Genomic DNA, 72,089 nt, shown 5'->3' with positions numbered 1-72,089 from the left:
ACTGTCCTGTATGTGACCAGCCCCTCATTCCTGGCTCTCAGAGCCTCCCCTGTGTCTTCTGGGACCTGCAGTGCTGATCAGTAAGCTGTCCTGTTTTTCCTCTTCTTGCATGTTCTCTTCTTATTGTAACTGAAACATAGGTGTCTTCTCTGGGTTCAACTCTCTTTAAAAGGCTGTATTTTTTTTCTTCCCTCATGCTCCATGTACCTCAAGAGCAGATGTTAGAGTAGGCATCCTCCTTGTGCTTTATTGGTACTTCTAGACCAGGACTCTCTCCTTGAACAAAACCTGCTCCTTCTGGAAATACATAATCCCTTTCCTCATAGTGTCCCTATCACATCACATGGTCTTCCCGGTAACTTCGATGCCTATCGTCATTCTTGGCAAATCCAGTTGCCACCCTTCAATATCTGGCTTCTTCATTCCTGGAACTTAGTATTAATGATCTTTTCCTTTAATATACCAGCCTTTTAGTTCCATAGACACACTCGGAACCACTTAAAAAGTGGCACCTCATCTGTAACCTCAATGTCAACATATGACCTTGAATACAACCCTCTATCTCAGTGTACTTCAGTGTACTTTCTCAAGTACAACTGTTTCTCAAGTACTTTCTCCAGTTTCTCAAGTACTTTTTCCTAGTGTAACAGTTTGTTGACTGCATCATCACTTCAAACTATTATCACCATAAATTTAAACTTATTCTATAGTTTATTATATTTAGCATAGTTTACTTCTAAATTGTCCTTAATTTCGGTTTTTCTAATATTTTGTTATGAACATTCAGAGATTTTGAAATAATTTTAGGGCAAAGATCAATATACCCACCACCTGGATTCTACCATTACCCTTTTATCCTACTGTTTACTATGTATCTGTTCATGTACCCATTGCTCTATCTATGCATTGTCATTATATTCTTTTGGATACATTTCAAAATAAATCTCAGTGTTCAGTATATTTCCCCCTACATGCTTCCTCATGTGTATTTATCTTTAACTAGAGTTCAGTATTCATTTATAAATTATTTTGTTGAATTTAAAAATTATATATAGGGCTTCCCTGGTTGCGCAGTGGTTGAGAGTCCACCTGTCGTTGCAGGGGACACGGGTTCGTGCCCTGATCCGGGAAGATCCCACATGCCGTGGAGCAGTTAGGCCCATGAGCCATGGCCGCTGAGCCTGCGCGTCCGGAGCCTGTGCTCCACAACGGGAGAGGCCACAACAGTGAGAGGCCCGCGTACCGCAAAAAAAAAAAAAAAAAAAAAAAAAATTATATATAAATAAATGGAATCACTATGTTGTGTACCAGGAACTAACATAGTGTTGTAGGTCAATTATATTTCGAAAACAAACAAACTCATAGGAAAAGAGATCAGTTTTATGGCTCCTAGAGGGGGGAGTGAGGGGAGGGGCAATTGGATAAAGGCAATCAAAAGGTATAAACTTCCAGTTATAGGGTAAATAAGTACTGGGGATGTAACGGACAATGTGATAAATATCATTAACACTGCTGGACATTATTTATGAAAGCTGTTAGAGTAAATTCTAGGAGTTCTCACCACAAGGAAAAAATGTTTTTTCTATTCTATATGAGGTGATGGATGTTCACTAAACTTATTATGGTCATCATTTCATGATGTATGTAGGTCAGATTACCATGCTGTATACCTTAAACTTACACAGTGCTGTGTGCCAATTGCATCTCAATAAAAATGGAAGAAAAAAAATTTTAATTAAAAAGAAGTATATGCAACGAAATGTAAACTACACACTTGCTGAATTTTGACAAATGCGTATTGCTGTGTAGTCCAAACCCCTATTAGGATGCAGAATGTTACCAAGGTGCAAGAAATTTCCCTCATGTCCTGTCCCACGCAGTCTCTGCCCCACATCTCCAGAGGCAATTGCTGTCCTGATTTTATTCATCGTAGATTTGTTTTGCGTCTTCTAGAGTTTCATATGAATCAAATAAAGTAGGTGTTCCTATGTGTAAGATTTCTTTCACACTGCATAAAGTTTTTGAGCTTCATCCATGTTTTTGCATGTTTCAGTAATTTATTCATTTTTTTTGCTGAATAGTATCCTATTGAATGAATGTGTCACAGTTTATCCAGTCTACTGTTGATGGACACAGACTATTTCCAGTTTTTACTATTAAGTTCTCATGTATTAATTGGCCATTTGTATATCTTCTTTTGTGAAGTTACTGATTAAAACTTCTGCTCAGGTTTTAGGTTATTTATCTCTTTATTCTTGAGATGGAGGTGCTCTTTGTATAATCTGGATAACATCCTTTATCAGATATGCTTTGTACATAATTCTGCCTTGTTTACTCACTTTTTAAATGCCATCTTTTGATGAACTTAAGTTTAAAATTTTGGTGAATTATAATTTATCAAATTTTAATGCTTATTACTTTCTATGACTTGCCCAAGAAACATTTGCCTACCCAAAGTCATGAAGATATTCTCCTATGTTTTCTCTAAAAGTTTTATGGTTTTAGATTTTACTTTAGGTCTGTGATACACCTTGAATTAATTTTTGTGTGTGGTATTAGGTAGGGGTCATGGTTTATTTTTTCCCATATGGATAGTCAGTTGTTCCATCACCATTTATTGAAAAGATTTTCAGTTCTCCATTATTTGCTTTGGTGCCTCTGTTAAGTATCAAATAACTGTAAGTTATGCCAGTGTGTATATATAACAGATATATTACATACATCTATATATACACACATATATATGTAATTTTCATTTTAAAAATTTCTACAATGTTTTATATGTTTTTAGTCTGCACATTTTGATGTTACTCTGCTAAAATTATTTTCTTTTTTTAAATTTATTTTTTTAACATCTTTATTGGAGTATAATTCCTTTACAATGGTGTGTTAGTTTCTGCTTTATAACAAAGTGAATCAGTTATACATATACATACGTTCCCATATCTCTTCCCTCTTGTGTCTCCCTCCCACGCACCCTCCCTATCGCACCCCTCTAGGTGGTCACAAAGCACTGAGCTGATCTCCCTGTGCTATGCGGCAGCTTCCCACTAGCTATCTGTTTTATGTTTGGTAGTGTATATATGTCCATGCCATTCTCTAACTGTGTCACAGCTTACCCTTCCCCCTCCCCGTATCCTCAAGTCCATTCTCTAGTAGGTCTGTGTCTTTATTCCCGACTTCCCCCTAGGTTCTTCATGACCCTTTTTTTTTTTCTTAGATTCCATATATATGTGTTAGCATACGGTATTTGTTTTTCTCTTTCTGATTTACTTCACTCTGTATGACAGACTCTAGGTCCATCCACCTCACTAAAAATAACTCAATTTCATTTCTTTTTATGGCTGAGTAATATTCCTTTGTATATATGTGCCACATCTTCTTTATCCATTCATCTGTTGATGGACACGTAGGATGCTTCCATGTCCTGGCTATTGTAAATAGAGCTGCAATGAACATTTTGGTACATGACTCTTTTTGAATTATGGTTTTCTCAGGGTGTATGCCCAGTAGTGGGATTGCTGGGTCATATGGTAGTTCTATTTTTAGTTTTTGAAGGAACCTCCATACTGTTCTCCATAGTGGCTGTATCAATATACATTCCCATCAACAGTGCAAGAGGGTTCCCTTTTCTCCACAACCTCTCCAGCGTTTATTGTTTGTAGATTTTTTGATGATGGCCATTCTGACTGGTGTGAGATGATATCTCATTGTAGTTTTGATTTGCATCTCTCTAATGATTAATGATGTTGAGCATTGTTTCATGTGTTTGTTGGCAATCTGTATGTCTTCTTTGGAGAAATGTCTGTTTAGGTCTGCTGCCCATTTTTGGATTGGGTTGTTTGTTTTTTTTGATATTGAACTACATGAGCTGCTTTTAAATTTTGGAGATTAATCCTTTGTCAGTAGCTTCATTTGCAAATATTCTCTCCCATTCTGAAGGTTGTCTTTTGGTCTTGTTTATGGTTTCCTTTGCTGTGCAAAAGCTTTTAAGTTTCATTAGGCCCCATTTGTTTATTTTTGTTTTTATTTGCATTTCTCTAGGAGGTGGGTCAAAAAGGGTCTTGCTGTGATTGATCTTGCTGTCATAGAGTGTTCTGCCTATGTTTTTCTCTAAGAGTTTGATAGTGTCTGGCCTTACGTTTAGGTCTTTAATCCATTTTGAGTTTATTTTTGTGTATGGTGTTAGGGAGTATTCTAATTTCATACTTTTACATGTAGCTGTCCAATTTTCTCAGCACCACTTATTGAAGAGGCTGTCTTTTCTGCACTGTATATTCTTGCCTCCTTTATCAAAGATAATGTGACCATAGGTGCGTGGGTTTATCTCTGGGCTTTCTCTCCTATTCCATTGATCTATATTTCTGATTTTGTGTCAGTACCATACTGTCTTGATTACTGTAGCTTTGTAGTATAGTCTGAAGTCAGGGAGCCTGATTCCTACAGCTCCATTTTTCGTTATCAAGATTGCTTTGGTTATTCGGGGTCCTTTGTGTTTCCATACAAATTGTGAAATTTTTTGTTCTAGTTCTGTGAAAACTGGTAGTTTGATAGGGATTACATTGAATCTGTAGATTGCTTTGGATAGTAGAGTCATTTTCACAATGTTGATTCTTCCAATCCAAGAACATGGTATATCTCTCCATCTATTTGTATCATCTTTAATTTCTTTCATCAGTGTCTTATAATTTTCTGCATGCAGGTCTTTTGTCTCCTTAAGTAGGTTTATTCCTAGATATTTTATTCTTTTTGTTGCAGTGGTAAATGGGAGTGTTTCCTCAATTTCACTTTCAGAGTTTTCATCATTAGTGTATAGGAATGCCAGAGATTTCTGTGCATAAATTTTGTATCCTGCTACTTTACCAAATTCATTGATTAGCTCTAGTAGTTTTCTGGTAGCATCTTTAGGATTCTCTATGTATAGTATCATGTCATCTGCAAACAGTGACAGCTTTACTTCTTCTTTTCCGATTTGGATTCCTTTTATTTCTTTTTCATCTCTGATTGCTGTGGCTAAAACTTCCAAAACTATGTTGAATAATAGTGGTGAGCGTGGGCATCCTTGTCTTGTTCCTGATCTCAGTGGAAATGGTTTCAGTGTTTCACCATTGAGGACGATGTTGGCTGTGGGATTGTCCTATATGGCCTTTATTATGTTGAGGAAAGTTCCCTCTCTGCCTACTTTCTGCAGTGTTTTTATCATAAGTGGGTGTTGAATTTTGTTGAAAGCTTTCTCTGCATCTATTGAGATGATCATATGGTTTTTCTCCTTCAATTTGTTAATATGGTGTATCACATTGATTGATTTGCATATATTGAAGAATCCTTGCATTCCTGGAATAAACCCCACTTGATCATGGTGTATGATTCTTTTACTGTGCTGTTGGATTCTGTTTGCTAATATTTTGCTGAGGATTTTTGCATCTATGTTCATCAGTGATATTGGCCTGTAGTTTTCTTTCTTTGTGACATCTTTGGTTGGTTTTGGTATCAGGGTGATGGTGGCCTCGTAGAATGAGTTTAGGAGTGTTCCTCCCTCTGCTATATTTTGGAAGAGTTTGAGAAGGATAGGTGTTAGTGCTTCTCTAAATGTTTGATAGAATACGCCTGTGACGCCATCTGGTCCTGGGCTTTTATTTTTTGGAAGATTTGTAACCACAGTTTCAATTTCTGTGCTTGTGATTGGTCTGTTTGTATTTTCTGTTTCTTCCTGGTTCAGTCTCGGCAGGTTGTGCATTTTTAAGAATTTGTCCATTTCTTCCAGGTTGTCCATTTTATTTGCATAGAGTTGCTTGTAGTAATCTCTCATGATCTTTTGTATTTCTGCAGTGACAGTTGTTACTTCTCCTTTTTCATTTCTAATTCTATTGATTTGAGTCTTCTCCCTTTTTTTCTTGATGAGTCTGGCTAATGGTTTATCAATTTTGTTTATCTTCTCAAAGAACCAGCTTTTAGTTTTATTAATCGTTGCTATCATTTCCTTCATTTGTTTTCATGTATTTCTGATCTGATCTTTCTGATTTCTTTCCTTCTGCTAACTTTGGGGTGTTTTCTTCTTCTTTCTCTAATTGCTTTAGGTGTAAGGTTAAGTTGTTCATTTCAGATGTTTCTTGTTACTTAAGGTAGGATTGTATTGCTATAAACTTCTGTCTTAGAACTGCTTGTGCTGCATCCCATAGGTTTTGGGTCGTCGTGTTTTCATTGTCTTTTGTTTCTAGGTATTTTTTGATTTTCACTTTGATTTCTTCAGTGTTCTCTTCGGTATTAAGTAGTGTATTGTTTAGCCTGCATGTGTTCGTATTTTTTACAGATTTTTTCCTGTAATTGATATCTAGTCTCACAGCGTTATGGTAGGAAAAGATACTAGATACAATTTCAGTTTTCTTAAATTTACCAAGGCTTGATTTGTGATCCAAGTTATGATCTATCCTGGAGAACATTCCATAAGCACTTGAGAAGAAAGTGTATTCTGTTGTTTTTGGATGGAATGTCCTATAAATATCAATTAAGTCCATCTTTTTAAATGTATCATTTAAAGCTTGTGTTTCCTTTTTTTTTTTCATTTTGGATGATCTGTCCATTGGTGAAAGTGGGGTGTTAAAGTACACTACTATGATTGTGTTACTGTCGATTTCCCCTTTTCTGGCTGTTAGTATTTGCCTTATGTATTGAGGTGCTCCTATGTTGGGTGCATAAATGTTTACAATTGTTATATCTTCTTCTTGGATTGATCCCTTGATCATTATGTAGTTTCCTTCTTTGTCTGTTGTAATAGTCTTTATTTTAAAGTCTATTTTGTGTGATATGAGAATTGCTACTCCAGCTTTCTTTTGGTTTCCATTTGCATGGAATATCTTTTTCCATCCCCTCACTTTCAGTCTGTATGTGTACCTAGGTCTGAAGTGGGTCTCTTGTAGACGGCATATATATGGGTCTTGTCTTTCCATCCAATCAGCCAGTCTCTTTTCGTTGGAGCAGTTAATCCTTTTACATTTAAGGTAATTATTGATATGTATGTTCCTATTCCCATTTTCTTAATTGTTTTGGGTTTGTTATTGTAGTTCTTTTCCTACTCTTGTGTTTCCTGCCTAGAGAAGTTCCTTTAGCATTTCTTGTAAAGGTAGTTTGGTGGTGCTGAATTCTCTCAGCCTTTTGCTTGTTTGTAAAGGTTTTAATTTCTCCATCAAATCTGAATTAGATCCTTGCTGCGGAGAGTAATCTTGGTTGTAGGTTTTTCTCCTTCATCACTTTAAATATGGCCTGCCACTCTTCTGGCTAGTAGCGTTTCTGCTGAAAGATCAGCTGTTAACCTTATGGGTATTCCCTTATGTGTTATTTGTAGTTTTTACCTTGCTGCTTTTTTGTGTGTGTGTGGTTCACGGGCCTCTCACTGTTGTGGCCTCTACCGTTGCAAAGCACAGGCTCCGGACACGCAGGCTCAGCGGCCATGGCTCAGGGGCCTAGCTGCTCCGCGGCATGTGGGATCTTTCCGGAACGAGACACAAACCCATGTCCCCTGCATCGGCAGGCGGACTCTCAACCACTGCGTCACCAAGGAAGCCCTACCTTGATGCTTTTAATATGTTTTCTTTGTACTTAATTTTTGATAGTTTGATTAACATGTGTCTTGGCATGTTTCTCCTTGGATTCATCCTGTATGGGACTCTCTGTGCTTCCTGGACTTGATTAACTATTTCCTTTTCCATATTAGGGAAGTTTTCAACTATAATCTCTTCTAATATTTTCTCAGTCCCTTTCTTTTTCTCTTCTTCTTCTGCGACCCCTATAATTAGAACGTTGGTGCATTTAATGTTGCCCCAGAGGTCTCTGAGAGTGTCCTCAGTTTTTTTCATTCTTTTTTCTTTATTCTGCTCTGCAGTAGTTATTTCCACTATTTTATCTTCTAGGTCACTTATCCGTTCTTCTGCCTCAGTTATTCTACTATTGATCCCTTCTAGAGAATTTTTAATTTCATTTATTGTGTTATTCATCATTGTTTCTTTGCTCTTTAGTTCTTCTAGGTCCTTGTTAAACGTTTCTTGTATTTATTCTATTTCCAAGATTTTGGATCATCTTTGCTATCATTATTCTGAATTCTTTTTCAGGTAGACTGCCTATTTCCTCTTCATTTGTTAGGTCTGGTGGGTTTTTCCTTGCTCCTTCATCTGCTGTGTGTTTTTCTGTCTTCTCATTTTGCTTAACTTACCATGTTTGGGGTCTCCTTTTTGCAGGCTGCAGGTTCGTAGTTCCTGTCGTTTTTGGTGTCTGTCCCCTGTGGGTAAGGTTGGTTCAGTGGGTTGTGTGGGCTTCCTGTTGGAGTGGACTAGTGCCCGTGTTCTGGTGGATGAGGCTGGATCTTGTCTTTCTGGTGGGCAGGTCCACATCTGGTGGTGTGTTTTGGGGGGTCTGTGGACTTATTATGATTTTAGGCAGCCTCTGTGCTAATGGATGTGGTTATGTTCCTGTCTTGCTAGTTGTTGGCATAGGGTGTCCAGCACTGTAGCTTGCTAGTCGTTGAGTGAAGCTGGGTCTTGGTATTGGGATGGAGATCTCTGGGAGATTTTCACCGTTTGATATTATGTGGAGCTTGGAGGTCTCTTGTGGACCAGTGTCCTGAAGTCGGCTCTCCCACCTCAGAGGCACAGCACTGACTCCTGGCTGGAGCACCAAGAGCCTGTTATCCACAGGACTCAGTATAAATGGGAGAGAGAATAGAACGCAAGAAAGAAAGTGGATAAAATAAAATAAAGTAAAATAAAATAAGATAAAGTTGTTAAAATAAAAAATAATTATTAAGAAAAAAACTTTAAAAAGAAAACAAAAACAAAGAACGGATGGACAGAACCCTAGGACAAATGGTAAAAGCAAAGCTGTACAGGCAAAATCACACACAGAAACATACACATACACACTCAAAAAAGAAAAATGGGGAAAAAAAATATATCTTTGCTCCCAACGTCCACCTCCTGAATTTGGGATGGTTCGTTGTCTCTTCAGGTATTCCACAGATGCAGGGTACATCAAGTTGATGGTGGAGCTTTTATCCACTGCTCTTGAGGCTGCTGGGAGAAATTTCCCTTTCTCTTCTTTGTTCCCACAGCCCCCAGGGCAGCTTTGGATTTGGCCCCGCCTCTGCGTGTAGGTCGCCTGAGGGCGTCTGTTCTTCGCTCAGACAGGATGTGGTTAAAGGAGCCGCTGCTTTGGGGGCTGTGGCTCACTCAGGCTGAGGGGAGGGAGGGGCACGGAGTGCGGGGCGAGCCTGCGGCGGCAGAGGCCGGCGTGACGTTGCACCAGTCTGATGCGCATGTGCGTTCTCCTGGGGACGTTGTCCCTGGATCACGGGACCCTGACAGTGGCGGGCTGCACAGGCTCCCGGGAGGGGAGCTGTGGACAGTGACCTGTGCTTGCTCACAGGTTTTTTGGTGGCGGCAGCAGCAGCCTTAGTGTCTCATGCCCGTCTCTGGGTTCCGCTCTGATAGCTGCTGCTCGCGCCCATCTCTGGAGCTCCGTTAAGTGGCACTCTTAATCCTCTCTCCTCGCGCACCAGGAAACAAAGAGGCAAGAGAAAGTCTCTTTTCTCTTCGGCAGCTCCAGACTTTTCCCCGACTCCCTCCCGGCTAGCTGTGGCGCTCTAGCCCCTCTAGGGTGTGTTCACGCTGCCAACCCCAGTCCTCTCCCTGGGATCCGACCGAAGCTGGAGCCTCAGCTTCCAGCCCCCGCCTGCCCCGGTGGGTGAGCAGACAAGCCTCTAAGGCTGGTGAGTGAGTGCTGGTCGGCACCGATCCTCTGTGCGGGAATCTCTCCGCTTTGCTCTCCGCACCCCTGTGGCTGTGCTCTCCTCCACGGCTTTGAAGCTCCCCACCCCGTCTGCCCCCCGAAGTCTCCGCCCGCAAAGGGGCTTCCTAGTGTGTGGAAACCTTTCCTCCTTCACAGCTCCCTCCCACTGGTGCAGGTCCCATCCCTATTCTTAGCTACCTTCTGCCATTTTTCAGGCAACTCCATAATTCCATCTTCCCAAAAATTTTTATGTTTTTGAGCAAAGAACTGTTCCATGTGCCTTTTATAATTTTCCAGGGAACTGACATTTTTTGCACTAAATGAATTTTGTAAAGACCGAAATAAATAGAAATCCGAAGGTGCAATGTGTGGTGAATACGGCGGATGAATCAGAACTTCCCAGCCAAGCTATAACAGTTTTTGCCAGGTCATCAAGGAAACATGCGGTCTTGCGTTATCCTGATGGAAGATTATGTGTTTTCTGTTGACTAATTCTGGACGCTTTTTGTCAGTTGGTCTAATTGGGAAAAGTGCTTGTTGGAATTAATCATTTGGTTTTACAGCAGGAGCTCATAATGGAGGAGTCCCTTGCAATCCCATCATATACACAACATCACCTTCTTTGGTTGAAGACCGGCCTTTGGTGTGGTTGGTGGTGGTTCATTTCATTTGCCTCAGGATCTCTTCTGTTGCCCATTGTTGTACAGTATCCACTTTTCATTGCCCGTTACAATTTGTTTTAAAAACGGAACATTTTCATTACATTTCAGTAGAGAATCTTATGCGGAAGTATGTCAAGAAGGTTTTTTTTTGCTTAACTTATATGGAACCCAAACATCAAAGCGATTCACATAACCAAGGTGGTGCTTTATTTTCAATGCTTGATTTGTATATTTTGAGTATGTCAGCTCTCTCCAGTGTGATATAACATTCATTGTTCTCAATTATTGTTTTGATTTGATCGCTATCAACTTCAACTGGCCTACCTGACCGTGGAGCATCGTCCAGTGACAAATCTCCAGCACGAAACTTCGCAAACCACTTTTGACACGTTCGATCAGTCACAGCACCTTCTCCATAAACTGCACAAATCTTTTTGTGTGTTTTAGTTGGTTTTGACCTTTCTTGAAATAATAAGGCATAAGATACTGAAAATGTTCCTTTTTTCTTCCATCTTCAATATTAAAATGGCTACACAAAAATTCACCAATTTTGATGTCTTTTTTTTAATGCATGCTGATATGACTGCTGTCACAATACAGTCTAACAAAATTGTTTTGAATGAAGTTAAAAACAACTAAGCGTTGCTAGAGCCATCTTACGGAAAAAACAACAAACATTTTGGCCCACCCGATACTTGCCTTATTGTAATAGATGGATCCCCATTCAATAGGTGTAGTGAGGATTGGCATTTTTGTCTTATTATTGTTTAGTGAGAAAATGCCCAATATTTCACCATACAGTGTAATGTCAGTTATTGGTTTTTCATAGATTCCCTATATCAGATGAAGTGAGTTCTATTCTGTTCCTAGTTGACTGAGGGTTTTAATCATGAATGGGTGTTACATTGTGTCAAATGTTTATTCTTCATCTATTGAGATTATCATATGGATTTTTGTTTTTAGTCTGAACATGGTAAGTTATATATATTGATTTTCAAATGTTAAACCAGCCTTGCATACCTCAGATAACCCTGCTTGCTAATGGTGTGTTATTCTTTTTATGTATTGCTTAAAACATTTGACTTAAAAAAAATGATGCTTGTGTACATATTTTTGAGAGATGTTGATTTGTGCTTTTCTTTTTTGTCATATCTTTATCAGGTTTGCTATTAAGATTATGTCAGCTTCATAAAATAAGAATTGTTTTCCCCCTTTTAATTTTATGATAGAGTTAGCATGAGATTTGTGTTCTTCTTCCCCTAAATGTGCAACAGACTGCATCAGTGACAGACTGATCTAGGCCCATCTATCTGGGCCTAGAGTTTGGGATGGTGTTTAATAATGAATTTGATTACTTAACAGGGGTATTCATATTTTCTGTTTTGTTTCAGTCATGGTAAGTTGTCATTTTCAGAAAATTTGTTCCTTTCATCTCAGTTATTAAATTTGTTAGCATAAAATTGTTCATACTATTCTTTTATTATCTAATTAATTCCAGTTTTAATGTTCATTTTTACCCATAACTTAAAAAAAATTCTAACAGGACAGATAGTTTTGTGGTACTTTAAAATTTTTGTTTAATAAACTTTTAACTTTAGAATAGTTTTAGATTTACAGAAAAGTTACAAAGATATTACAGAGGGTTCCCAAATACCCTTCACCTAGTTTTTCCTATTATTTACATCTTATATTACTATGGTACATTTGTTACCACTAAGAAACCAACATTAGTTCATTACTATTAACTAATCTCCATACTTTATTCAAATTTTAATAGTTTTTTTAATACTGTCCTTTTTCTGTTCCAGAATCATCCAGGAGACATTACATGTCTTCTTAACCTTCTTTGGTCTATGCTAGTTTCTCAGACTTTCTGTTCTTGTGTTTTGTTTGTTTGTTTTTGTCTTGTGATGACCTTAACAGTTTTGAAATCAAGCTTTTTTATAGAATGTCTCTCATTTTGGGTTAGTTTGAAGTTTTTCCTCATGATTAGTATATGGTTGTGGAAGATCACAGAAGTGAAATGCCATTCTCATTATATCATATCAAGAGAGTATACTGTCAGCATAACTTATCACTAGTGATGTTAACCTTGATCCCGTGGTGGAGGTGTTGCTTGTCCGGATTGCCACTGTAAAGCTACTTTTTTCATCCTTCCATACTCTTACTCTTTGGAAACAAGTCACTAAGCACAGCTCACACTCAGGGATGGAGAGCTAAGTCCCACCTCCTTGAGGGGCAATATCTACTCAAATTATTTGGAATTCTTCTGTAGAGGAGATCTATCTCTTTTATGGGAGGTTTTTTTTTTTCCTTTACTATACCATAAAAATTTAAAATTTCTACTTGTATTATATTGACATCAAGTAGCGTGGCCAAATTGTCCCCACTTCACCCCACCCCCACCTTCCCTTTCTCTCCAATCCAGATTAGAAGTTCAGTTATACTGCTGAGCAAAACTAATCAGTTTTGTTGATTGATATAAACATTGTGGTATTTATGAGAACTTGTTGCCATTTTGCTTCCTTCTTCACATGAGGCTACTGGTCACTAAAATAACGATAATTTATCAGCAACATCAACAGTTTAAACCCCAGTATGGAAGTTATAAGGCTGCATAGCAGACAATATCATAATGCCTTTTACTCATAAAACATTCTCAACTGGGGATGAGTGTTCATGATGTTTGAAACATTTATTGAATTTGCAGAGTGTCATGACCATACTGTTTTTGGTGTGGGTGGAAGCGAGTAATTCTACTTTTGAATCATAGTATGACAATGAAGGCTTTTAAAGAGAAGGAATGAGAATAGTAGGTGCTATTTTGGCTTTGAACAAAAATACCCAGTGAACTCTGCCTGCTGCCATCAGGAGGCACCTGGTGAGAAACACCTGCAGCTCCTCTGTTCTACCATTAAAGAACTTGATGTCAGGAAGTAAAACTCTTCCAATGACACATTCAGAAAAGAAAGGGTACAAAGCCTTATATACTTAAGGAGTTTGTGTAGCTTTTGAGAAAATGGCTTATATCAAATGTCCTTCTCCTCAGGATGATAAATGGTGTAGGTATTTTTAATGACATTAATTGTGAAGTATCTTTTGTATGGATTCCCTACCACTCTTTAGAAATAAATGGTAAAATAAATGGTATAAATATTTTGGTTGATACTCTTTCAAAGTAGTTTCCAGGCCTATACACAGTATATGTATACTTTTACAATGCTCTAATCATACTAAATATATTATTTTAGGACAAATATCATGAGCATTTCTTCATATTATTAAAAACTTTCACATCATTTTAATGTCTACAGCATTCCAGTGAATGGAGGCACTGTAATTTAATGAGTCTCAGATTATGAAACTGTCACAAACAGTGCTAATGAACACATCTGGATAGTCATCTTTGACATATTACTGATTATTTCCTTAGCGCGAAGTTTCTCAAACTTGGCACTGTTGACATTTTGGGAAGGAAACCTTTTGTTGTTGTTGTAGGGGACTGTCCTGTGCACTTTAGGATGGTGGGCAGCATCCCTGGCCTCTATCCACTAGATGCCAGTAGCACCTCCACTCCTCGTTGTGACAGCCAAAACAGTCTGCAGACATTGCCAAATGTCCCCTAGGAGCCAAAATTTCTCTGCCATTGAAAACCACTGACTCAGAGTAAGTTCTTTGAAGAAGAATTTTCACATAAATGATATGCACAATTTAAAGTTAAAAAAAAATCTATGTGGGTTTTATTTTCAATTTGAAGAAAGTAATAGGATATAGAGTGATAACTTAAAAATTTGTGAAAAAAAATTTTCCTAAACCTCTCCTACCAAAATTCTTAGAGTTAACTGTGCCCAGGGATTAATACAGCAGGGTCCTATTCCACTTTAGCTACAGAAAAATCACTCTATGTAGCAAGAGAGTGACAGAGGGAATTCCCTGGCGGTCTAGTGGTTAGGGCTCCATGCTCTCACTGATGAGGGCCCAGATTCAATCCCTGGTCAGGGAACTAAGATCCCCCCCCAAAAAAAAAAAAAGAGAGCGATAGAAATCATGGATATAGGAGAGAAGGCCCAACTCTCAAACTGCTTCTCATCTTTTTGACTCCACAGTATTTTGTAATCTCAGATTCTATAACCATGTTTACACATTTTTGTTTTTGTTTTTTTGCGGTACGCGGGCCTCTCACCGCTGCGGCCTCTCCCGTAGCGGAGCACAGGCTCCGGACGCGCAGGCCCAGCGGCCATGGCTCACGGACCCAACCGCTTCGCGGCATGTGGGATCCTCCTGGACCAGGGCACGAACCCGTGTCCCCTGCATCGGCAGGCGGACCCCCAACCACTGCGCCACCAGGGAAGCCCACCATGTTTACACATTTTTGACCCCTAATGTTTTTCTTTTCTAGGCAGTAAAGAGGACTAAGTGTTTAGATATTGAAATAAGTCCAACCAGATTCTGATAATGTCCCTTACCAGTTTCTAACTAGTTGATCTTGGACCACTTTAATCCTCTTTCTCTATCTGTAAAGGGTCCACCATACAGAGTTGTTGGGAAAATTAAATATGAGATGTTTTAAATCTTGGCACTGAGAAAGGACTCATTAAATATTATCCACTCTCCCCCCAACAAGTTGAAAGAAGAATTATTTATTTTCTCAATTTAATTATATACTTCTAGGCCATCTGAGGAGGCATTAAAACAGAAAGCATTGTCCTGAAACTTTTTCATTGGTATAATAACTCATGTGATATTACAAATGTAAACTTCATAATTGTGTATGAGACACCATGGTAGCTGCTATTTGAGTTACTTGGAACAGTATCCCATTGGGTGAGTGTGGGAAGAAAATACTAGATGCTTGATTTTCTGTGTATTTTAAATTTCATCCATTTTATGTTCTACTTTTATATTTGCTAATATTTTAATATATTAGTACAATGGTGTGATGTATATGACTTATAAGTAAATAAAAATACATTGAGGATGCTTGTTCAAAGTTTCTTTACTGCTGGGGTGTGAGATCAACATCTATTTTGGAGACACTTGACCTGGAAGATAGCTTTTTGCTGTTTCTGTGATTTGGGATGGAGGAAAGGAGTCATAAATTTCACTGCCTGTCAGAATCCCCACAATTCACGGAGGGTTATTTCAACATTATTATGCATGAACGGGCCTCTCACTGTTGTGGCCTCTCCCGCTGCGGAGCACAGGCTCCGGACGCGCAGGCTCAGCGGCCATGGCTCATGGGCCCAGCCACTCTGCGGCATGTGGGATCCTCCCGGACTGGGGCAGGAACCCATGTCTCCTGCATCGGCAGGCGGACTCTCAACCACTGCGCCACCAGGGAAGCCCCAAGGCATGTTTTAAATGTTCCACCCCAGTCTCTCTTTCAAGATTGGTTGGAGTAGGGAGCAGGACGAAGTATTTTCCTATGTCACTGAGAGTACCTGGGAAGGTATTTCCCGCTGTTTTGAAAATGGAAAATAAAATACTACCTTTCTCTTTTGAAAAAACCTAAGCTAGGTATTAGGGGACAACAATGCCCAAATTAAATCTTCTCCTTGTGCCTTTCTTCAATTCTCCCTTGAATGGAATAAGGATATCTAAAAGATAATGGAGATGTATGGTAAGATTGGTGGCATGTAAAATGGTGTCAGGATTCAAAAGGTGTTGGAAAGGAGTCGGTTGTGTGTTTGTGTGTGCACACACACACACTCGTGTTTGAATGGGAGAACCAACATTCATGGGTTCCAGGTGTCTGACAGGTTCTTTACATGGAACATTTACATCATCCATATTCACCCTCATACAGCCAGGACATGGGAGAAGAGAATTTTTTGCCCTTCTCATGGTAAAAATTTTCAACATAAAGGAAAGATAAGGTGGAAAGTTAAGGTCCTGTTGTATCCCACATTGGCCCTTCTCCCACTCCACAGGCTATCAGTATTTTGTGTATCTTGTACTTCCAGAAATTTCTATGTCTACAAGGAAAAAAATACATATACAGCCTTTTCACAAATAAGATCATAATGTGCAAATAGAAATCATATTAAAGATTTGTTATCAAACTGCTTTTCCTCACTCTGCAATAAAATTGGGATATTTTCCATATCAGTATATATAGATTTACCTTATTCTTTCTAGAGGCTTCATGGCATTCCATTGCATGGATTTACTTTAATAAATTTAGCTACTTTCTTATTCAACACTGTAATATTTTTTTTTGGCTGCGTTGGGTCCTCGCTGCTGCGCAGGGGCTTTATCTAGTTGCTCTGCTACGGTGTGTGGCTTCTTATTGCGGTGGCCTCTCCTGCTGCAGAGCATAGCCTCCAGGCATGCAGGCTTCAGCAGTTGTGGCATGCGGGCTCAGTAGTTGTGGCTCACGGGCTCTAGAGCGCAGGCTCAGCAGCTGTGGTGCACGGGCTTTGTTGCTCCGCGGTATGTGGGATCCTCCCAGACCAGAGCTCGAACCTGTGTCCCCTGCATTGGCAGGCGGATTCTTAACCACTGTGCCACCAGGGAAACCCCAACACTGTAATATTTTTTGCATGTATCTTTGAATACTTTTCGAGGGATACATTTATAGAAATGGAATTACTGGCTCAAAAGGTATGCATATTTAAAATTTAAATCCATCATGAGTGCATCAATTTATCTACCCACAAGTGAGACATTTAAAAAAATTCATATTGTTTAAATTTTTTTTTCTTTTTTTTTTTTTGCGGTACGCGGGCCTCTCACTGCTGTGGTCTCTCCCGTTGCGGAGCACAGGCTCCGGAGGCGCAGGCTCAGCGGCCACGGCTCACGGGCCCAGCCACTCCGCGGCATGTGGTATCCTCCCGCACCGGGGCACGAACCCGTGTCGTTCGGCACGGACTCTCATCGGCAGGTGGACTCTCAACCACTGCGCCACCAGGGAAGCCCCCATATTGTTTAAATTTTATGGGCAAAAAAGGCACTTAATTTTTCTCTTAATTTTTTCTTTCAAATATTGAATGATATTGTGCATCTCAAAGCGGTCACTTGTAAACATGACTGAGGTTAGGGCTCTTTCTATAGTATGTTTGTTGCATCCTAAACTGTTTCTATACTTAGGGTCACCAGAAAAGCCAGAGTGGAGACTGCAGGGAGTACGGGTTTGAACGAACTTTGGCTGCTCCATCAAGCATGCTGATCACTGAGGAAACAACAGAAGACTCACCCAAGTGACTCATCCCCCAAATCCAACAGAGGTAATAGAATAACTTACATTGCACAGCCTTTTGGCTATTTAGTTGGATGTATGAGATCAACGGTGCACACTTTCTCTGCTGGATGTTGCTTTGGGAAAGAGACTTCTTGGTTAGATGTCACATTGCAATGCAGTTAGGGGCTTTGGGACCTGATTCCCAATACTCAGAAGCATAGAGAAAAATTATTTAGCATCTTGGCCTCAGGCAACAATATCTACTTCATGGAGTTGCGTCAGGCATCAAATTCTATGGGGATGTATTACTACTGTCCACTGCATTAACTATCCTTCATGTTGTTTCATTATTTTCTGAGGCTGTACTTTGTATTGGATGGTGGAAAGCTTGAGGCTAGAGATAACCAAGGTGGCAATTTTAAGAGGCACATGAAATAAAAACATGAGAGGTTGTGCACGTGGATTATTAGATGTCAAATGTATAATATAGCTTTATATATGTAGTTTTACCCGGATTGGACTCATGTGCTATAATTAGTTTTAAATTTATTACTGTCTTTTTCATGAAATTCAGATAGTCTGACTAGTTTATATTCTCTAAACATTTCTTGTTTTACTCTTTCATCAGATTCCACTCTTAAAATTCACTGCATGGTCTCCACAGACAAGAAGTGAAGGTTCTGCATTGCTACAGCCTGTCAGTTAAAAGACAGGGAATCTACATTTTCCCTCATTTTACTCTTAGGCTGCTAGTATGTTTTATAGTCTACCACACACTTTTCTTCTCTCAAAGACACTTTCAAGTTTAATAATATATATTTTAAAAGTCAGATAATTTTCAGGTAATAAAATTCTGGAATCCTGCAGAATTTAAAAGAAATACAAAGAATTTAAAAAAACCCTCACGTACAGAGCCATTTACCATGTCTATCTAAAAATTACAGCTACCCATTAGTAAGTTGCATTATAGAATTGCTAATATTACCTACTTTTTAAAAACATTAAAATAAACTTCTTTGGAAGTGATGTTATTTACCAAAAACAACAAGGCAGAATAAGGCATATATCTAAGTTGGTTTAAAATTGAAGTATATTTTATGTAAAATGGGACATTTTAAAGAATAATCTGAACAGGGAAGTCTTTTCCTACATAAATATTTTATAACTTCGTACTGTGTAATATGGGAGTTTTTCCTGTTAATTTGTGGTTTTGAGAAGTATAGCTCTTAGTTAAAAAGTACCCATTTGAAGGTTTCTTAGCTTTCATTATGAGGGTACAGTGACCAAAAAAAAAATCACGTGTCTCATAGTATTCTTTGTACTGCATGTAGTCTGGTCAAATGGAATCATCTACTTCAAAAGTTATTGTGAAAGAAAACTGAAAAAGTATAAATTGTGTGTAATTGTGTTAAGGAATAAGCTTTTACTGATCAGTTAGAAGATAACAAAGACATATTCGCTGTCTGTGCCTGGGTAATCAATGGGGGGTTAGTAATATTATTTTGTACAAGAAAGAATATTTTTTAAGTGTGTTAAGTTGTTCTTTACTGAAGGGCATGAGAACATTGCATAATCTTTAACTCATGCCAGAGAGGCTTTGTCACTGGGTAGAACCAGTTTTATAGTCTATTCATGTATTCAACCAGCATTTATTGAAACTCTCTTTTTTTTATTCACTCTGCTAGGTACAGAGTTTGGGGTGAACCACGTTAGGGGTAAAAAAAACTCAGGAAAGCACACTGCCTTAAGTATTGACAAGCTTGAGGATGGGAGAGTATAGAGAGACTATCATGTAAATAATAAATGATAATACAAAGAAGAATGAGAAGTAGTCATCAAAGGTAAAAATGACATAATAATAAGTGCTAATATTAGCATAGTGTTTACTAATTACCCATCATTAACTAAGGAGTTGACTCTGCACAGTGGATCTTAGGTCATTTCCCCAGCATCCATTCCCCTCTCTGTCTCCATCTCATACTTACTGTACAGTTTATAGGCAGATAAATATTTTCCAGGGTTTGTAATCCCCTCTCTTATGCTACAGTGATTGGTCCATTTGAGCAGGTCTGAGCCAATTAGTAATTCCTCTGATCCAGGCAATGGTTCCAGAATGGGCTTGTTATTCACACTGGACAATGGGACCTGAGAGGTTTTCTAAGAATGTCTGGAAAAGTCCTCCATTACTATTCTGGGAGAGCTTTTCAAAGTGATCATTTTCTTCACCCTTTGTTTTGGATGAGGAAGCCTATAATCCAATGATAGCCTCTCATAAGCATGAGGGAGAACCAGCCTTAAACTGAATCTGACACCTTAGAAGACAGAACAGAGGAAGAGAAATTAGATCCTTGATCCATGGCTGAACCCCTGAATCAATCCAAGGCTGAAGCCTACCTTTCCTCTGGACTTTGAGAAAAGTGAGCCAATAAAACACTTTTGTTTTTTTATGCTAGTCTGAGTTGGGCTTTCGCTTACCTTCATAAAGTCCAAATTATACTAAGGAGGTTTCTTTTTCAGTCTTCATAACAAACCTATGAAATAGATGATATTATTGTCATCATTTTATGGATGAGAAAGCTGAGGCCTGGAAAGTTCAATAGCTTGCGCTGAACCACGACAGCAGTTAAGTGGTAAAGCCAGGACTTTACCTGTGGAGTTTAATCCTAAGCACCGCGTCCTATTGCTTGCCATGCTTTGGGGTTGCAAAGAGAATGTCAGTTAAGTTGTAGGAAAATTATCCCAGTGCTGGAAGCACTGGCTTTGGGCCTGTAGGTGGAACTTAAATCGGCACAAGATGGAGCTGAAGCAGCAGATTTGGAGTAGAGGGGGTCAAGTGACTGTGGCTGGGGGTCTAGTCCATGTGTGGCCTCTCAGTGGGGGAGGGGCAGCACCAACAGGAAAGCTTGGAGGTCCCCCAGAGGCCAGAAGACAAAGAGGGAGATCAGAAAAGGGTGGCATGGTCAGACAGAGGAAGTTCAAAGGAGAGAGGAGTCCTTGAATGGAAATGGTGAATCAGCAGAGGAAGCAGAAATACTGAGATTGATGATGACCTACTTGTAGTCCCTGAGATTTGGGGATGATGGGACTAGGGGTGGACTGGCGGTGGAGGGGGGGGGAGGAAAGATGACATCACCAGGATCTGTGTACACTTGAGAGTTCAGTATTATCATTATCTGGGCAACGCCAAGTTTCAGTTTAGGAGAGAAGGTAGAGGAAGTGTTACTAGAAGGGTTTGAGTGAGAATGTGTGTCCAAGGGTTTAAAAGAGCACAGTGAAGGGGTACTAGGGGAATGGAGGGGAGAGAGGGAGGGTAAATAAGCTGGAGAGAACACAAGCATGAGAGGGCTAGCGGGCTAGCTAGGGAAGCGGGTGTGGTTTTTTTTAACATCTTTTTTGGAGTATAATTGCTTTACAATAGTGTGTTAGTTTATGCTGTATAACAAAGTGAATCAGCTATATGTATACATATATCTCCATATCTCTTCCCTCTTGCGTCTCCCTCCCTCCCACCTTCCCTATCCCACCCCTCTAGGTGGTCACAAAGCACCTAGCTGATCTCCCTGTGCTATGTGGCTGCTTCCCACTAGCTATCTATTTTACGTTTGGTAGTGTATATATGTCCATGCCACTCTCTCACTGTGTCACAGCTTACCCTTCCCCCTCCCCATATCCTCAAGTCCATGCTCTAGTAGGTCTGTGTCTTTATTCCCATCTTACCCCTAGGTTCTTCATGACATTTTTTTTTAAGATTCCATACATATGTGTTAGCATACGGTATTTGTTTTTCTCTTTCTGACTTACTTCACTCTGTATGACAGACTCTAGGTCTATCCACCTCACTACAAATAACTCAATTTCGTTTCTTTCAATGGCTGAGTAATATTCCATTGTATATATGTGCCACATGTAAAAGTATGAAATTAGAACACTCCCTAACACCATACACAAAAATAAACTCAAAATGGATTAAAGACCTAAATGTAAGGCCAGACACTATCAAACTCTTAGAGGAAAACATAGGCAGAACAATCTATGACATAAATCACAGCAAGATCCTTTTTGACCCACCTCCTAGAGAAATGCAAATAAAAACAAAAATAAACAAATGGGATCTAATGAAACTTAAAAGCTTTTGCACAGCAAAGGAAACCATAAAGAAGACCAAAAGACAACCCTCAGAATGGGAGAAGATATTTGCAAATGAAGCAACTGACAAAGGATTAATCTCCAAAATCTGCAAGCAGCTCAATAACAAAAAAACAAACAACCCAATCCAAAAATGGGCAAAAGAGCTAAATAGACATTTCTCCAAAGAAGATATACAGACTGCCAACAAACACATGAAAGAATGCTCAACATCACTAATCATTAGAGAAATGCAAATCAAAACTACAATGAGATATCATCTCACACCGGTCAGAATGGCCATCATCAAAAAATCTACAAACAACAAATGCTGGAGAGGGTGTGGAGAAAAGGGAACCCTCTTGCACTGTTGGTGGGAATGTAAATTGATACAGCCACTATGGAGAGCAGTATGGAGGTTCCTTAAAAAACTACAAATACAACTACCATACAACCCAGCAATCCCACTGCAGTTGTGTTTTGGTCAATGTATCAAAACGAACAAGGTGTGGAAATGTGGGAAGGAAAGAGGCGGCTTCCCAGGTTGCATTTACATTGTGGATTCCTTTGCAATTCTGACTCCCAGTGCTTTATGTCCTGGCAGAAGGGAACCGAGGTGGCTATGGCAACCTGACAAGCCTCTAACAATATTAATATTCATAAACATCTGAAGGCTGCAATCTTCTAAAAACAACAATAATAGCAGCGGTGGCAGCAGCAACAACCACCATAGTAATTTGTAATTCTCCCCTCTGGAGAAGCACAGAGCTGCATGTATTGTATTTTAAATAATCAGTCGCAAATTAACTAATTGCTGCAAACCTTAAACCTGTTTTTCCCTCCAGCTTGTCTTTATCTGCAGATGTCAAAACAAGTAAAATAGATGGACCAGATTTCCTTCAGATGTTTGCTGATAATAATTGTTCTCTTAAAAAATTAAAAATTGTATAAGTCTGACAGCAAAATTCCTTCCTGTGTTGTGACTTTAAAATGTCTTTTTTTTGCCTTTAAATTTCTGTTCAAGATATTTAAACTTTGCCTTGCTCCTTTTCTGAATCATAAAATCCAGTGGTTCACCTGGAGAACTGGGTAAAATTCACCTTGGAAGAGCAATTAAAAATGCACATTGCTGGTCCCTACCTTAGAGAAGTAGATTTATTAGGGCTGGAGGAGGGGGTTGCCAACGCCCAAGTGTTAGTTTATGGAGGTTTATATCAGGGATACTCATGCTAGGAGTTCTGTTCTTTTACTCCCACTTTTCCCTTTCTTTTTGGCTCTGAATGAAGGCTCATTGGTGAGATGCTGAGCCCTGTCGTGGGTGGAGAAAGAGGAGTGCTATGAGACTGACAGCAGAGCAGGAGCGTGTAGGCAATGAGGCTCCCAGAAACCTCTGATCTTGCACAGGGTGCTGAATAGGAAAGGCACAAGGCAGGATAAAGGTATGGTTCTGCACATTTATGTTGTCTGTTGAGGGCACTGAGCAGAGAAAGTAGAGACTTTGATCTGTTTCATTTCTGCCTTTCCTTCTGGAAAGTTGATAGGGTGGGGTCGTGTAAGGGCAGAGATTAGAAAAGGATTTTCTTGTTAATGCTGTCCCTTCTGTGTCCCCTCTGTGTACTGTAGACATAGGGACTCGGTGAAATTGTGGAGAGTTAAGGCACACCCTAGCTTCTGTGTGTACTGCTGTGCATTCCACAAAACCTGTTACCCATCCAGTGTTTTGGCATGAGAGGATTTCTAGTTTCAGAATTATCACTGAACAGGATCAGTGGATGGAAGTAGATAGTTTAACTCTTGCCTTGTGTTGGAGGAGGACATTGAAAGGACGTGACTACCACTTGACCTGTGAGTGGGTTTTATAGTGTCTGACCTTACATTTAGGTCTTTAATCCTTTTTGAGTTTACTTTTGTGTATGGTGTTAGGGAGTGTTTTAATTTCCTAATTTTACATGTACCTGTCCAGTTTTCCCAGCACCACTTATGGAAGAGGCTGTCTTTTCTCCACTGTATATTCTTGCCTCCTTTATCAAAGATAAGGTGACCATATGTGAATGGGTTTATCTCTGGGCTTTCTATCCTGTTCCATTGATCTATCTTTCTGTTTTTGTGCCAGTACCATACTGTCTTGATTACTGTAGCTTTGTAGTATAGTCAGAAGTCAGGGAGCCTGATTCCTCCAGCTCCGTTTTTCATTCTCAAGATTGCTTTGGCTATTCGGGGTCTTTTGTGTTTCCATACAAATTATGAAATTTTTTGTTCTAGTTCTATGAAAAATGCCAGTGATAGTTTGATAGGGATTGCATTGAATCTGTAGATTGCTTTGGGTAGTAGAGTCATTTTCACAGTGTTGATTCTTCCAATCCAAGAACATGGTATATCTCTCCATCTATTTGTATCATCTTTAATTTCTTTCATCAGTGTCTTATAATTTTCTGCATACAGGTCTTTTGTCTCCTTAGGTAGGTTTATTCCTAGATATTTTATTCTTTTTGTTGCCATGGTAAATGGGAGTGTTTTCTTAATTTCACTTTCAGATTTTTCATCACTAGTGTATAAGAATGCCAGAGATTTCTGTGCATTAATTTTGTATCCTGTTACTTTACCAAATTCATTGATTAGCTCTAGTAGTTTTCTGGTAGCATCTTTAGGATTCTCTATGTATAGCATCATGTCATCTGCAAACAGTGACAGCTTTACTTCTTCTTTTCCGATTTGGATTCCTTTTATTTCTTATTATACTCTGATTGCTGTGGCTAAAACTTCCAAAACTATGTTGAATAAGAGTGTTGAGAGTGGGCAACCTTGTCTTGTTCCTGATCTTAGTGGAAATGGTTTCAGTGTTTCACCATTGAGGACGATGTTGGCTGTGGGTTTGTCATATATGGCCTTTATTATGTTGAGGCAGGTTCCCTCTATGCCTACATTCTGCAGTGTTTTTATCATAAGTGGGTGTTGAATTTTGTCGAAAGCTTTCTCTGCATCTATTGAGATAATCATATGGTTTTTCTCCTTCAGTATGTTAATATGGTGTATCACGTTAATTGATTTGCGTGTATTGAAGAACCCTTGCATTCCTGGAATAAACCCCACTTGATCATGGTGCATGATCCTTTTAATGTGCTGTTGGATTCTGTTTGCTAGTATTTTGTTGAGGATTTTTGCATCTATGTTCATCAGAGGTATTGGCCTGTAGTTTTCTTTTTTTTTTGACATCTTTTTCTGGTTTTGGTATCAGGGTGATGGTGGCTTCATAGAATAAGTTTGGGAGTGTTCCTCCCTCTGCTATATTTTGGAATAGTTTGAGAAGGATAGGTGTTAGTGCTTCTCTAAATGTTTGATAGAATTCACCTGTGAAGCGATCTGGTCCTGGGCTTTTGTTTGTTGGAAGATTTTTAATCATAGTTTCAATTTCAGTGCTTGTGATTGTCTGTTCATATTTTCTATTTCTTTCTGGTTCCATCTCAGAAGGTTGTGCATTTCTAAGAATTTGTCCATTTCTTCCAGGTTGTCCATTTTATTGGCATAGGGTTGCTTGTAGTAATCTCTCACTATCTTTTGTATTTCTGCAGTGTCAGTTGTTACTTCTCTTTCATTTCTTGTTCTACTGATTTGAGTCTTCTCCCTTTTTTTCTTGATGAGTCTGGCTAATGGTTTATCAATTTTGTTTATCTTCTCCAAGAACCAGCTTTTAGTTTTATTGATCTTTGCTATCATTTCCTCCATTTCTTTTTCATTTATTTCTGATCTGATCTTTATGATTTCTTTTCTTCTGCTAACTTTGGGGTTTTTTGTTCTTATTTCTCTAATTGCTTTAGGTGTAAGGTTAGGTTGTTTACTTGAGATGTTTCTTGTTTCTTAAGGTAGGCTTGTATAGCTATAAATGTCCCGCTTAGAACTGCTTTTGCTGCATCCCATAGGTTTTGGGTCGTCGTGTCTCCATTGTCATTTGTTTCTAGGTATTTTTTGATTTCCTCTTTGATTTCTTCGGTGATCACTTCATTATTAAGTAGTGTATTGTTTAGCCTCCATATGTTTGTATTTTTTACAGATCTTTTCTTGTAATTGATATCTAGTCTCATAGCCTTGTGGTTGGAAAAGATACTTGATACAATTTCAATTTTCTTAAATTTACCAAGGCTTGATTTGTGACCCAAGGTATGATCTATCCTGGGAATGTTCCATGAGCCCTTGAGAAGAAAGTGTATTCTGTTGTCTTTGGATGGAATGTCCTATAAATATCAATTAAGTCCATCTTGTTTAATGTATCATTTAAAGCTTGTGTCTCCTTACTTATTTTCATTTTGGATGATCTGTCCATTGGTGACAGTGGTCTGTTAAAGTTCCCTATATGAATGTGTTACTGTCGATTTCCCCTTTTATGGCTGTTAGTATTTGCCTTATGTATTGAGGTGCTCCTATGTTGGGTGCATAAATATTTACAATTGTTATATCTTCTTCTTGGATCGATCCCTTGATCATTATGTAGTGTCCTTCTTTGTCTCTTCTAATAGTCTTTATTTTAAAGTCTATTTTGTGTGCTATGAGAATTGCTACTCCAGCTTTCTTTTGGTTTCCATTTGCATGGAATATCTTTTTCCATCCCCTTACTTTCAGTCTGTATGTGTCTCTAGGTCTGAAGTGGGTCTCTTGTAGATGGCATATATATGGGTCTTGTTTTTATATCCATTCAGCCAGTGTGTGTCTTCTGGTGGGAGCATTTAATCCATTTACATTTAAGGTAATTATCGATATTTATGTTCCTATTCCCATTTTCTTAATTGTTTTGGGTTCGTTATTGTAGGTCTGTTCCTTCTCTTGTGTTTCTTGCCTAGAGAAGATCCTTTAGCATTTGTTGTAAAGCTGGTTTGGTGGTGCTGAACTCTCAGCTTTTGCTTGTCTGTAAAGGTTTTAATTTCTCCATCAAATCTGAATGAGATCCTTGCTGGGTAGAGTCATCTTGGTTGTAGGATTTTCTCCTTCATCAGTTTAAATATGTCCTGCCAGTCCCTTCTGGCTTGCAGAGTTTCTGCTGAAAGATCAGCTGTTAACCATATGGGGATTCCCTTGTGTGTTATTTATTGTTTTTCCCTTGCTGCTTTTAATATGTTTTCTTTGTATTTAATTTTTGACAGTGTGATTAATATGTGTCTTGGCGTGTTTCTCCTTGGATTTATCCTGTATGGGACTCTCTGTGCTTCCTGGACTTGATTAACTATTTCCTTTCCCATATTTGGAAGTTTTCAACTATAATCTCTTCAAATATTTTCTCAGTCCCTTTATTTTTCTCTTCTTCTTCTGGAACCCGTATAATTCGAATGTTGGTGGGTTTAATGTTGTTCCAGAGGTCTCTGAGACTGTCCTCAGTTCTTTTCATTCTTTATTCTCTCTGCAGTAGTTATTTCCACTATTTTATCTTCCAGGTCACTTATCCATTCTTCTGCCTCAGTTATGCTGCTATTGATTCCTTCTAGAGAATTTTTCCTTCTAGAGTATTTTTAATTTCATTTATTGTGTTGTTCATCATTGCTTGTTTCATCTTTAGTTCTTCTAGGTCCTTGTTAAATGTTTCTTGCCTTTTCTCTATTCTATTTCCAAGATTTTGAATCATCTTTACTGTCATTATTCTGAATTCTTTTTCAGGTAGACTGCCTATTTCCTCTTCATTCGTTAGGTCTGCTGGTTTTTTATCTTGCTCCTTCATCTGCTGTGATTTTCTGTCTTCTCATTTTGTTTATCTTACTGTGTTTGGTGTCTCCTTTTTGCAGGCTGCAGGTTTGTAGTTCCTATTGTTTTTGGCGTCTGTCCCCAGTGGCTAAAGTTGGTTCAGTGGGTTGTGTAGGCTTTCTGGTGGAGGGGACTAGTGCCTGTGTTCTGGTGGATGAGGCTGGATCTTGTCTTTCTGGTGGGCAGGTCCACCTCTGGTGCTGTGTTTTGGGGTGTCTGTGGACTTATTATGATTTTAGGCATCCTCTCTGCCAATGAGTGGGGTTGTGTTCCTGTCTTGGTACTTGTTTGGCATAGGGTGTCCAGCACTGTAGCTTGCTGGTTGTTGAGTGAAGCTGGGTGTTGGTGTTGAGATGGAGATCTCTGGGAGATTTTCGTTGTTTGATATTACGTGGAGCTGGGAGGTCTCTTGTGGACCAGTGTCCTAAAGTTGGCTCTCCCACCTCAGAGGCACAGCACTGACTCCTGGCTGCAGCACCAAGAGCCTTTCATCCACAAGGCTCAGAATAAATGGGAGAAAATGTAGAAAGAAAGAGGATAAATGAAAATAAAATAAAGTAAGGTAAAATAATATAAAGTTATTAAAATAAAAAAATAATTATTAAGAAAAAAAATTTTTAAGTTAAAAACAAAGAAAAAAAAAGGACGGTTACAGCCCTAGGACAAATGTTGGAAGCAAAGCTATTCAGACAAAATCTCACACAGAAGCATACACATACACACTCACAAAAAGAGGAAAAGGGGAAAAAATAATATATCTTGCTCTCAAAGTCTACCTTCTCAATTTGGGATGGTTTGTTGTCTATTCAGGTATTCCACCAATGCAGGGTACGTCAAGTTGATTGTGGAGCTTTAATCTGCTGCTCTTGAGGCTGCATGGAAAAATTTCCCTTTCACTTCTTTCTTTGCACAGCTCCCGGGGCTCAGTTTTTGGATTTGGCCCCGCCTCTGCGTGTAGGTCGCCTGAGGGCGTCTGTTCTTCGGTCAGAAAGGACGGGGTTAAAGGAGCCGCTGCTTTGGGGGCTCTGGCTCACTGAGGCCGGGGGGAGGCAGGAGCACGGAGTGCGGGGCGAGCCTGCGACTGCAGAGGCCCGTGGGACGTTGCACCAGCCTGAGGCGCGCCGTGTGTTCTTCCGGGGAAATTGTCCCTGCATCACGGGACCCTGGCAGTGGCGGGCTGCACAGGCTCCCCGGAAGGGAGGTGTGGAGAGTGACCTGTGCTCGCACACAGGCTTCTTGGTGGCGGCAGCAGCAGCCTTACCGTCTCATGCCTGTCTCTGGGGTCCGCGCTTTTAGCCGCGGCTCGCGCCCGTCTCTGGAGCTTCTTTAAGCTGTGCTCTTAATCCCCTCTTCTCACGCACCAGGAAACAAAGAGGGAAGAAAAAGTCTCTTGCCTCTACAGCAGGTCCAGACTTTTCTTTGGACTGCCTCCTGGCTAGCTGTGGTGTGCTAACCCCCTGCCGGCTGTGTTCAAGCTGCCAACCCCAGTCCTTTCCGTCCTTAAACTTTTTTTGATGTGTGTGTTTGTTTGTTTGTGTTTTCCATGACATTGACTTTTGAAGAGTCCAAGAACGACATCTTGTGGAACTGTCCATATTCAGGAGGTTTTGAAAGTGATTTAAAGGACACTGTATTGAGCCCTTTTATTTCACAGCCTTTGGTAGGCAGTCACTTTGTTAATTCTCTGGTTGTTAACTCCAGGTGAGAATAGATTTTTAAGGTATGAGGCATTTGCCCATGGCATGATCCTGAGAATGTGTCTTGTGAACATTTATCCTAGGAAAATCAATATTAAATCCTTTTTTTGTTCTGATCCTGTAGGAAAGCTCACATTTCATCCAGCTTTAGACTTCACTGTAGCAATGGACTCTCTTGACCAGCATGCCAACTTTGCCTGAATTGTATTTTTATATGATAGGCTTTATTCCTTAAGCTAATGTAACTACAATTAATTTCTGGAGCAAAAATAGTTATTTTTGTCTTAAGACTTCTCTCTTCTTTCCAAAGAAAATTAACCCAATAGAAAAATATTTTTTAAAAGGACTAGAGTTTCATTTGCTTATTTCCTTACATTTTCAGTCCTGACTGGGAAAATAAAAACTGGATTGTGAAATGTCTGACTGCATGAACATGCCTTCTTTCTGACTAGTTTGTCCAGTAAGGGTGACCAACTGTGTGGCATGAATGAATGCACTTTAGAAACATTTCTTCATGTGGTAGGCTCTCTGGGATTATACCCCCTCCCCATTTAAAAAATGTTTTTACAAATATACTTTGGAGTTATTAAAAAAATACCTATCATAAAGCTCAAAAACCTCAAAACATGAACAAGAACTTCTCTATTAGTTTATTGGTTCATTTTTACTTTATCTTTTTTTACAGTTATAAACTTTACAGTTTATGTAAATGAATCCTTGGAGCAAATTAGTAGATACTTAAGATTTAATGTTTAAAACCTGGTCTCCCTATTTCTTCAAGCTATTTAGGGTAAAATTTACCCTAGTTTTATTATATTCTAGACTGTGATCAGAAATCAGAGAAAGCTTTTTTGCTTATCTGTATGAAGTTATTTAATAAACCAGTGATCTTCATGGGCACACCCACATGGGATAACCTTGAAAACTGAAAACTGTCAAATCTTTCTTGGGATACAAATATTTATAAGAAAGCTTTAAACTAAAAGCGTAGTCATATAGTAATAGGAATAACCCTTTTCTATTGTAGGATGAGTCAAATTTTCTAAATGGCAATGGGTCATAATATACTAGAGCTAGAATGGATATCATATATCTTAATAATAGACTATCTAACAATTACTGAGTGCTTTCCTATGTAACAGAAACTACAGTGTGCATGCCTTATTTCATGTCATTCTCTCAGCAGCTCTTGCCCTATGTTCTATTATTTCCCCATTTTAATGAGGAATCTAAAAACCAGAGAGGCTAAGGAACTTGATCAAGGTCATGTATCTCATTTGCTTAATATTCTCATCTTGGAAGTATGGGTTGATTAGGTATTTTTCAAGGTCATGTGTAAGTAACAATTTACTAGAAATTATTTTTGAACTTTGAATTTAGAAAGCTAAACATTCCTTGTTGCATAACCTTGTTGTATAAATGGTTGGTTTTCAGATTTTTCATGATTTAATCTGCCTGCTGAGAAATCTTTTTTCCTATTGCAAAGGCTCATAATATGTGCAGACTTCAGAGCCTAGCTTGACTTTCCTATAAGATGCTTATTGACTGAGCCATAGAAAACTCTGTGAAATTAAAGAAAAATTAAGTGATGTGTGAATAAGTCTTACGTCAGTTGCTGAGGTAGGGGTTAATGCTTGTGCGTATTTTTCAGCTCTCTGTACAGGTCATATCCATGTCTGATGTGGCAGCAGGCAAGAAAAAAGATAAAGAGAGAATATACAGGCAGAACAAATAATTTGTCAAGCAGCTTCCTCTAAGCATAGAAAAGTAATTAATTAAATTATATCAAGTGTCCTGCATTTAATATGAGAACTTCATTAAAGGTAATAAGGCACTGATTAACTTCCCCTCTGAAGGGAATGTTCTATAGGCAAAATGCAGGATGCCTCCTAGCCTTAGTTCATGTTGCCTTTGGAGCCTGTATATGGGTACTAATCTATTCTCCTTGATGTAAAAATCCCAAAGTCTTCGAGGGTTGTGAGAACTAGTATCCATGGATATGCTCAAGTTTCAAGAAGCTTCCCCAAATAGTAATATCACAAAAGGATTTTTGGTAAGAGAATAATAATAGTAATGATTCATATTAATAGTAATAGCTTCCTCTGTTTCACTTTGGGCTATTACTGCAACCCTATGAGAACCACATTGATTATAAAGCAGATTGTGATTCTTATTTGACAGTTGAGGAACATGAACATTAGAGAAGTAATTTGGCCAAGTATCTCTCCTACCAGGTGCAGAAATGGGATTGAACTCCAAGTCTGCCCCAACCTCTAGTCCTGTTCTCTGAATGATTATGCTCTATCGTGACTTAAATAAAAGATAAATGGTATATTTACTTAAATATTTTACCTTTTAAAACAAAAGTTTGTTCTAATTTTCTGAGTCATAATTAAGCTGTCATGTTTACAGGAAATTACAAGTTGAAGAGAAATTATAGGTGCAAACAAATGAGAATTCAAAATACATATTTTGCATTAGTAAGGATCTCAGCAGGAAAAGAGACACTTGTGTGGGATAATTTGAGAAAAGTTTAATAAAGGGATTATTGTAAGAGTATAGGTTAGTGTCTAATACTGCTCAGGCTGCCATAGCAAAATACTATAGACTGGGTGATTTACACAACAGAAATTTATTTTCTCACAGTTCTGCAGGCTGGAAGTCTGAGGTTGTTAGGGGAACCACTGACTGAAACCTCCCACCCTGGCCAGGCACCACAGTAACCATTTTCATGAGTTACATTGTGACACGAGGCCCTGGTAAGTAATGCGGAACTAAAAAGCTACCACCAACCTGAAGAATTTGGGAAAGGTCCAGAGGAGAGAGGAGACACCAGTCCATATGTCCTACCAACATCCCAGAATCCTTCTCCCTGGAATCCATCTTGGCTGAGTGACGCATGCACCACCAGGAAGGACCCTGAGTTAGAATAATTGGCCAGAGACAACCCAGAAACTAATCCCATCACCGTAAAACCAGAGACTGTGAGCCACGTGGCAGAGCAGTCCTCCTGGGTTCCCTTACCTCCTGCTGTTCACCCGGGTGCCCCTTCCCAATAAAGTCTCTTGCTTTGTCAGCACATGTGTCTCTTCAGACAATTCATTTCCAACTGTTAGACAAGAGCTCACTCTCAGTCCCTGGAGGGGGTCCTCCTTCCTGCAACAAGGTCAGGTTGCCAGCATGGTTGGGTTGTGATGAGAGCTTTCTTCCTGGTTTGCAGAGGGCTGGCTTCTCATCGTGTCCTCTCATGACTTTCATGGGGACACAATTCAGTCTACAGCAGTTAGGGAAACCACATTGCATACTACAGTGCCCTGTGGCTACAAACATTAGGGAGTACCATTCATGGGCCTGAAGTAACTGAAGAGGGTTTGGCCACTACTATGGGCAGAGAGAGAATGCAAGTGCTGATGGCTACCTGGCAGGAGCTGTAACCATAGTTGGGGAATGCAGCCAGCCAGCAGCAACCCGTCAGGAAAGACGTGAGGGCTTCACTCTTCTGCCTGCCTCTGATTTTACCCTTGTGCTTCTCAGCGGAGGAAACTAACTGGAAGCCAGAGGGAAAAGAATTTTCATTGGTGAAGTCCATGCATGTGTAAGGGAAAAAAGGATGATTTTTTCTCTACCCTTCTGAGCTAGATCTCTGTAATAAAAGACAGATTAACAAGAGAAAAACAAACAGAAGTTTATTAACACATATACCTCATGTATACATGAGAGATACCTAGGGAAAAATGAATAACTCTGACGTGGCTTAGAATTCAGACAAATACCATCTTGAAATTTTTTTTTAATTAAAAAATTTATTTTATTTTTTTAAAACATCTTTATTGGAGTATAATTGCTTTAAAATGGTGTGTGTGTTTCTGCTTTATAACAAAGTGAATCAGCTATACATATACATATATCCCCATATCTCTTCCCTCTTGTGTCTCCCTCCCTCCCACCCTCCCTGTCCCACCCCTCTAGGGGGTCACAAAGCACCGAGCTGATCTCCCTGTGCTATGCGGTTGCTTCCAACTACATATCGGTTTTACATTTTGTAGTATATATATATCCATGCCACTCTCTCACTTTGTCCCAGCTTACCTTTCCCCCTCCCTGTGACCTCAAGTCCATTCTCTAGTAGGTCTGCATCTTTATTCCCGTCCTGCCCCTAGGTTCTTCATGACCTGTTTTTTTTTTTAGATTCCATATATATGTGTTAGCATACGGTATTTGTTTTTCTCTTTCTGAGTAACTTCACTCTGTATGACAGACTCTAGGTCTATCCACCTCACTACAAATAACTCAATTTCGTATCTTTTTATGGCTGAGTAATATTCCATTGTATATATGTGCCACATCTCCTTTGTCCATGCATCTGTCGATGGACACTTAGGTTGCTTCCATGTCCTGGCTATTGTAAATAGAGCTGCAGTGAACACTGTGGTACATGACTCTTTTTGAATTATGTTTTCTCAGGGTATATGCCCAGTAGTGGGATTGCTGGGTCATATGGTAGTTCTATTTTTAGTTTTTTAAGGAACCTCCATAATGTTCTCCAAGGTGGCTGTATCAATTTACATTCCTACCAACAGTTCAAGAGGGTTCCCTTTTCTCCACATCTTCTCCAGCATTTATTGTTTGTAGATTTTTTGATGATAGCCATTCTGACTGGTGTGAGATGATATCTCATTGTAGTTTTGATTTGCATTTCTCTAATGATTAATGATGTTGAACATTCTTTCATGTGTTTGTTGTCAGTCTGTATATCTTTTTTGGAGAAATGTCTATTTAGATCTTCTGCCCATTTTTCGATTGGGTTGTTTCCTTTTTGATATTGAGCTGCATGAGCTGCTTGTAAATTTTGGAGATTAATCCTTTGTCTGCTGATTCGTTTGCAAATATTTGCCCCTATTCTGAGGGCTTTCTTTATGTATTGTTTATGGTTTCCTTTGCTGTGCAAAAGCTTTGAAGTTTCATTAGGTCCCATGTGTTTATTTTTGTTTTAATTTAAATTTCTCTAGGAGGTGGGTCAAAAAGGATCTTGCTGTGATTTATATCATAGAGTGTTCTGCCTTTGTTTTCCTCTAAGAGTTTTATAGTGTCTGGCCTTACATTTAGGTCTTTAATCCATTTTGAGTTTATTTTTGAGCATGCTGTTATGGAGTGATCTAATTTCATTCTTTTACATGTAGCTGTCCAGTTTTCCGAGCACCACTTATTGAAGAGGCTCTTTCCTCCATTGTATATTCCTGCCTCATTTATAAAAAATTAGGTGACCATATGTGCGTGGGTTTATCTCTGGGCTTTCTGTCCTGTTCCATTGATCTATATTTCTGTTTTTGTGTCAGTACCATACTGTCTTGATTACTGTAGCTTTGTAGTGTAGCCTGAAGTCAGGGAGCCTGATTCCTACTGCTATGATTTTCTTTCTCAAGCTTGCTTTGGCTATTCGGGGTCTTTGGTGTTTCCATACAAATTATGAAATTTTTGGTTCTAGTTCTGTGAAAACTGTTATTGATAGTTTGACAGGGATTGCATTGAATCTGTAGATTGCTTTGGGTAGTATAGTCATTTTCACAATGTTGATTCTTCCAATCCAGGAATATGGTATATCTCTCCATCTATTTGTATCATCTTTAATTTCTTTCATCATTGTCTTACAGTTTTCTGAATACAGGTCTTTTGTCTCCTTAGGTAGGTTTATTCCTAGGTATTGTTTTCTTTTTGTTGCAATGGTAAATGGGAGTGTTTCCTTAATTTCACTTTCTGATTTTTCATCATTAGTTTATGGGAATGCAAGAGATTTCTGTGCATTAATTTTGTATCCTGCTACTTTATCAAATTCATTGATTAGCTCTAGTAGTTTTCTGGTAGCATCTTTAGGATTCTCTATATGTAGTATCATGTCATCTGCGAACAGTGACAGCTTTACTTCTTCTTTTCTGATTTGAACTCGTTTTATTCCTTTTTCTTCTCTGATTGCTGTAGCTAAAACTTCCAAAACAATGTTGAATAATAGTGGTGAGAGTGGGCATCCTTGTCTTTTTCCTGGTCTTAGTGGAAATGGTTTCAGTTTTTCACCATTGAGGACGATGTTGGCTGTGGGTTTGTCATATATGGCCTTTATTATGTTGAGGAAAGTTCCCTCTATGCCTACTTTCTGGAGGGTTTTTATCATAAATGGTGTTGAATTTTGCCAGAAGCTTTTTCTGTATCTATTGAGATGATCATGTGGTTTTTATTCTTCAGTTTGTTAATATGGTGTATCACATTGATTGATTTGTATATATTGAAGAATCCTTGCATTTCTGGGATAAACCCCACTTGATCATGGTGTATGATCCTTTTAATGTGCTGTTGGATTCTGTTTGCTAGTATTTTGATGAGGATTTTTGCATCTCTGTTCATCAGTGATTGGCCTGTAGTTTTCTTTCTTTGTAATCTCTTTGTCTGGTTTTGGTATCAGGGTGATGGTGGCCTTGTAGGATGAGTTTGGGAGTGTTCCTCCCTCTGCTATATTTTGGAAGATTTTGAGAAGGGTAGGTGTTAGCTCTTCTCTAAATGTTTGATAGAATTTGCCCGTGAAGCCATCTGATCCTGGGCTTTGTTATTTGGAAGATTTTAATCACAGTTTCAATTTCAGTGCTTGTGACTGGTCTGTTTATATTTTCTATTTCTTCCTGGTTCAGTCTCGGAAGGTTGTGCATTTCTAAGAATTTGTCCATTTCTTCCAGGTTGTCCATTTTATTGACATAAAGTTGCTTGTAGTAATCTCTCATGATCCTTCTCATTTCTGCAGTGCCAGTTGTTACTTCTCATTTTTCATTTCTAATTCAATTGAGTTGAGAGTTCTCCCTTTTTTTCTTGATGAGTCTGACTAATGGTTTATCAATTTTGCTTATCTTCTCAAAGAACCAGCTTTTAGTTTTATTTATCTTTGTTATCATTTCCTTCATTTCTGTTTCATTTATTTCTGATCTGATCTTTATGATTTCTTTCCTTCTGCTACCTTTGGGTTTTTTTTTGTTCTTCTTCCTCTAATTGCTTTAGGTGTAAGGTTAGGTTATTTATTTGAGATGTTTCTTGTTTCTTAAGGTAGGATTGTATTGCTGTACACTTCCTTCTTAGAACTGCTTTTGCTGCATCCCATAGGTTTTGGGTCTTTGTGTTTTCATTGTCATTTGTTTCTAGGTATTTTTTGACTTCCTCTTTGATTTCTTCAGTGTTCTCTTCGTTATTAAGTAGTGTAGTGTTTAGCCTCCATGTGTTTGTATTTTTTTACAGTTATTTTCCTGCAATTGTTATCTAGGTTCATAGTGTTGTGGTCAGAACAGATACTTGATATGATTTCAATTTTCTTAAATTTACCAAGGCTTGTTTTGTGACCCTAGATGTGATCTGTCCTGCAGAATGTTCCATGAGCACTTGAGAAGAGAATGTATTTTGTTGTTTTTGGATGGAATATCCTACAAATATCCATTAAGTCCATCTTGTTTAATGTATCATTTAATGCTTGTGTTTCCTTGTTTATTTTCATTTTGGATGATCTGTCCATTGGTGAAAGTGAGGTGTTAAAGTCCCTTAGTATGATTGTGTTACTGTCAATTTCCCCTTTTATGGCTGTTAGCATTTGCCTTATGTATTGAGGTGCTCCTATGTTGGGTGCATAAATACTTTCAATTGTTATATCTTCTTCTTTGATTGGTCCCTTGATCATTATGCAGTTTCTTTCTTTGTCTCTTATAATAGTCTTTGTTTTAAAGTCTGTTTTTTCTGATATGAGAATTGCTACTCCAGCTTTCTTTTCATTTTCCCTTGCATGGAATGTCTTTTTCTATCCTCTCACTTTCAGTCTGTATGTGTTCCTAGGTCTGAAGTGGGTCTCTTGTAGACAGCATATATGCGTGTCTTATTTTTGTATCCATTCAGCCAGTCTATGTCTTTTGGTTGGAGCATTTAATCCATTTACATTTAAGGTAAGTATCAATATGTATGTTCCTATTACCATTTTCTTAATTGTTTTGAGTTTGTTATTGTAGGTGTTTTCCTTCTCTTGTGCTTCCTGCTTAGAGAAGTTCCTTTAGCATTTGTTGTAAAGCTGGTTTGGTGTTGCTGAATTATCTTAGCTTTTGCTTGTCTGTGAAGGTTTTAACTTCTCTCTTGAACCTGAATGAGATCCTGGTTGGGCAGAGTAATCTTGGTTGTAGGTTTTCCCCTTTCATCACTTTAAATATGTCCTGCCAGTCTCTTCTGGCTTGCAGAGTTTCTGCTGAAAGATAAGCTGTTAACCTTATGGGGATTCCTTTGTATGTTATTTCTTTGCTTCTTTTAATATTTTTTCTTTGTGTTTAATTTTTGATAGTTTGATTAATATGTGTGCTGGCGTATTTCTCCTTGGATTTATCCTGTATGGGACTCTCTGTGCTTCCTGGACTTGATTGTCTATTTCGTTTCCTATATTAAGGAAGTTTTCAACTATAATCTCTTCAAATATTTTCTCAGTCCCTTTCTTTTTCTCTTCTTCTTCTGGGACCCCTATAATTTGAATGTTGGTACATTTACTGTTGTCCCAGAGGTCTCTGTGACTGTCCTCAATTCTTTTCATTCTTTTTCTTTATTCTGATCTGTAGTAGTTATTTCCACTATTTTATCTTCCAGGTCACTTATCCGTTCTTCTGCCTCCGTTATTCTGCTACTGATCCCTTCTAGAGAATTTTTAATTTCATTTGTTGTGTTGTTCATCATTGTTTGTTTGCTCTTTAGTTCTTCTAGGTCCTTGTTAAACGTTTCTTGTATTTTCTCTGTTCTGTTTGCAAGATTTTGGATCATCTTTACTATCATTACTCTGAATTGTTTTTCAGATAGACTGCGTATTTCCTCTTCATTTGTTAGGTCTTGCTCCTTCATCTGCTGTGTGTTTCTCTGTCTTCCCATTTTGCTTAACTTACTGTGTTTGGAGTCTCCTTCTCGCAGGCTGCAGGTTCATAGTTCCTGTTGTTTCTGATGTCTGCCCCCAGTGGGTAAGGTCGGTTTAGTGGGGTGTGTAGGCTTCCTGGTTGAGGGGACCTGCCTGTGTTCTGGTGTATGAGGCTAGATCTTGTCTTTCTGGTGGGCAGGTCTGTGTCTGGTGGTTTGTTTTGGGGTGTTTGTGACCTTATTATGATTTTAGGCAGCCTCTCCGCTAATGGGTAGTGTTGTGTGACTGTCTTGCTTGTTGTTTGGCAGCTTGCTGGTGATTGAGTGGGGCTAGGTCTTGGTGTTGTGATGGAAATCTCTTGGAGATTTTCACCGTTTGATATTAGTGGACCTGGGAGGTCTCCTGTGGACCAGTGTCCTGAACTTGGCTCTCCCACCTTAGAGACACAGGCCTGACTCCCGGCTGGAACACCTTGACCCTGTCATCCATGTGGCACAGAATAAAAGGGAGAAAGAAAGAAAGAAAAAACTAAACTAAAATAAAATATAGTTATTAAGATAAAAACTAAAAATAATTATTGAAAATTAAAAAATATATATAAAGTTAATTAAAAGAAATAAAGAAAGAAGAGAGCAACCAAACCAAAAAACAAATCCACCTATGATAACAAGTCCCAAAAACTATAGTAAGTAAACGAAAAGAAAAACAAAAAACGGACAGACAGAACCCTAGGACAAATGGTAAAAGCAAAGCTATACAGACAAAAATCAAACACAGAAGCATACACATACACACTTACAAAAAGAGAAAAAGGAAAAAAAAAATATATCGCTGTTCCCAAAGTCCACCACCTCAATTTGGGATGATTCATTGTCTATTCATGTATTCCACAGATGCAGGGTACATGAAGTTGATTGTGGAGATTTAATCCCCTGCTCTTGAGGCTGCTGGAAGAAATTTCCCTGTCTCTTCTTCGTTTGCCCAGCTCCTGGGTTTCAGCTTTGGATTTGTCCTCGCCTGTGTGTGTAGGTCACCTGTGTGCGTCTGTTCTTCGCTCAGACAGGATGGGGTTAAAGTAGCCGCTGATTAGGGAGCTCTGGCTCACTCAGGCGGCAGGGTGGTGGGGGGAAGGGAGGGGTATTGAATGCGGGAGAGCCTGCGGTGGCAGAGGCCAACATGATGTTGCAACAGCCTGAGGTGTGCTATCTGTTTTCCTGGGGAAGTTGTCCCTGGATCATGGGACCCTGGCAATGGCGGGTTGCTCAGGCTCCAGGGAGGGGAAGTGTGGATAGTGACCTGTGCCTGCATACAGGCTTCTTGGTGGCTGCAGCAGCAGCCTTAGCATCTCATGCCTGTCTCTGTGGTCCATGCTGATAGCTGCAGCTCATGCCACTCTCTGGAGCTTGTTTAGGCGGCGCTCTGAATCCCCTCTCCTTGTGCACTGCAAAAGAAAGATGCAAGAAAAAGTCTCTTGCCTCTTCAGCAGATCCAGACTTTTTCCCAGACTCCCTCCCGGCTAGCTGTGGCACTCTAGCCCCTTCAGGCTGTGTTCACGGAGCGAACCCCAGGCCTCTCCCTGGGATCTGAACTCCAAAGCCCGAGCCTCAGCCCCCAGTCCCCACCTGCCCCAGCGGATGAGCAGACAAGCGTCTCGGGCTGATGAGTGCTGGTCGGCACCGATCCTCTGTGCGGGAATCTCTCCCCACTTTGCCCTCTACACCCCTGTGGCTGCGCTCTCCCCCGTGGCTCCAAAGCTTCCCGCCTCCACCACCCGCAGTCTTAGCCCGCCAAGGGCCTTCCTAGCGTGTGGAAATCTTTCCTCCGTAACAGGTCCCTCCCACTGGTGCAGGTCATGTCCTTATTCTTTTGTCTCTGTTCTTTCTTTTTCTTTTGCCCTGTCCAGGTACATGGGGAGTTTCTTGCCTTTTGGGAGGTCTGAGGTCTTCTGCCAGCCTTCAGTAGGTGTTTTGTAGGGGTTGTTCCACATGTAGATGTATTTCTGATGTATTTGTGGAGAGGAAGGTAATCTCCATGTCTTACTCTTCCACCATCTTGAAGTTCCTCTCTATTTTTTATTTAAAAATATTTTTATTTTATTTTATTTTTGGCTGCGTTGGGTCTTTGTTGCTCTGCGGGGGCTTTCTCTAGTTGTGATGATCGGGGGCTACTCTTTGTTGCGGTATGCAGGTTTCTCATTGCAGTGGCTTCTCTTGTTGAGGAGCACAGGCTCCAGGCATGCGGGCTTCAGTTGTGGCTCATGGGTTTTAGAGCACAGGCTTAGTAGTTGTGGCACATGGGCTTAGTTATTCCACAGCATGTGGGATCTTCCCATACCAGAGCTCAAACCTGTGTCCCCTGCATTGGCAGGCAGATTCTTAAATACTGTGCCACCAGGGAAGCCCTTAAAATTTTTTTTTTTATTTTAATTTTTTAAATTGAAGTATAATTGATTTGTAATGTGCCAATGTCTGCTGTATAACGAAGTGACTTGGTTATACACATATAGACATTCTTTTTTTTAATATTCTTTTCCATTATGATTTATCACAGGATACTGAATATAGTTCCCTGTGCTATACAGTAGGACCTTGTTGTTTATCCATGCTGTATATAGTAGTTTGCATTTGCTAATCCCAAACTCCCAATCCATCCCTCCCCAGCCCCTCTCCCACTTGGCAACCACAGTCTGTTCTCCACAGACAAATACCATCTTAACAGGGGAAGGGGAGGTGGGGAATTGTAGGCCCCTTAAAGGATGGTTAATGGTATTAAGAAAGATGAATGGGCCCTTAGAAGAATAGATGGGAGGTATGATAGTTGTGAGTAATTTTGTCTGGGTGTGGTGTTTATTGTTACTCTCCTCTCCTGTGATAAGAGTCAGTCTTCTTTCAGTCTGAGTCTGAAGGCAGGAAAGATCCTAAGTCCCAGCTCAAGACAGTCAGGCAGGAAGAATTCCCTCTTACTTGTGAAAGGGCCAGGCTTTTTGTTCTATTCAGGCTTTCAGTTGATTGGATAGGTCTCATTCAAATTAGAAAGAGCATTCTGCTTTGCTCAGTCTGCTGATTCAAATTCTAATCCCACTAAGAAACATCCTCACCAACACACCCAGAATAATGTTTGACCAAATGTCTGGGCACCTTGTGGCCCAGTCAAGTTGACACATAAAATTTACCATGCCACCATTCTACTATCTGCCTAAGGCTAGTCTCCTTACATGAGGTTTCCTGTCTGAGAACCTGCCTGTTCTCTAGGGAACTGAAACCAGAAAGATCTTCACCTGAGGTCATGACTCTGCATACTGCATGAGGACAAGGCCTTATCTTAGCAGAGATCGACTAAAAAGCTTACCCCCAAGGAGGACCCTTTCTTTGCATCCTTCTACTCTCATTTATCCAGATTCACCGCTCTCTTTCCTTCCCCTTAGCAACCCCTCATCTATTACTTCTTGATCCTTAACTTTTGACCCTGTGTGCCTGGACTCAGGAACTAATTATCTACCAGGCATCTAATAACCCAATTATGTCCCCATCCAAAATATCTATATTTAAACCATGACCTTCATTATCTTATCCTAAAGATACCCAAAGACTTTTCAACTCAAATCACATTCAAATTAATTCAAATTCCTGTGACACTAATGACACAACTTGTCTGAGGCCCTCCTTCCCAAAATCGGTATTTCAACACCAACAGAAAATAAACTGGAAAAGAATGGAAAAAAAAAAAAAAGACTCAATCTTCCCTGGTTGATAAAACTCCTGGGTAGAGGGTTTATGACAATTGAGTTCCCTTTGGAGGATCTATCTTTAGCCAGATAAAGGGAGTTCAGAGTAAGCCTCTCCCTGCATTTGCTATTTTTCAAGTCCCTATAAGCTCAAAATAATCAATACACCAAAGAGGCATATTTCATATCTTGGGGTAGCATGTCCTGAATCCCTACAGCCATATTTTGGGGTGCCATATTTTGCTACCCTTCCCATGTCTTCTCAAGGCACAGAGCAGGGTGGAAAAGGAAGGAGAGTGAACCTGAAAGGACAAAGGGAAGATATCAAAATGTATCTACTGTCAACTTTATCTTATAACTGACCACCTTGTCTAAAATGGACCTTCTGATTCATCTCTCTCCCCTCACATTACTCTCTACCACATCATTGGTTATCTCCTCCATATCACTTACTCCAATGGGGGTACATATCTCCCCTATTCATTTGTATATTTTGTATTTGTATGACTCCTTTCACTAATAAGTTTCTAAGGGCAGGGACTTTTATTGTTGTGATCGCTGCTCTGGCTGTCATCTTCTTTTCCTTTAGGTACCTGGAGAGATTGTACTTCCCTGCTCCCATTATGATTGGTTGGTACTGAAACCATATAACTCAGATTGAAACTTGAACCCATGTGCTGGGACTCAAACCTGGCCTAAAGCCAGATTGGGACTTGAACCCAAGGTCTTTTAATTGAGATCACACATGTGGTCTTAGGACTTAATGAAACTCAGGTTCTTGATGTCTCGTCACAGAAAGAATTCAGTGAGAGACAAAGTGATAGGTAAGAAGTGGATTTATTTAAAGAGAAACACACTCCACAGACAGAGTATGGGCCATCTTGCAAGAGGCACCAGGATACAGGGGTTATCAGTTTTTATAGGGGTGGGTAATTTCATAGGCTAATGAGTGGGAGGAGTATTCCAGCTACTTTGGGGAAGGGGTGGGGATTTCCAGAATTGGGCCATGGCCCACTTTTTGACCTTTTATGGTTGGCCTTAGAACTGCCATGGTTCCTGTGGGTGTGTCACTTAGTGTGCTAATGTATTACAATGAGCGTACAATGAGGCTTAAGGTCCACTGGGAGTCGAATCTTCTGCCATCTTGGATCTAGTTAGTTCTAATCAGTTTTTGTCATGTCTTATGGCTGTGTCATTCTTTTAAATGTTGTGCCCTGTCCCCTTCCCTCCTGTTTCAGTATGGCTATGGCTTGTTTTAATCAATAACTTCTGAGTGAAGTGAGAGTCATTTCTAGGCAGAAACAGTTAATCACTGGTGCTACATACCCTAGAGCTATGTTTTCCCATTGTCAAAATGACCAGCAACATTTGAGATGTTTGCTCCTCTATCAGCTGCCACCCAGAGTGAGACAACCTGCAGTGGCAGCAATGTGGTGTGAAATAGACCTTGGCTTTTATAAGTCAGTCAGTGAGATTTGGGGATTGTTTGTTAGCAGAAAATAGCATAGCCCTATTCTGACAGATCCTTAATTGTGGAAAGAATGAACAAGCTTGTCTCTTAATTTGAGCAGATTTGTAGAGCCTGTGATTATCCAAATAGCTAATTTATATAGTTTTGAAACTTTAGCTTGTCAATATGTCCTTGTCATGACCTTAAAATTCACAAGTTTAATGTTATATTCTATCTCACAGTAGAAGGATTTCTAAATATAACTCTCATCAATGCCAACTCTCTTTTGCATATTGGAATGACACTCTAGCCCTTGAAATTGTAACTTTGAGTGAGAACGATGCATGAAAGACAGATCAGAATTAGGCAGTCAGTCTCTCCTGGGAGGACAGGAATTAATTTGAGTTTTGAATTTATCCTTTTGATGTTCTATTATTCCCAACAATAGTAAGTAATTTTAAGATGGACAATTGCAGCTGCCTAGGCCTGTTCTATTCTCTCATGTCTAGTCCACTCTTGTTATTCAAATGTGACTCTCATTTATTACTTTTATTTCTAGACAAATAGGTCTGTAGACATATACTTTGCTTTGTCCTGAATGTTAAACAGAGAAAAAAGGTTCTCAGCATGGCAATTTTACAAAAAGCATGAAAAATTTGAAGTTGAGTACATAAAAAGCCAAGACTATGCTTTAATTGTCTATTTTACTTTATCTTGCTTTGGGTGAGAATATTTTTTATATTATAGGTTTAAAGTTAAATCAAACTGACAGAAAATTTTAACCAACTATAACTTTTACCCAATATTTTTTTTGGGAGGTGATTCTTTTGGGGACATAAGAAACATAAAACCTTCATCTGTCAGTTTCAGTAAAAAAAATTACAAGCCCATTGTTTATCCCAGAGTAGGGAAAAGGATCAGACATGAATATGGACTGATGATTTCTCTATTTTGTTCTATGTGTTCAAAGACCACTGTTTAAGCACCCAGCTCAAGAATCATATATGTGAGTAGTCAGTGGTTTTCAGAATTTGCTTAAGGGTATATGAAAAATAAAAAGACTTTTCTAAGGGAAGTTATTACTGAAGATTAATCGATATATGCCTCCAAAAAGGATTAAGAGTAATTAGAATTATGCTGATTTCTGGGAATAAGATAATTAAATGAAATTGGAGTAGAAGAGTTGTCAGTTGTATAGTGAGAAATTTAGGTGCTGCATAAAAGATGGACTCATGGTCTGGTAAAAAGAAAGACTTTATATTTGTTTTGTTTGGTGGACTTAGGGGAAAAGGATTTGGGAAGAAGATGTTCTTGAGGGCTTCATACATAGGAAACCCAGTCAAGTAGATTCCTGTGAATTAAATTTCATTACATGCAAACCTGACCAATTGGATTCCATCTATTCGTATTCCTGCACCCTAGCTGTTTACTTTTCTACCTCAGCCCCAGCCATCTTTGCAGAATGCTGTGTTAGGGAGATGGAGCCAGTTGTTGGATTAAAACAGATGATTGGGCCAGGGACTAGGAATTATAAATGGGGCCAGGAGCTAGGAACTATAAATGGGATGAATATGAAGGGAATCTGTCACTGCATAGGTAGCTCTGAATAAGGGGTGAGTAGATAGGAAGGGAGGTTAATACAAATTTTTCATATTGAATGGCATCAGTAAAATCCTCACTTTTGGGAATTGTAAATGCTGGTCAAAGAAAGATGATTTAGGCCTTTTAGTTCAAGGTTGTTGTATCTTTCAAGACCAAACAACTACTTGCAGTTATTATTAAAACCTACTGAATATTCTGTAGCTGGGAAGACCAAAGCCAGCATGACTATGCCATTACAAGTAAATTCGCCTTCTACTTTATGATATTATGAATATTTGTGGTAAGCTTTTGTCATTCTAGGTAACAGATCAGTGTTTCTTTTGGTAATCTGGAGCATCTAATTGGCTGGACTTATACAGGTTCTTTATCAATATGTATTACATACATTTAATGAAGAACTCTAAGGTGTCTCTTTTTCAGAAAATGAAAAATGTACAAATCTACTTTCTGATATGTACAAAACAGCCTGATGTTGACCATCTGCACTGGTGTAACTATTGCTGGTCAAAGTCTTCTTAAAGCCTTGAAAGACATTCAGGCACTGAGAAAGATTAAATTATGCAACATATATATGGATAACTAGATATAGATAGATAGATACAGAGAGACAGTGTGTGTTTGTGTGTGTGTTTGTATTCAGAAATTGTTGAATTAAAGGATCTTCTGCCTCAATATTTAACTAACCAGACAATTCAATTAACCATAGTTTTTCAATGCATGAGCTTTGTATTTAATGTAAAATGTTTAGCTGATAAAATATTCAATTAAAATACAAAATGAAATTCAAGACCATATCACAAAAGCGTTTATCTAACCAGTTACTTATTATAAAATCTGTGTTTAAAAGTCATTGTTAAAATGTACTTTTCTGACCAATTTTAATTCTTATATAAAAGGCAGCTAACGTAGGCATTTATTTAATATACAGAAAACAGTCTTGAAATTATGACCAAGAAGGTACATAATCATGAATCTTTGAGTGTGTTAGTGGTATAGATTGAATATTTGTTACTCCAGAATTCATATGTTGAAACCCTGACCCCGATGTGATGGTATTTGGATGGTCCTTTGGAAGGTAATTAGGTTTAGAAGACTTCATGAGGGTGGGGCCCCCATCATGAGATTAGTGTACATATAAGAAGAGGAAGAGAGACCAAAATTCTCTCTCTCTTTACCTTGTGAGGACATAGAAAGAAGGTGGCCATTTGCAAGCCTGGAAGAGGCCCCTCACTAGGAACTGAATAGCCTGGCATCTTGGTCTTGTACTTTTTAGAGCTGTGAGAAATAAATTTGTGTTGTTTAAGCCACCCAGGATATGGTATTTTGTTATGGCAGCCTGAGCCGACAAATGTAGTTATCTCATCACTCTGGTGTTAGTAACCCATACATCAGAGTTCTGCATTGACTGGAATGTAAAGGCAGGTGCTTTTTCTGTTCTGAAGCTCTTTGAAAATGTAAAATGATATGGATTTCATGGCATGTATTTTGTCAAAGCTTACTTTGGAAGTGTAGGTGGAACTTGTGATGGTTGGGTGTGGTTGGCTTCTTGTGACTTTGTTAGGTACTGTGTGGAGAACATATGGGGTAAGTTCTTGGTGAGTTATATTTGAAATAGAATTTGGAGTAAAGCTCGATTTTTTTTTTAATTGAATATTGTTAGAGTGTTACTTTGGGAGAACAGTTATTTTTTTAATATTTTTAAAAATCAGTTTACTGTTTTTATTATTATTATTTTTAAATAGCTACAGGTTTGAATAATCAACAACTTTTTAAAAAGTTTTATTTATTTATTTATTTATTTATGGCTGTGTTGGGTCTTCATTGCTGTATGCAGGCTTTCTCTAGTTGTGGTGAGCGGGGGCTACTCTTTGTTGCAGTGCACGGGCTTCTCATTGCAGTGGCTTCTCTTGCTGCAGAGCATGGGCTTCTAGGTACGCGGGCTTCAGTAGTTGCAGCATGCGGGCTCAGTAGTTATGGCTTGTGGGCTCTAGAGCACAGGCTTAGTAGTTGTGGTGCACGGCCTAGCTGCTCTGTGGCATGTGAGATCTTCCTCGACCAGGCATCGAACCTGTGTCCCCTGCATTGGCAGGCGGATTCTTAAGCACTGCACTACCAGGGAAGTCTCCTAAAACTAGTTTTAGTCAGGGAAATGAAACTGTCTGATACATTTGGTTTGGGGGCAGCTCTTTGCTTTTGGATAGGTCTGGCTCATATTAACTCTAAAAGAGAAAAACTTCATTATGAAGGGATTTGAGTTAAATGGAGATAGAAAGGAATTGTATGATTCAGAAATGCTTATTCCACATGATAATTATTTGGAAAAAACCAGACACATGTTTTCTGTATACACATTAAAAATTATTTCAACTGAATTAGTCTTGGGTTGAGTAGACCATTTCTACAATATGGGTTCAATGAGGATCAAACAGAAGAGTTGCGCTCATGTAAACAACTGAGAGAAATTAGCACTTAGGAAGTGGTTTTGTTTGATTTGAAAATGAGTATCAGCTAGATTCTGTGTTCCTTTGGCCTTTTCCTTTTCATCTATGACAGACTGATGCATCCATCGATGAACCTGAAGTAAAAGAATTATGTGTCTATAATAAGTGTGTAACCATTTGACATCTGTAAGTAAGAGGAATCTATTCTTTCTGGTTCTTTTAGGAAGATGCCAAAAATTCCTACTGAATGGTTTGCTCGTTATCATTGGCCCCTCCCTCAAGAAGGTGAAGCAGTAGTGGTATTTATTTTTTATAATATAGTTCACAGAACTAAAAATAGGAATGAGATTAACTGTTTTTTTTTTAATGCCTTTTCACTCAGTATTTTCTTTTATGGTAGATCTATGGTGTGCTACCTAAATTCTCAGCCTGCCTTCCCCATTCTCCTCAGCACCCTCTACCTTTAGCATCTAGGCACCCAGTTGCTCAGCTTCATTTTAGAAGTTGAATTAAGATTTATAGTACACATGTTTAACTTGTCATAATCTACCTATTGACAGCTCACAGCTGAGTGCCTACCAAGGCATGACCTTCAACAAAGGAGTCTTCTTGCCCAAGATTATGCCCCACCTCAGGAACCACCCACATCCAAAGACTGACCAATATGGGGAATAAGGGCTTGGTTCTCTTGCTTCTATTTGGCAAATCTCAGCTTCAGAGGTCCCCATGGGAGCAGCTGAAGTGTCTGTTTCAACTACATCACAGTTGAAGTTCTCCTACTCAGTCCTATATACTTCTTTTCATTCCTATAGGATTTTATCTTGAAAGCATTTCCTGATAAACTACTTGAATGTAAATTCAATATCAGAGTCTGTTACCTAGTGAGCCTGACTTAGACAGTTGGAATCAGCAGAATCTAAATGACAAGCAGATTCTAAAATGAGATTTTGGTGCTGATTACCAGTTGGCTGGCAATAAGGATTACATCACCAATGGTAGGCAGAGTGTATATAGTCTGTGGTATCAGTGCAAGTATTCAAATATCCTTTGGTGGTGAATCAAGATCAGATGCTGATAGAAGGAAATATACTACAAGATTCAATATCACAGACATTTGAAAGGTTTAGGGAAAGTAGTAATCGTAAGATCTGTGGAATTGATTATCTCTTGCTCGGTGCTATGAGTACTTTGAAGAGAGTGAAAGACTGCATGAGATTGATCACTGACTTAAGTGTGAAAGTCAAAAGACCTCAGTAGTAAGATACAAAGAAATTCTCATCTCTCAAAGTCAGAGAAATGAGAACACTGAATATCAGGATCAAAATGGGGCTTCCTAAGAGAACGGCAATATTCTCAAGGCCAGGAGTTCTGCTATGCAAGGTAAAGATCCTGGTTGGGAAAGAGCAGGTTGCTGAGTCTTGGGATGGGGACATTTAAGTTAAATTACCTGAGAAGATGGAAACTTCAGATCTTTCTGAATCCTCTGCACCTGCAAAAGTGGCTCACTACATCCTATTAAATGCTAGTACAATCTCTTTGCTTGAAGATGATGCTGAAATTAATATACTCAACACAGCTTTCTTTTGATTAGTCTTATCTAATCAAAAAGTTGTGGAAAGTATATTTTTTCCATCCATTTAATTTTAGCCTATTTGTGTTTATATATTTAGAGTTCATTTCTTATAAGCAGCATGTAATTGGGTCTTGTTTTTTTATTTTCCAGTCTTTGCCTTATTGGCATGTCTACATCATTCACATTTCTTTAATGGAAACATCATAAAGTCCTTTAATTTTAATTTAATTTTATTTTAAAAATTAATTAATTTTCTCTGCATTGGGTCTTTGTTGCTGCTTGCAGGCTTTCTCTAGTTGCGGCGAGCAGGGGCTATTCTTCTTTGCAGTGCACAGGTTTCTCATTGTGATGGCTTCTGTTGTATTGGAGCACAGGCTCTAGGCGCATGAGCTTCAGTAGTTGTGGCATGCAGGCTTCAGTAGTCGTGGCTCACGGGCTCTAGAGAGCAGGCTCAGTAGTTGTGGTGCACAGGCTTAGTTGCTCTGCGGCATGTGGGATCTTCCCGGCCCAGGGCTCGAACCTGTGTCCCCTGCATTGGCAGGAGGATTCTTAACCACTGCACCACCAGGAAAGCCCTAATTTTTAAAATTATTTCATCTTCCATTCATCATTTAAGTCATAAAGAGGAAAATAATTCTAATAGTTTTAGGTGTATAACATAGTAGTTTGATATTTTTATAGATTATACTTCACATAAAGTTATTATAAAATATTGGCTGTATTCCCTGTGCTGTATAGCACATCCTTGTAGCTTATTTATTTTATACCTGCTAGTTTGTACCTCTTAATCCTCTTTACCTTTGTTGCCCCTCCCACCCTCCCTTTTTCCATTGGTAACAATTACATTGTTCTCTGTATCTGTGAGTCTGTTTCCTTTTAAAATATTCGTTCATTTGTTTTATATTTTAGATTCCACATATGGTTTTAGGTCTTACATTTAGTTCTTTAATCTATTTTGAGTTTATTTTTGTATGTGGTGTGAGAAAATGCTCCAATTTTATTCTTTTACATGTAACTTTCCAGTTTTCCCAAAACCAGTTATTGAAGAGACTATTTTCCCCATTGTAGACTCTTGTCTCTTTTGTCATAGATTAATTGGCCATAGGTGTGTGGGTTTATTTCTGGGTTTTCTATTTTGTTCCATTGATCTATGCATCTGTTTTGTTCTAGTACCATGCAGTTTTGATTACTGTAGCTTTGTAGTATAGTCTGAAGTCAGAGAGGGTGATGCTTCTAGCTTTGTTCTATTTTTTTCTCAAGATTGCTTTGACTATTTGTGGTTCCTTACACATTTTAGGATTATTTATTCTAGTTCTGTGCAAACTGTCATGGATATTTTGATAGGAATTGCATTAAATATGTAGATTGCTTTGGGTAGTATGGACATTTTAACAATATCAAGTCTTTCAATCCATGAACATGAGATATCTTTCCATTTATTTGTATTGTCTTCAGTTTCCTTCATCAATGTCATATAGTTTTCAGAGTATAAGTCTTTCATCTCCTTGATTAAATTTATTGCTAGGTATCTTGTTTTCTTGATTTCTCTTTCTGATAGTTCATAATTAGTGTATAGTAAAGCAACATATTTCTGTATACTAATCTTGTATCTTGCAACTTTACCAAAATCACTTATTAGTTCTAATAGCTTTTGGTGGAGTCTTTGGGGTTATCTATCTATCTATCTATCTATCTATCTATCTGGTATGTCATCTGCAAATAGTTCTACTTCTTCCTTCCAATTTGAATGCCTTTTATTTCTTTTTCTGGTCTCTTTGCTCTGGCTGGGACTTTGAATACTATGTTAAATGGAGATGGTGAGAGTGAGCATCCTTGTTTGTTCCTGATCTTAGAGGAAAAGCGTTCAGCTTTTCATTGTTTAGTATGGTGTTAGCTGTGGGTTTGTCATAAATGGCCTTTATTATGCTGAGGTATGTTTCTTTATACCAACTTTGTTAAGAGTTTTTATCATGAATAGATGTTGAATTTTGTCAAATGCATTTTCTGCATCTACTGAGATGATCATTTATTCTTTGTTTTGTTAATGTGGTATATCACATTGTTTGATTGGCATCAATTGAATCATCATTACATTCCTGGAATAAATTCCACTTCATGATGGTATGTGATCCTTTTTATGTATTGTTGAATTTAGTTTGCTAAATTTTTTTTGAGGATTTTTGCATATATTTTCATCAAGAGATTGGCCTGTAATTTCCTTCTTCCTTCCTTCCTTCCTTTCTTCCTTCCTTCCTTTCTTTCTTCCTTTCTCTTTCTTTCCTTCCTTCCTTCCTTCCTTCTTTCTTTCTTGTGTCTTCATCTGGTTTCATTAATGGGGTAAAGCTGGCCTTGTAGAGTGAATTTGGGAGTCTTCTGTCCTCTTCAATTTTTTTGGAAAATAGTTTGAGAAGCATAGGTGTTAATTCTTCTTTAAATGTTTGGTAGAGCTCCCTTGTGAAGCTTTCAGATCCTAGACTTTGTTTGTTGTGAGTTTTTGAGTACTGGTTCAATTTCAGTACTAGTAGTCAGTCTGTTCAGATTATTTCTTCCTAATTAAATCTTTGAAGATTGTATGTTACTGGGAATTTATTCATTTCTTCTAGGTTGTCTAATTTGTGTATAACTGTTTGTAGTATTTTCTTATGATTATATTTTGGTAGTAACTTCTTCTCTTTCATTTCTAACTTTGTTTATTTAGACCCTCTATCTTTTTTCTTGATGAGCCTGGCTGAAGGTTTATCAATTTTGTTTATTTTTCAAAAAGACAAGTCTTAGTTTTATTGATTGTTTTGGTCTCTATTTTGTTTATTTCTGCTCTGATCTTTATTATTTCCTGCCTTCTGCTGACTTTGAGCTTTGTGTTTTCTTTTTTTCATTTCTTTAGATGAAAAATGTTTGTTTGAGATTTTTCTTGTTTCTAGAGGTAGGACTATATTGGTATAATCTTCTTGAGGTAGGACTGTATTGCTGTAATCTTCCCAGAACTGCTTTTGCTCTGTCCCATAGATTTTGGAAAGTTTTGTTTTTATTTTTATTTGTCTCAAGATATTTTCTGATTTCCTCTTTGATTTCTTTGTTGACTCATTGGTTTTTTTAGTACTAAGCTGTTTGGTCTTCACATGTTTGTCTTTCATTTTTCTTCCAGTAACTGATTTCAAGTTTCATACCACTGTGGTTGGAAAAGATACTTGATATAATTTCAATCTTCTTAAATTTACCAAGACTTGTTTTGTGGCCTAGCATGTGATCTAGGCTGGAGAAAATTCCATGTACACTGGGAAAGAATGTTTTTAAATGGAATGTCCTGTAGATATCTATTAAGTCCACCTGTTCCAGTATATCATTTAAGACCACTGTTGCCTTATTGATTTTCTATCTGAATGATCTATCCATTGGTATAAGTGGTGTGTTAGAGTCCCCTACTATTTTTGTATTACTGTCAGTTTCTCACTCTATGTCTGTTAATGTTTGCTTTACATATTTAGGTGATCCTAAACTAGGTGCATATATATTTACCAATGTTACATCCTCTTCTTGGATTGACCCCTTTATTTATATTATGTCATTCTTTGTCTTTTATTATAGATTGTTTTAAAGTTTATTTTATCTGATATAACTATTTCTACCCCAGCTTTCCTTTTGTTTCCATTTTTATGGAATATATTTTTCTATCTAGACATTTACACTTAATGTGATTATTGATATGGGTAGGTTTAAGTTTACCCTCTTGCTATTCATTTTCTATATGACTTATCTGTTCTTTGTTTTCTTTTCCTCTTTTTATGCCTTCATTTGGAATAATTGTAGTTTTTATGATTCCACTTCATCTCTTTTGTTGGCTGTAACTTTTTGTTATTTTAGTGGTTGATTTAGGATTTAAAGTACATGTTTAACTTATTTTTTTTTTTTTTTTTTTTTTAATGCGTTACGCGGGCCTCTCACTGTCGTGGCCTCTCCCGTTGCGGAGGACAGGCTCCGGACGCGCAGGCTCAGCGGCCATGGCTCACGGGCCCAGCCGCTCCGCAGCATGTGGGATCCTCCCAGACCGGGGCACGAACCCGTGTCCCCCGCATCGGCAGGCGGACTCTCAACCACTGCGCCACCAGGGAAGCCCCATGTTTAACTTATTACAATCTACGTTCAAGTGGTATTATACCACTTCATATATAGTGTAAATTGTGTAAGTACCTTATAGTAGTATCCTTCCATTTTTCTCCTTCCAACTTTATGCTCTTGTTCTATACATACTTACATATGTATATATGTTACCCATCCCACAATATTTTGATATTCTTTTTGTTCAAACAGTCAAGTGGTTTAATTATATTTAAATAATAAGGATAAAACAAGTATTTACCCATGTGTTTACCATTTCTGCTATTCTTAACTCTTTTGTGTAGATCCATGTTCCCCTCTGGTATCATTTTCCTACTGGTTCAAAGACTTCCTTTACCACTTTTTTTTTTTTTTTGTGGTACGCGGGCCTCTCACTGTTGTGGCCTCTCCCGTTGCAGAGCACAGACTCCGGACACGCAGGCTCAGCAGCCACGGCTCATGGGCCCAGCCGCTCCACGGCATGTGGGATCTTCCCAGACCGGGGCACAAACCCATGTCCCCTGCATCGGCAGGCGGACTCTCAACCACTGTGCCACCAGGGAAGCCCCCTTTACCACTTTTTATAGTGCAGCTCTGCTGTTGATATATTCTTTTGGTTTTTATATGTGTGAAAAGGCCTTTATTTCATCTTTAGTTTTGAAAGATATTGTCACTGAGTATATAATTTGGGGTTGACAGTTTCTTTCCATACCTTAACGATGGACTCTCAGCTTTATCTCCTCAACTGAAGGGAATTACTGTCTTTTGTTGCCTGACGTCTAGTGTGTTGAAACTGTGCTTTCATATATTTCATGGGTTTTTAAAAATCGTTTCAGGTGGGAGTATAAATTTAGTCTCTAACTTCATCATTTGTGAAAGCTTCTGCATTATATGTTAATGCTTATCAGAGAGCATTTGTACAAAATTTCACCAAATAACTAAATAGATAACAATGATTATACCAGGAGATGTCTACCAGCCTAGCATCAGCACCTAAGTTCTGGGAATAGCCATGGTAGCAAGGATGGAGGCTATCCATGAGCCCACAGCTTTAACTCACCTAGGCTAATCCAGCTGTGCTGCTGCTGATTAATGTCTAAACTGCCAGCAACAGAGACAATGCTGAACCCTTGATATGCCACCATTCCTTGAAAACACTAACCATTTGGTAGTCATTACAATATGTTGATTATATTGGACCCCTTCCACCATGAATGAAAAGAGATTAATGTTGACGGGGATTGGAATACATTTTAGGTATGGTTTTGACTCTCCTGCCCACAGGGCTTCAGCTAGCTCCACTATCCAAGGGTTTAGTAGTGTTTGATCCATGGACATAGGATTCCACATAACATTGCTTCGGACCAAGGGACCCACTTTATAGTTAAGGAGGTGCGACTGTGAATGCTTGACTGTGGTATTCACTGTTCTATCCTATACCAAAACATCCGAAAAATGCTGGCCTGTCAGAGTAAGTAAATGATGAATGAACAGCTTTGTAAGGGTGCAGAACACCAGATACAATCTTTCTTAGTCAATAGCCATTATATGATGGCCCCAGTAAGCTGACTGCATAGGTCTGGAAACCAAGGAGTGGTGGTAGGAGTTGACTTGCTTCCTATCACTCCCAATGATCCTTTTAAGGAATTTTTTTCCTTGTTCTTTTAACTCTGGGTTCTATGGGTCTAGAGATTATGGTCTCAGAGAGAGAATCCATCCACCAGGTGACACAGCAAACATTTCATTAAGTTCTAATCTATGGCTAAGGATCCAGTCACTTTGATATCCTTGTGCCAAGAAACTAGAAAGCAGGGTAAGGGGGGACCACCCTGGCAAAGATAATTGACTGCCATCATTAGGAGGAAGTAGGATTGCTTTTATATAATGAGCACACCCAGATCCACACAAACATCCACTGGGCATCTCTTGGTATTCCCCTGCCTGATTTTGACCATAAGTGGACAAGTGCAGTGACCTGAGAAAGGCATGATGAAAAGGGGCTTATACTGGCAGATGTGCTAGATTGGGGGTGAGGGAGGGGAATCTCAAATTGGAAGCATAGGAAGGAAATGATGAATATCATTTGAGGCCCTGAGAATAATTGCAGTGGTGGATGAACTGTAGTTTATCTCACTAACTTTCTACTTGAAAGTTTTCCCAGGAAAAGAGAGCAATCAGAATGCTAGAGGAGGTGTTTCCAAATGAGATAAACTTATTTACTACCAATGGATCTGAGTAGCAAAGAGGGAAACCCGTGAATGTTGTGGTATGCTGCCTAGATCACCTACATCAGTATCAAGGCACTTTTGGTAGTGTTATCTGCTGAGAGGGCACAGCTGAGTGTCTCCCAGGAACTGACTCCGGTGGAAGGCTGTTGCGTCACCCAAGGTTATGTCCCCTCCCCCGGTGTAGCCTGTATCCAATTACTGGACAATGTGGGGAGCCAATTACTTGCCACAATTCAGGACAACTCTGAAGACTATACTAGCTTCAGAGCTCCCTGTGGCACTGGCTAAGACCAACTTGTTCAGAGTTCTTTTTCCACCTCTCAATACTGCTTCCTTCACCCATTCACAAGTGTCAATGAATGCACGTCCCAGTGAAATTCACGCATGTGATCTCCATTTCAGAGTCTGCTTCCCAGGGAACCTGATCTACAGCACCTTTTCTTACCCTTCCTTATGTAGCTTTATGCCATAAAACTAGCGCTCAGCCTTCAATTAATACAAAATTGAGCTTGGGGTTTAATATAAGACCTATATGGAACTGTCATGAATGACTATTGTTTCTGTCATTCAGAATCCATTAAACTTTCTTCTGGCAATGGTATACTGATTTTCCTGTGGGGATACACTTCATTTTCCTTCTCATTCTGTGTGCTTTGTATGTCATTGACTCACCCCCAGCTTAAGGGATTGACTTGAGATTAATGCCTAACCATTCAAAGGATCACTTTTTTCTGGCCAAAGTTTAGGAATAAGTATGTCAATGAGGCAAAGCCAATGAGGCAAAACAAAACTTTCTTAAGTTGCTAAGAAAAAGGTATGGGCACTTTTCCTATTGGATTTGAACCTGGAAGCCTGTGGTCTGGAACTGTTGGCAATTATTTTGCCCCCTGAGATCGATGCCAACATTGCGGAGAGCTGAACCAGGAGAAAGAAAAGATCTCGGTCCTCATGTCATTATTTGAGCCCTTGGATCAAGACATACCTGAAACAAACATATTCTTGGAATTTACATTATATGATTCTTACACCTTTCCTTTTTAAAATAAACTATTTTGTGTTTAATTTCCTGAAAGTCACATGGTTGATGTAGTAACTTAGTGAATTAAGTCATGGAAATGGAAAATTAAATTACTAAAAGCTTTGGATGGAGGGAACAACTGCATGGAAGGAATTAAGATTTGAAAACAATAAGGTGCCATTTTGGGCATTTCTAGGAGTTCTAAGGGAAGTTTAGGCTGATATTTTCCCCTTTTCTTACAGTATGTTTTATTCTTGTTACCGTCATAATTACTGTAATCATATGAGAATGGTATAAAAAGGTCCTGCTGTTAATTTGGGATAAAACAGGAACACTTTATTATATTTTCTCTAATTACTAAATAGTGTATTTGCAAATCCAAAATCTTCCTCCAGATGAAGAAAAATGCCCCATTTTTTTGCGGAATGTCATCTGGCTAGGGACAGTCTGTTATAACCTCTGTAAACCTCCCTTCTCTAATCTTTGCAATGGGAAAAATTCCTACATCTAACACAGAAATTGTAAGGATGAAATAAAATGATGTATATGTAGGTGCTTTGTAAACTATAAATGACTGAATAATTGCCTATGACTATATCATTGGGAGCTCAGCAACAAATAAATAAATGATGTAAACCCAAATCTTTTAATTTGTTCGTAGTAAGCTAAAGTGTAACACAGTGTTGATAAGGCTCTTTAATTCTCTACTCCTTACGTAAAAGAAATGTATTGAAGAGTTATTAGGGCATGGCCTCTTCAGTGTTTTCTGTTTTTCAATTCAGCTTATTTGCAGTTAGATGGATAAGAGTCTCAGTTCCTAGAGATTAATTCCTTAGAGTCTAAGGGTAAACATCCAGACTTCCTTTCTGGGACTCCTCTTCACTGTTCTTATAGCCTTTTGATCTTCAATCAATGCCTTTATCCTAGGATACTGAAGCAATCTGCCTATATGTCAAATGCTTCCACTAAATGGAGAACTCCTTGAGGCCAGGGACTGTATCTGTTTTAACAATCTTTCAATGCCAAGCAACTCACAGTGACTGACATATTGGTAGTTCTAAATGAATGTTTGTTGAATTTAAAATTAGGCTATCCATTTCTTTGTCCTTATAGTTATCCTAAAAGATTTATTGTTCTTTATTTTTCAAAATTAGCACTGATTTTTCTGACTAATATTTATTGATAGAAGTCTTCATTATTAGATGAAGCTTCTAGGTCTGTATCTGAACCAAATAGGAATAATAGATATCATATCTATTAGTAATGATACAAAATACTTTTAATCACAGAAGTAGTGTATGCTTGATGGCAATTTTAAATAACTTTAAAATAATTAGTAAGTAGAGTGTAAAAACTAACTCTTCCCTACTCACATTTTCCTAATCCCATCTCTTTTCCCAGAGAAAATCCTGTCATCTGTTTGATATATATCTTCCCACATATTTTTCTTTGCGTTTGGAATCATGTATGTACACACATGTGCACAAATGCACCCTAATGATATAAATAATATTTACATAAATAATATCATGCTGTGAAACTTGTTCTGGAATTTGCTTTTTTAAAATCTGTTTTCAATTAACAGTATATCTGGGATGACTTTCTAAATCAGCTATAGAAATTGTTTCATGATTAAAATGGTTGTATTGCATCCATGGCATAGTGTAATCATAAATAATGTATGCATTTTCCTATTGAAAAAATTTTTGTTCATTTTTAATAGCAAAACAGTACACAATAATATTTTTGAGCATGTATCTTTGTGTTTTTTTTTTCTTTTTTCTTTTTCGGGAAGAGTATTTTCAAAAGTTGGATTTGGAAATGTTAAATTGAGAGAATGCCATCATTCATCCAGATAGAAATGTCCAATAGGCAGTTGTATGTAAGAATCTACAGTAAAGGTGAAATATTAAGGCTGGAGATAAAAGCTAGGGATGAACATGTATCTTTGAACATGTCAGAATTCTGCAGCATGGATTCATAAAAGTAGAATTATTGAGTGAAAAGATGTGCACATAAACAGATATCAAATTACCCTCTAAAAAGGCTGAGCCAATTTAAACTTCCATCGTGTGAGAGTATTTATCTCCATACCATTGGTAACAATGGATATTTATTATTTATTTTTACTTTTTACAAACTAATGTGTGAAAATGATCTCTCATTGTTATTTTATTTGTATTTTTCTAATTACCAGTGAAATTTTCTTGAAGATGAAGAGTCTTCTTTCATATAGCAACAAGCCTCTATGCTCTGGTCCTCCTAATTTATTTATTTAATTAATTAATTTATTTATTTTTTGCGGTACGTGGGCCTCTCACTGCTGCGACCTCTCCCGTTGTGGAGCACAGGCTCCGGACGCGCAGGCTCAGCGGCCATGGCTCACGGGCCCAGCCGCTCCGCGGCATGTGGGATCTTCCTGGACCGGGGCACAAACCCATGTCCCCTGCATCGGCAGGCGGACCACCGCGCCACCAGGGAAGCCCAAGAATAGTGATTCTTTAGTCACTTACATCTTTGAATATTTGACTCAGTAACTTACTGAAAATCTAAAAGATATGCTCAAGTACTTTCTCCATTTTCATCTTCTAGACATTTGCTTACTGAGACTTTGGTTAGCAATTATAGTACGGTGCATTTAAAGCAAGGTGGTTCTTTCTGCTAGAAGATTTTGAGAATTGGATATAATAGTAGGAATAACTAATAACCATGATCATTTATTGAGTCCCTATTAAATTGCAAGCCCTTAGCAAGCATTATTACATTTAGTTTACCAAAGTCTCACCATTAGTAGTTATTTAACTCCAGAGCTAGGATGATTCTGTGGTTTCTTTATAATCTCTTATTCTAGTCTATTTGTTTCTTATTCACATCCCATAGACATTTCCTGATGGTCAAATCTCAGGACAGAGAGTAGGGTGTGCATAGCTCTTGTCAAGAAAATGTGACTAAATCATAGTCCCCCAACCCTATATCTACCAGCTTTTGTCTACCAGTGTTCTATGAGAAAACTAAGGCATGTAGAAAATGATTGAGCTCAATTCTCCCAAGGATAGTATGCTAGTACCATTCTAGGTGCATAGGAAATAAGTTACTTCACTATATATGGTGAGTGTCTTGGGCCATCAGGACTTAATGCTCTCATGGAATACTGGTTAAGAAAGACTGACAGAATATCGTCCTCCATTAGTCTCTGCCCCTTGAGCAGTGTTCATCGTTTAAACTTTAAAAACAGACACACAGGAAGAATGACTCAGTGCCCATGAGATAACATTTCTGTGGACTGTTTGATACCTAGTTGTCACTCAAGAAATTAGTCTATTTAGGAATAAACTTGCTCTTCTGCAAATTACCTGTTGATGATTTAAGTTAGAAAATATGTTAAGAAAACTGTATTGTACATTCAAACACCTCCCTACCCCCCAGTCAGAATGTAGGATTTCTAAGAAATTCCACTGGATCATAATCATGGCATATTCTTCTGGAATTTTTGTCAGAGAGTTAACAGCCACAGTTTGTTTATTTCTTTTCCTAGTAGATTAAGTTTGAATGATTAAGCTTGGAATTATCTTCAAGACTATATAGGTTCTGATACTGATTTTGCTGTATATGCTTATATAGCATACTCTAGTATCAGGAGGGGTAGGTAAACTTTTTCAGAAAACTGGATAATAAATATTTTTGGCTTTACAGGCCATACTTTTCTGTCACAACTATTTAACTCTGCCTTTGCAGCATAAAAGTAGTCATAGATGGTATGTAAATGACTGGATATACTGTGTTCTTATAAGACTTTATTTGCAGAAACAGATGGTAGATTGGTTGTCCTCTGGGCAATAATTTGCTCACTCCTGCCTCAGTAGAAGAAGCATTAAGATCTGGATGATTCTCAGTGTAATGCAGTTTTCTACAGCTTTAATTTTTCCATAACACGTAAACTGAGTTGCAGGATCCAGGCAATTACTAAGGTCAAACACCCAGATTTAACTATGAAAATGTCCCCTTATTTGTCTTATTGAATGTACCCTCTCAGGCTCTATCATAAATAGTTTATATATGCAGTTTCTTTAAACTGTCTCTTAGCCCTCTAGAGAGGCTCAGAGAGATTAAGGAAATTGTCCCAGTGTTCACAGCTGGTTAGTGACAAAGCCCAGACTTCTAAAGTCTATTGACCTTAAAGCTCTTTACACTGGAACATTATTTTTCCTAGGTATCCAGAAAGATTGAAATAAATGCAAATACCTTAATGTCTTCTCAGTGATGGCTAACGTCATGACTTGAGGAAGCAATAATAACATCAACGTTAATATCTAAAAAGATACATGAAAATATCAGGCTGTAATCTGATATAGTGAAAAAAATAAGTAAATCATTTCATGAATATATGGACTGGATATCATCTAGAAGAGCACTCAGTGAACAGAAGAGGTTTGCACATCTTTACTTGTGATAAGAGTAGACAGGAGGTCTTTATGAGAGATGCCCCACAGACACTCACCCCATGCTCCTGGCTGTTTATAGCATTGATGATGCAGCTTTGAGCCCTGTACCCTTAACACGTAGAACAGCACATCAGGAGGGCTTTTTTCTTTTTTTTTATTCCATATGTAGCATTATTTTAAAAGTTTAGTCTCTGCTCAGAGCCCCGTTCCTGTCTTAAACTGAATGTGACTTAGGATTTCTTTATTAAAATTTCCACTGCCTTCCAGTTCAATTTTGAAAAACACGATGATTCCATCTTTACAAAAATAGGAATCAAACTCTAGTGTTAAAGATCTTTGTAATCCCTCAGTGTTGTTAAATAAGGTCAATTTGTTACAAATACTATGATACTCCTCCCCACACCCTGTAACTCAGGCTCCATGAGAATCCTGGGTAAGCAAGGTAAATACAGAGATCAACCTGACTCCTGGAACCTTGGGAGACTTATTTTGAACTTGATGGTAACAATAGATCAGGCTGGTTTTATGCATAACTCAAAGAAGAAAGGTCTTATACAGAGTTTGTAGATGAGCTTCTGTTCATTATGACCATGCTTTCCAATCTCCTTATTTTCCTCATCCTTACTCCAGTTTCTGTAACAACATACATTCCACATGCAACTTATGTTTGCTTTTTAACCTTTGCTCTTGTTGACAGTCTGTTGCCTACAACACTGTCAATTAAATTTTAGTGTCCAAGCATTCCAGACTCCTGAGTGCCTAATATAATAATATTGTGGTTGTAACTCCAGTATAAATAAATATCAATAAATAAAAACATCCATATTTTCTTTGAATGTATGTAGGGTATAGGAGAAACATGCTTTCTTCAGCCTAATTTAGTCCTTAGAAAGAAGAAGAAAAGTCTTATTGGTCTTCTTCAGATAAGAAATTATTGCAAATGTGGGAAAAGAATTTTGAAGTACTTTATCTGGGAAAACAGTGATTTCAAAAATCCCACATTTTATCAGTTTCTTTGTGAGGAAAGAGTGAAAGATGCAAAGTATGAATATTTAAGTTTCATGACTTTTCGAACCATCACTCAGATTTTTTTAATGATAACATTAGGACTCGGAGATATCAACATTCATGGTTTCACCCATGTATCATCTGCTTTACATGTTATTAAAGTGGAGTGACATGAATCTTAGTACTCAGTGACCTGTGTATGATCTTGATCTTTTTGTTATGTCATACACTGTGATTTAGGTTTTCAGTTAGTCTTTAAAATGTTTTGCCTCACTTGTCTCCTTTATTCAGTTCAGTTCCCTAATCTCTTCCAAGTCATGATTTGAAATTGACAGAGGACTAATTGAACTATCCCCTACTGTTCTCTGAGCCATAAAGATAAGGTTACAGAGGTTGTATATTTAAGACTAAAAAATGTTTTCTATTATTAAACACAATGGATTTGTTGATTTTCTAGGCATTGGCCCATACCACCTACTAATAATCACTTCTCTGCTTAGAATTTGCTTGTAGTCACTCAAAAGAGTTGTACGGTATGATGACATTTTATTGAACATTTTCCTTATCAACTGCTAATTTAGTAACCTTATATTACATTGGTTAGTGAACATTTTCATTGAATTCTAGTCTTTAGTTCTCCTTCTGACATACATCTACCTGATTCTTTACTTTGTAGATAGTCATGTGCTATCCTTGTGGAATGTGAAGATTATTAAGTTAAAATTCTCTGAGGCTCTCTCATTTCTGCTCTTTCATTCATCTCCATGATTAATGGCTTTCTCCAGTCTCCCATCTCAAGGACATCTTTTCAACCAGTTTCAGACCCCATTCTGGACCATCTGTGTTCAGTACTGCCACTTACATCTTTATTTTTTCTTACTTATAGTCTTCTCCTCTTGTTGTTGAACCCAAGTTTGTGTGTTCAATGCACAGTGAGGCCAAACAAACTGAAACGTTGGAGTTTGGAGTGGAGAAAGGTTTACTGCAGGACCAAGCAAGGAGAACAGGCTGGCTCATGCTCAAAAGACCTGAACTTCCAAGTGGTTTTCAGGGAACAGCTTTTATAGGCAAGATTTGGGGTAAGGTCTGCAGGGTGTGTGACCTTCCTCTGATTGGTTGGTGGTGAGGTAAAAGGATGGTGTTCCAGGTATCTCAGTCATCAGCCTCTGGTTCCAAGCAGTAGTGCTAGTGCTCAGCCTGGAGTTACCATCCTCCACCTGTGTAGGGGCCCTAGTTCCTGTAAAAGAACTCAGAGATGTGTATCAGATTGTTATGTATATTCCTTGGGGAGGAGCCAGGACCAGGCCCCATCTCTGCAGTATTGTTTCTTTCTGTATTCCCTCACTTCCCTAATTAGTGACTGTTTGAATCTGCCCTTTGGAATTCAGGGAAGGTCTAGGAGACTGAAACCTTTTTTCTACAAACAAGAAATAGGGCACACGGAAAGGCTTTCATGTCTGGGAGGGTCCCACAGGGTCCTGCTAGGTTTCAGTCCCCCCCACCTTTTTTTTGCGGTACGTGGGCCTCTCACTGTTGTGGCCTCTCCCGATGCGGAGCACAGGCTCCAGACGCACAGGCTCAGCGGCCATGGCTCACAGGCCCAGCCGCTCTGTGGCATGTGGGATCTTCCCGGACCAGGGCATGAACCCGTGTCCCCTGCATTGGCAGGTGGACTCTCAACCACTGAGCCACCAAGGAAGCCCTCAGTTCCCCCTTTTCTTTGCTACTCCTCAGTCTTGAGGGGAACAGGTGTTGGCAAAGAAAGGGAATAATGTTTGGAGAGACAAGTTAGTCATAAACTTGGCAGAGGGCTCGGTTTTAGGGGGACTCTGTTTTACTCTTTGTAGTTGAGAGACCTAACACTGCCTTAAAAATAACTTTAAAACCTTTAAAAGCTCTTGCTTAACTGGAATGGTAGAATACAGTTCAGGCCTGGAAGATATGGACTTGGTTTTGATTCTCCTCATCTATAAAATGAAGGAGTTGGACTAGTTCAATTCTAGGATTACCTCTGTCTCTATAGGTTTGTGATTCTGTGGATTTGAATTCCTATATTAACTACAAAATATGCCTATTTAATAGATTTGGTCTTACATATTAAGACCCAATTAACATAGATGTGCAACTAATCAGAAAGATAGGTGTATTAGTTAACTGTTCATTTAATAAAATTGTCCTGGGAGGTGAGGTGAAATTGAGAATTGAAATAAATCCTCTTTCTTTTTCATGGCATGTTCTGAAGCACAAACTGTCGTTTAGAGCTGATTAGAGCCCACTAGCTTTTTCTTTCACAGATGAGGTGAGCATTGAGAAGTTAATGGACTGGCAGTCAAGGTCACAGAGGAGGTTAGTGTGAGAACCAGAAATGGGATTTCAAACTCTAGCCTTCTGTTCCTTGCTCATCCACAAGCCTTTGCTGCTGCCTTCTCCTAGTTCTGCTTTGAGAAACACATCTTGAGTTGTGCTAATTATTCAGTGTGTATTAAATATCAATGTAAATATTGAGGCTGAAAAAAATTTGCCACTTATTTATTGCAACTACACACTCTGAGCAACATGCTTGGTTTGTAAATGTCACTGTAATACTTCACCGTATAACAATACTTTGATACTTAAATATAATTGCTATTTTGTAAGTTTGTGCCAAATTTTATTTCAAATATTTCAAAGCAAATATAGTCATTTTATTTACTCCCTGTTAGAGAGAATAAGTTTATATTTTTTCATATCTCTCCAACTGTCTGCTTCTTTTTGACTGAGATTTAGAATTAATCTCGGTCCCCTTGCCTCACCCAAATAATAAGAGCTACCCTTTACTGGATGTCTACTATGTGGCGGGTCCAACACTAGGTGCTTTACAAAGAGGACGTCTAATTCTTGAAATAATTCTGCAAGCTAGGACTTGCTTTGCAGGGGGGAAAACAGGCTTAGAGAGATGCGTGACTTAGGGGCTCACTGCTTGTAGGTGGTATAAACAATTTTCAAAGACAGAACTCTGGCTCCAAAGCTTGCATCCTTTTTCTTACCCATATAAATCCTCTCTGCCTACCTCCCTGTCTATTGACTCTTTTAAGGGATATTTGTGGATGTTGGCTATTTTATTTAATTTATAATTTGGTCTGTCCTGCATCTGTTTTGGGGGGAACTGTCTTTGTTTTTCCATACCCTGCTCTCCTGAAAGGGTTAATTATTTGGCCCTGGGTTCCCTGCCCAAAGCATGAGCATGTAACCCAAACAGGGATGGCGCAATCAAGAGGCTGACACAGACACCCAGGGGTGCTCTTTTTGCTGAATTTACAGGCTCAGAGAACAGCATACCTTATCGCTGCTCTTATACAGTGAGGGATATCTGGGAGAACAGAGATTAGGGAGGGAACAAGAGACATGACAGCATAGTTTGAACCCCTCAGCCATCTGTGTCTGAGGCCAATCCGCTCCCCTATAACTTCCAGGTTAAGTGTAACAATATATTCCTGCTGTTGCCTAAATCAGCTTCAGTTGGGTTTCTGATACTTGTAACCAAACAATCATAATTGAGAATTCCTGACTCATACTTGCTGTCACAGGACTTGAATAGTGCTGTGAGGCTTGTCAGCAATAACCTTATCCCATATAATACTGACTGTTCGGTGGTTGCATGGCTGTTACAGGTGACCAGCCCAAGCTTCTCACCCTGGAGCTGCTAGCAAAGGCATCCATTTGAAGTTCATGCTTACTGGGTAGAGATGCCCAGTCATCCTCCACAGTTGGGAAAGGAAGTCTGGGGGGAAAAGATGCAAATGACTTAAAAATGATAAGCTCTTCTTAAGGTTACATTTAATTTGATGTGCTGAAGTTTCTGTTCTCGGTGCTGAATATTCATGTTTAGTGAGGAGTCCCACAGGCTTCACAAGAGGGTCATTTTCTACAATTTCAAAGTGGAGATCAGCTTTTTGCTGATAATATACCCTAGGAGTGATGAAGGTGAGCTGCGGAATCTTTTTTTAACCATTTACGTTCTGAAAAGTCATTTTTACAAAAAGCTCACAATTCAGATTACGAGCACTGTGAGGGCTTTTGCTTAATTACTGGTAAAAACTTGTTTCTACGTGAGGATACGTGAAGGGCAAAAAGGCATATGTAACCCATCTTTTAATAAACCCTGATGAAACTCAGTATGAGGTGCATGCATTATTTCAAAGTTATTAACTTCTTGACTCAGTTTAAATTGCCATAAATTACATCTGCACCAACGATTTAGCCAACCTCTTCCCCCAGTAGTGCAAAATGTCATGGAATGATAACAGGGCTAGAAGTAAATTGAAGCCAGAATGAAATCTTACTTTATGCAGGTTAATAGGATTCCTTATCACTACTCACAAAGAATGCAAAGACTTGTATCTTTTTATTTGCCAGCATTTTTAGTCATGCTGTAGAGAGATTTTTTAATAAATACTATTCTGAGGAGTTTGCCTTGAGGAAGTAGAGTGAGTAACAGGAGAAAGTGAAATGTGGTTAGATTAGAAAAATAGAAGCAGACCTCTTACCCAAAGCAAGTAGGAACAATGGGTGGTGGGTTAATTGAAAAAGTCATTTAATGAGGGAATCATAAAAAAAAATGAAACATAGTTAAATATTTTGTTTTAATGTAAAATATTTAAATATATATTCATTTGCCAATGTCACTGATATAATCTGAGGCCTTTGTTTGAGGGGAGCTTCACTGATTGGAGTTCTCTATCTTTTTTCTCGACTAAGCTATACCCGTGAGGTTGCTGTTCACTTGTATCCTGTTTCAGGTTCCATTTCTTTAAAAAGAGTCAGAATTTAAAAATATTGTGAAGCTGTCTACTTCCAGACTCCATCTAGATTATTTTTAACACCACCCCCATCTCATTCACACAACTTAATAACAATTTTTGATAGTGGTCCTATTTAGAACATCTTTTAAAAACATTTACCTTGGTTGTCATGGAAAAACACCTTTCATTCTTTTGAATTCATATTTCCGTGGTTTACACAACAGTTTGTTAAGTGCTTTAATTACCTTGACAAGTTCAACTGGTCTCAACAGGGTAGGAACAAAGAAACACAGTTCACTCTTGGTAAAAGTACAACCCAACTGGTGGGCCCATAATTGGATAGAATGCTAGAAAAATGCCTATAAGTTTATCATGCCATGGATATTAGTTTGGTGAGTCTATCAGAGGGAATGAAACAGGTCTTTTAATCTAGTGATTTGTTTAAATGAAGGTTAATTAGAGACTTTCTACAGTAAAATGTTGTCAGAGAAGGAACTGTACTGGACTTTGTACTTAACAGATCTTTTATTTTTTAAAGATTACTGAGCTTTACCTCAATGAGCAAGGAAAACAAACAAACAAAAAAACTTGTACCATTAAAAGTAGCCTCGCTTTGTGTGTGTGTGTGTGTGTGTGTGTGTTTTCAGAGTGAATAAACCAATTAGATGTGCCGTCTGGTTTCCAAAGAAGCCACCATGAGTGGGATGGAAAGATGATAGGTGGGTCCCTGCTTCTGCTGAAGCAAGTGCAGGTAAAAGCTATAAAAAACTGGGACTGCTGGGATACACAGTTGTTTAAACTCTGCTTTGAGACCTGACTCAATCCCAAAGACAATCTTCAGTGAACTTACTATCTCACAGATGTCATTGCCTTTATACCCTGTGGCCTTGTGGGGATGAGTGTCATAGTGATAGACTGGAAAGTGCATGTTGCCTTTGACCATATGCTGTAAACTTGTATCCAGCATTCTCTCAATCAGAACCCCACAACATTTGTTTGTAATCAGATTCCATCCCCATATACCAGCAAGGGAACCTGAAAAATGACAGGATTGCAATCATAAATATTTGGTGGCTTAGAGTAAGCTGTAGGTCTTCCATCATAAGTGTCAGCTTTTCCCCGCTAAACTATGTTGCCATTAGAATTTATAAAAACCAGTTTTCAATGCATTACTGATTAATGCAGGGGACAATATGGTCATATTTTTTCATGAAAAATACTGCCTGGGTATACTTGGGTCTACAGAATTATTAAATATGTCATCTACTGAATATCTAAAGGCCATAACCTTCTTGGAGCATAAAGTAGAAAGCAAGAGCAGAAGGAATTATATTCACATTTTGGTAGATGCTAAACAGTACCTAGTTCCTACCTTTCATGCCATATGTGGACAGTCACTGGGGCTCACTACACTGGATGTTACAAGCTTCTGTAAGTACTCATACTGCAAACAGAAACTCAAAAGCATTTCCATTTATCCTGCTTTCTGAATGTTGTTTTAATAGGAAGACTAATCATAAATAATGAAATCGAAGCCATATAATCCTCAGGGACTGAGCTCCTCGTGATGGGACTGAGCTCTTCCTGATGGGAAAGGCGGATTCCAGATAAGCAGGCATGGTTCTGATGTGTGATCAGTTCTGAGAATCCTGTAGTCTCCATGTATTCCCCAACCATAAATAGGACATAAAGAGTGAAGAAAGGGGGTCTGAACCCAGAAGTGCTTCTAGAGTTAGTGAAAGGCTTTTGACTTATGCTATTAACTTTGCATTTGTAGTATTAGATGACATTATGGAGACAGAAGTGTTTTCTGTTAATATAGATAAGAAAATTAGTTTTGGGGGTTTTTTTTGGTATAGCTTTTTTCAAAGACTTCCTGACTCATTTCCCTCCTCACTTTCTTTTAGGTTTGAGCTCTGACTCACCCATGAAATTTCTAGTTAGGAAAAAAGTGAAGAAAAGCTAGATTTGGTTCAGTAGGTAGAAAACTATGATTAGAAACATTTATGTATTTATATTATTGTATTTGACATGTGGAATTATATATTAGCTAGTTCTAGCGTGCATAATTCTATTTCCAGTTATTTCTGCTGTAGTTCCTTATGACACAGGTATTTAAAAGTGCTAAAATATTCTTTTCTGATATCTTTGGGGATTAATAAAAATGAAGTGGTTGATGTCACAAAACCTGCTGCACTGTGCATTTGGTCTTTAGCATTAGAATGTGGTTATGAGCACGTACATAAAACAAGATATAGTCTTATTTAGGTAAATAGAAGTGGTAATATAACCATTGAAAAACTATTATAAATCTTCTCACGATGCCTTCAGTGAAAAATAAAAATTGTGTCCTAAATACTTGAAGAAGTATTAATGATTCATGCAGGTTAGAGCACCTGAAAAGCTCAACTTGTCCTTCCAGACACCATCTCTTCTGATTGTCAGGTGCTTGCATTTCATTCAGGTATTTCCTGTGCTTGGTTTTCCAATGACATGTACTTTGTGCAGATTTGTGTATTTATTAATGACTCAGAAAGTGATGTACTGAAATGTGACAATATTACATATTACATCATGACATATCTTTTCAGAGCTAAGTGTCTTATATTCTCATTTAGCCATGGTGAAGGATTGGTAACTATATGATGAGTAAAGTTTTTGATTTATAAGAGCCTTCAACATTTGGAAGTTAAACAATTTAATTTTCTACTGCCTAAAAGAAGAATTGGTCTGCTTTTAGGGTGACTCTGGGTCACTAATTTGGAAAGAAAAGTGATTTAACACTTACATCAGAAGCAGGAGAATGACTGATTCCCAACAACTAATGGAAATAAAGTAATTGTAGGCCTTGCCCCAGCCATCATTTTTGTATCATATGTGAAAAGTTACTGGTTCCATATGTAAATATCAGATATTCTCAAATATAGCAGCGATGTTTTTGCATTTAGAGGTGTTATTCTTAAGCTATTGAATATTGAGAGGATGCTGCATATACTTATGGTCTATGGAAAAATCAGCTTAAAGTATAAGATTGTGTAGTTTCATTATTCTGTTTTTTGTTGTTAGCTCATCAGAATGAGAAATGCAAGCCTCGGTTGCTCTCAAGGGCTTAATGGCCTATCTTGTTCAACTTTTCCTACATCGTTGATTTATTTTGGATGTTGATCAAGGCTGACCCTGGATGCTTCAGCATTCCAGGGACTTTGGCCTGATGTTGGGTAGCAGGAAAAGCTAATCACGTTTTGGATCCCATCCAGGTGTGCACAATTTTAGTGTATTACATATTTCTACAGGCTTTTAAATTATCATTTCAATATCAAATTTACCATAATCCAGGGATTCCTAAGTCAAATTTGACTGGAAAGTTGAAAGAGACATATCATCATTGACTAAGGCCACAATCAATCACCTCATCCTATAGCTAGGACCAACTGTAGTCAAAAGGAAATGATACATTATTGAGTTTTGTAATTATTAGTCATTATGGATAACATTAAAAATAAAAAGAGTGGGCTTCCCTGGTGGCGCAGTGTTTGGGAGTCCGCCTGCTGATGCAGGGGACACGGGTTCGTGCCCCGGTCCGGGAGGAGCCCACATGCCGCGGAGTGGCTGGGCCCGTGAGCCGTGGCTGCTGGGCCTGAGTGTCCGGAGCCTGTGCTCGCAGCGGGAGAGGTTACAACAGTGAGAGGCCCGCGTACTGCAAAATAAATAAATAAATAAAATTTAAAAAATAAAAAGTAATATACGTAAGTGAAAGAAACTTTCAAACTTTGCTCCCTCCTTCATTCATTATTAGGGAGCATTTGAAGTCAACATAGTTTTGATTACATATCTGAATATTGCTATTTTCTACTTTTTCTTTCCAGCTGATTAGAACATCTCTGTAAAACTATGTTCATTCAAAACTTGGACCCAATTAAAATCCTCTGTCAGTGGAAAACAGAATAATGGCTCATCTTTTCTTCTTGTCAAGTGAAACATAAAATAATGTTTTAGGACTTTTGAGGTCTGGTATTGGGGTACTGTTTGATGCTACCACATGTATGAGCCTGTATGCATTTAGATCCACTTATCCTGCCTTCCCTTCTGTTACTATGGAAAAACTATCTGTTTTCCTACTTAAGGCCAACACTTCTCCTGGTCTACAGGGTCCCATTTTCTTTTGCTTTTTCAAAAACATCAGTCTAGCAATTCTCCTATCTTCTGTAAATCAATTTTCTCAGTAAAATTTTTATCAGCCTAGTGGTATGATGGAGTATTATCCACTAAAAAACCTTTCAAGTATACTTCCTCCTCTAGCCCCCATCCCATTCTGTAGCCCCTCTATAACAAAACTTCTAGAAAAACTGTCTCTATCACCTGTGACCGATTTCTCTCCTCCCATTCTCTCTGTGCATTTCTCCCCTCATTCCCTCAAAGTTGTCAGTGACTTTCCTTTTGCTCTTCTAATGACCAATCCCTAGTTTGTATCTTATTTGACCTTTCAGATCATTTGACACAGGTGTTCCTTAAGCATTCCATTTAAGCTCCTGCTTCAGGGCCTTCCCTGATCTCTCTCTTCATGGAACACTCTTCCCCCAGACAGTCCATGACTCATTCCCTTCCTTTCTTCAGATCTTGTTCAAGTGCCACCTTAAAAATGGGACTTTCTTGGTTACTGAATATAAAATAACACCACCTGCCCGAAATTGGTACTACCATGATTTATTTTTCTATAGTACTTACTAGTTGTCAGACTATGTATTTATTTGCTAAGTTGTCTGTTGCCTACTTCTCCCACATGGAAAATACATGTTTCATGAGGGCGGTGTTAATGAATACATGACTAAACATCCATGTAACACAGACCAGTGCTTCCTAAACCTGAAGGCTGATCACAGTCATCCAGATAACCTGTTAAAAATGAAAATTTCAAGCTTTTTTTACACAGTCATTGTAGCATACAAATGGCTGGTTGAACAGAGCTTCCTGCATAGCAGATGCTCAATGAGTATTTGTTGAATGACTGAAGGACTGAATGTGTGAATGACCTTAGAGATTCACTATTCAGGGGTGAAATGTGTGATTTTATTTCCCTTTTTACTAATGCATTTCTTACTACATGCAACACTTGGTGCAAGGCACCAAACCAAATTGAAAGGTAGATTGCCTTTCATTTTTTTTCTAGTTAATTAAAGGGATTAGTCTCATGGCTAATAAAATGAAGACTATCTATTTACCACAATCCCACAGAGCAATCTTTCTCAACATTCAACCACTTAAGTTCTACCTCCACTCTTTTTACATATTATTTTTGTCTAAATTAACATTATGTATAATAAAGAGAAGGTAAATATAAAAATAAGTTCTGAGGTATCTGATATAACAAAGTTATTCTCATAGAGCTCTCTGTTTATTTAGTTTTCTAGAGATAATTTTACCCCTGCAACTTTTTTTTTTAATTGGAATATAATTGCTTTACAATGTTGTGTTAGTTTCTGCGGTACAATGAAGTGAATCAGCTATATGTATACCTACATCCCCTCCGTCTTGGACCTCCGCCCCCATCCCACCCATCTAGCTTGTCACAGAGCACCAAGCTGAGTTTGCTGTGCTTTATAGCATGTTCCCACTAGCTATTTTACTAATGGTAGTGTATACATGTCAATCCTAATCTC

Source organism: Phocoena phocoena, chromosome 3 (assembly GCF_963924675.1).
Source record: "Phocoena phocoena chromosome 3, mPhoPho1.1, whole genome shotgun sequence".
Classification (NCBI taxonomy): domain Eukaryota; kingdom Metazoa; phylum Chordata; class Mammalia; order Artiodactyla; family Phocoenidae; genus Phocoena; species Phocoena phocoena.
This window is presented reverse-complemented; position numbering follows the sequence as displayed.